This window comes from Artemia franciscana, chromosome 7, assembly GCF_032884065.1.
Source record: "Artemia franciscana chromosome 7, ASM3288406v1, whole genome shotgun sequence".
NCBI classification, from domain to species: Eukaryota; Metazoa; Arthropoda; class Branchiopoda; order Anostraca; family Artemiidae; genus Artemia; species Artemia franciscana.
In genome coordinates, this window is record NC_088869.1 from 18,491,775 (window position 1) to 18,547,639 (window position 55,865).

The following is a 55,865-nucleotide window of genomic DNA, read 5'->3' on the forward strand; positions in this document are numbered from 1 at the left end:
TTACATATTAAGTTTAGTTAATTACAAAAGGCACTAGGTATAGCAATTTCCTTTCAAACAAGCTATTAAACAGCATCCTAAAATGTTCCAATACCCTGCTTGCAGTGAAGATGGAGAAGAAAAGAATAAATAATATCAGTGTTACCAAAGCAAAAAGTGATTATCCTTATTGTTCACGGCAAGGGGCTGTAAGTTTGTTGTATGTATAGGGTTTTGGCGATAGCAATTCCAGTAGTGTGCTTTGTGTTTTGGTCCATCGCCATTTTCTTTTTAAACTTATTGAGATAATTCCTGAATCAGCTACAAATGGTAATTTTTCTCATTAGGTAGTTTGTTTAAAAATTGTTTTTAATTGTTGGTTACTATTGCCCGTGATTCGTTCTTTACTATTATTTATTATTGTTACTGGCCATTTCCCCTTGAGTTAAGGTGGAGCTCCCCTTAATTGACAAAACTGCGATTTTAGGGATTGCCACGGAGCCCCCCTCTCCATTTGGTTGCAGGTATTTATATTTCTTATAAATATTCAGCCATGACTTGTCAATAGATTGTATTGGAATAAAGAAACTCCCACTATTAGATGGAAAACCAAATTTGAGCCCATGGAAGCTTATGCTGCTTAATTATCCTCAAGCTATTGGTGGCTTCTCAACCAATGAAACTTCCAATGATGACACTAGAGACATTTTTGATAGTCACGGGATCATACCAATGTTTGAATTTCAGAAACTGTTATTTTCTATCTTAGAAATTTGTCTTTTTTAACAAGGTGTGGATGTGATTTTTGCAAGACTATGTACAATAATGGCTCATTGAATTAAATACGCTTTATTAAATAATGTATTGATAATAGATGTATTGAAAACTGTTTTTGTTTGAATGGTTGTCAGATAGTAGACTATATTTAGACAAAAATACAAACAAAAATAATAAAAATGTAGCGCTTGCAGATAATGTTTGGTATATCCATCGGTTAATTCGCTATAGTCCTGTTTAAATCTGACAGTTTTGGTAATATCTTTGTTGTGTGAGAATTCAGGTCAATTATAGTACTAATAACGTGTTTTCTTTTTCTAGATTGATGATGGAAAGCCAATTCATTTGAAAGGAGGAAAGTCTGATGAATTGATGGCAGTTGCCACTGGATTCCTGTGCGTTTATGGTGTAGCCAATGCGTTATACTACATTTACACACAATCTTTTCCTCAGAAATAGTATTTTGTGAAAAATTGAATTTTATGTTAAATTAAAATAGTTATATTAGTTCGTTTTGCTGCCAGCTATAACGGTTTTCATCATTGTTTGACGTCTCTTTTGTGACACAATTAATACCATTTTTTTCTTTTTTTTTTGTCAGCAAGAAACCACTATTTCAATCCATTTGAATTCCTGAAAATATGAAGCAGTCTTTGCTTCCATATTCGAATTTCTTTCGTAACCAAAACCCTTGTTGGTAGTCATTTACGTTATATTTACGCAGCGTCTTTTCTTCGAAAATGAGAAAACCAAATATTAAAACCAAGCTTGTGTTTGTTTATTGTTACTTTAAGGATTAGAAAAAAAGCGGGGACATATGCTGACATTCTTTTAGGGGGAGGAGAACAGTTTGAAATCGTAAATAAAGCGTGGTCTACATCGAGACTATTGGACATTATAAGAGAAATTAGAGATTCGGAGGGGGAAAGGTTCTTTAGCTACGTTTTTGGAAAACAGATAAACGCCTATGCTAAACTGTTTTAGTAAATTGTATCAGACAGTTAAAGGTACCGAACGGTCAAAAGGGACAAACTCATTATGATATTAATCGAACTTCTAAAATAAGTAGCTTCGATAAGAATATATCGCTAAAGTTTGACAATTTGTCTCAATTCTTTAAGAACAATTCCTGAAACATAAGGGTCGTGTAATTAGAATCAGAACGTTTTAAAAGTTCTTGAAAATTTTAGCGTGAAGAGAAAGGTATTGAGAAGGGGTCAGCCCCCGCCCCTCATATACGGAATAATTTCTTTTTGTTTAAGTTTTAATGTCACTCCTTACAGTAGAAAAGCTTGTTGTTGTTTTTTTTAATGCCTAGAAGGATATGTTCCTTTGGCTTCTTTTACTGTTTATTTTCCTCCCCGGGGGTAATTTTATCACACCAATGGCCCTAGGATGTCTTAACAGGGCTCATTCGAAACAAAATTGGAAGCCCTAGTGCCTATTTTAAGTAAAAAAAATTACGCCATAACAAACTGGTGTTTTTGTAAGTAGTATGTGTAAAATAGAAGTTTGGGCTTAAAAGCGGCCAGCGTGCTATCGAGAGAAAGTTTTGTGGTAGCCGCTCGATTTAGAAATATTGAAAACACAGTATGTACAAAATAAATGCTTATTATTTTGGAACCAATAGCCGTAGGATATTTGGAAGCTAATTTTAAAGCTAATTTTAAAGCTTCATTTAAATATGCGAATTCATTTAAGGCTTGACACAGTTAAATATAATAGTTCGTGATTATGCATAAGTTATTATTGGGGAGGTTCGGTAGACCTTATTGCGGTGGGGTGATCTCTGAAGCATCAAAAAGTTGATTTTTATTCCCTTTGTATTAAACCTGTTTCTCGAAGCATCTTTTAGCAAAAGATGTTAGAGCAAACATCTTTTAGCAAAGATGTTATAGAGTGGTTTTGAAAAGACAGTAACTTGTTTTAGGGTAACCCCTTGGCATGTCATAAAAAAAACGAGCAAAAAATAAGCTTAAAAGATTTTGAAATTAAATTAAAGAGTGACATTCAAACATACACCGAGCATAAGCTGTTTAAGCTATGCCAGAATGGCATAGAACCTCCTTATGTGTGGTAGGGGCAATTTGTCTCCAAAATCTTCCACTATTTACGCTAAAGTTTGACTTTTACCTTCTATAGTTTAAGAACGAATGATCAGACACAAGGTTGTCTGGAATGGAATAAAAATTATTTCCAATATTAATTCGAAAATGGAAGAGTTTATCGAGGTGCATTTGTTTTAAACAATTACATTTTTTATTCCAATGCAATTAATAAATAAAATGCTTACGGTTGAAGACTAACTAAAGTTTTTGCACCCATAAATGTTTTCAGTAAAATCGCTATTGTGTAAAAAGTGGGTGTTGAGAATATTGTTCAAGAAAAAAAGCTTATTTTTGCTTTTATTTAAGTTCGAAATGTGAACACCAAGATCTAGCTGCTATAAGATCAGTACCTTTACTTTCAATATTGAAAACTTGCAGAAACGGGCTGGAATTTTGTTAAGATGAAATGAAATGTGGGGATTAAAAGTCAAGAAATCAGGAAACAGAAATATTCTTAGGCAGAGGTGCCAAAAGCGCTTTTTTAATAGAGAACAATGCAAGCCTTCTTAAAGGACATGCATGCTCACGGGATGGAGGAGATCTTGGAAAATTAACTAAAAAAACTCACGCCCTCCATTTTTTTCATGCGCTGTAGCTAGCCTTCTTATTTTTCACAAAAATAATAAATATTGTCTAGAGTTTTGTCAACTTTTTACTAGTAGCTATTAAGGGGAATTAAGTGGCAACTACATTTGACAGTTAACAGACATGGATAATTATTGCTGATCAATTCGTCTCTATACACCATCTTTGAACTGCAGCAAAGGGGAAATCAAATTATTACTGTGACTTACTTTTTCTTAAGCATTTGCAAAGTTTCTTTGAGCCTAGAAAACATAGAAACAGGTTTTTCTTGGGAATTTTCCATGAGGGTTAGTGACGTCTACTTGTACCGAATGTCAATTGTACCAACAGGCCTTTGCAAAAAAAGCTTTTTTCTATCAATTAGGTCTAAATAACGCTTTTTGTCAATATATGCTAACACTTACAGTTCCCTACAATACGCGTAGGAAACAATAAACAAGCATTGTAGTGCTTTCGTGGAAGTCTTATAAAATTCTAGTGTGTCCGTTGCACCATAGTATCGTGCAAGATTCTATCACAGTAAAAAAAAAAGTTAGTTTGGTTATCTTTTCCTTTGTGCTGCTGTATTGCGGAGATAACACGTACTTGAATTTCTTTTTTGGGGGGAGAAGAGGTGTTAACTGAATAAGCGTGTGAAAAATTTGGAGAATTAGGTCTGTATAGCCAATAAAGTGATGCGAATCAACCTTTTCCTTGTGAATGGTTTGTTTAGAAACCCATTTTCCCAGATAAGTAAGAAACTTGTCATTTTTGCCCTCTTAAATGTCTTATAAGGCTTAAACATAAGTAAAGTCTTGTAAGGGTTAAGAATACGATACATATTTTAACCTTAAACGTCTGCTTATTGTTAATACTGGTGGTTTTATTCCAGATTTCAGCCTGCAAACTCTTTTTGAGCTAAGGCTCGTTTTTGTTGTTTTACATCGTAAGTATTTAGTTCGAAAACTTTTCTAGTTCTTTTTTTATCACAAATTCTTTGAAATGCCCATTGCAGAGGTACAAATTCATTTCATCACAACCAAAATATCGACATCTGTGGAGTGCATAAATGTTCATGGTATATACCAGAATTTTCTTCCTGAAGCAAGTGATGCAACCATTTATCTTCAACCAGTCAGATCGCGTGAACTTGAGGATGTTTCGAAAAGTGTGAAAAAATCGGCAGCTGGAATGGACTTTATAACGTTTCAAATAGTTCAAAAAATTTACCCAATTGTATCTATTTATCTGTGGCACCTTTTTAATCAGCGTTTTGAATTTGGAGTGTATTCTTAATTGCTCGAGAAGTGCGTTGGTAATGCCTCTTTATAAAGGAGGGGATAACAAATATATGAACAATAACGAAGATATGATAACCGTCCGATATCTCTACTTCCAGTGATTTGTCGAATTTTCGAGAAATTGATTTATAGACGACTGATATTATTATTTTGAAAAAATAGTTTTGTTTTCACTCTGGTCAATTTGATTTTAGAAAAATGTCTACAGAGCATGCTTTATTATTTATTATTACTTTTCGTTAACATTTGCCTAGATTCAGGTTGAAAGGTAGCTTCAATTTTTCTAGATATTACGAAGGCTTTTGACTGTGTTGACCATTAGATTTTATTGGCTAAGCTTGAAAAATGCTAGAATTCGCTTTAAAAGCCTCAGTCCTGTCAAAGGAGATGGTACTAAAGTGCGGTGTGCCACAGGGGTCTGTGTTGGGTCCCCTATTATTTCTTGTATATTAGTGATTTAAATGGATCCCTCAATCAGCTGTCAACGTCAAGGTACAATGATGGCCCAGTACCAGCGATACTTCCAAGTTTTGCTGATAATGCTCAGTTTACAGCGGCTGCGAAAACAGAAGCGGATTTGAACAATGGCCTGAAACAAGGATTGGTGATAATTGAAAGGTGGATGCGAGTGAACAAACTGCTTGTTAATCAGAAGAAAACAACATTCATGTTATGTTCAATTAAAAAATGGACAGATAAAACGGACATGTATTGTAAAGTATCTTGGTGTCATGGTAGATGAATGCCTAGGTTTTAAAGATCATATTGCATTTATAAGTACTAAATTAGCCAAAAATGTTGGAACTCTGCGGAAGCTGAGCAATTTTTTTCCCAAAAAAGGTGATTAGAACGTTGAATTCTTCTCTTATTCGTCCATATTTGTTATACTGTGTTAAATTTGGTCGTCGACGTTCACTAGCCATCTATATCCGCTTCGTCTTTTACAAAATAAAGCTGTAAGAGTTTTGACCAATGACTTGTCTCGGAATTTCGTAAGATGAAGGTATCATCAATTAAAAATTCTACCATTTTTGGGTTTGGATGAATTTTATGTAAATTTGTTTATGTGTGAATATTTTTCTAATTTGTTACCCGTATGTTTTTTGGAATTATATAAAGAAAGGGAACAAAGTTATGAAACTAGAAATGTTGATTTAGTTAAAACGCCGGTTCCAATTACAGTCAGATTTAAATTTTCTATTAGGTGTATTGGTCCTGAAGCCTGGAACATGCTTCCGACGAAAGTAAAAGACGTCCGACGGCCGTTGAGGAATTCCGTGCTTCTTTGCGATTTATTTGTTTTAATCAGTATTGTAGATATGGATTGAGTAATTGATTTGGTAGAGAGTATATGCTTGTGAGTGTTAAAAGAGAAATTGATCCATATGTTGCTTGAGGTGAGTGTCGGTATGTGAAAAGAAGCATGATGAATCATTGAGTATGAGTGTGGGATTCCCTTTAATTCCCTGTAAAAAATATATTATCTTTAGAATGCTGATTAATTGTTTAGTGGAGGAGGGAAGGAGGAGTCATAGAGTTTTTTTCCGAAGAAGTATATTAGTAGTTAAAGTGTTCTTTTTTTGGGCCGTCCCAAAACGCTAATATGTGTCGGGACCAATTTCGATATTGTTGGTACTATATGCAGTTTTGTTTGTTAGTATTATATGGAGATATCTATGTTGTGTTTTTTGTGACACATTTGTTAATAATAATAATAATATTAAAAAATGACTTGGGCTAGTAAATTTTCATCTTTCGAGACCCTGTCACTTTTAGAGACATGATATATTAAAATTTTCAGTGCAAGTGACGGTCAGTCTTTTCAAAAGAAACGAAAACTCGAAGAATCGTTGTTTTAATGAAGATGTTTCAAACAGTTTTGATTAATTTACGATAAAGAAGCGTGACTGATGTCAACAGAAATACATAGGTCGCAGTAAATGCTAATTTCCATTATTTCGTGCTGCTAAACAACATGTTGTCCTGAATGTGTCGGCCTTCTTAGGGCCAATCTGTTTGATAAAACAGATCGTATTAAGGGCTCATTTCAACTATTTTGTGCTGCAAAACAACATGCTATCCCGAATAACGTCAAAATAATAATGCAAAATATTCAAAAATACTCTTGATACGCTCGACGAAAGCACTACGTCTGCATGACCCTTGATTGAATGTGACGCATGGCACATATTTACACACGTGGAATAGTATGCGCCTTCTAGTTTCCCTTTCTATTCGTATCGGTTTCACACGACCTGTTTCGTTGGGTTTCCCTTTTAAGGCGGCGGAGATTTGTTACATTTTTTTTTTATTACATTGTTGAAACAGCACTTGAGGAGTGGCACCCCTCGAGGAGATTATAGCCAAGTAAACTACACAGCATTCGCATGGGCTTCTGATTAATGGATGATTCTTCTGGGCTTGGTCTGTTTTGACGGGCCTTTTCGGGCTGAAAAACTTCTTCCTAGCTAATCTATCTACTATGGGTTGCCTCCCCGTAGTAACATAATATTTTTAGGCATGAATATATAATGAGTCAAAGGTGATAGGTATGGGACTGTCTGTGCAGGAGTTCGACTCTTGTTGATCGCCAAGTGCTGAAAACCATGTTGTGACTAAGATGGGCACAGGACTGCACAAAGCCTCTATTCATACTGGAGGTCCCAGAGACTTCGTACTGTCCGGTTCTAAGCCGGCTTAAGCGCTTTCGTGAGACTTGAGAAGACATGTTGATCCCCATCCTGCACTGGCATCCAGGATCATTGCTTTTCTTGAGGCCAAATAATTTTAATGATTTAAAGAACATGAAAATTGGAATGTTAAGACGTTAAAAATGACTATCGTGTCGACATTTTGACTGACAAATTCAGACGATTCGAACTGGACTTATTAGACGTTTCAGAAACTCATTTCCCAGAGGTAGGAAGCATGAAATTAGGTGATATAGAATTTGTTTACTCAGGCAGGAAGGATGGGTTAAATAAACAAGGAGTAGGGCTTATGATGAACAAGGATGCTGCTAAGTCTTTTTTATGCTGGGAAGCATAAACAAGACTTATTTGATATAGGTAAATGAGGTGTAGGAAAAGAAAACAGTATTGGCTACAGACTTTTGCAATTTTGTAGGTATAACAATCTAATTATGACCAATACGGTGTTTGGTCACAAAATGGCCCATAAGTTGACTTGTTATTCACATGATGGTAAGACAGCAAACCTTATTGATTATTTTATAGTAAACCGAAGACTGACAGGATCAATACAAGATATTAGTGTATATAGGAGTGCTGTTAAAAGTAAAGATCACCATCTAGTAGTGTCTAGGGTTAATTTTAAGCTGAAATTTGGGAAGGATAACTACCTCTCGAGAAGTTATGATGTTGATAGACTCCATGATGAGAATTTGAGAGAAACATTCCAGGAACAGTTGAATACTAAACTTGAGAGTTTAAAATTTGACAATGAGGAAGATGATTGGAATAATTTTAAAAAACAGTTTGTGAAGTTGCTGATGGGTGTCCTAGAGAAGAAAGTTAAGACTGCAGCTAGGAATATTAGTGCAAAAGCTGCATCTTTAATAGAGAGTAGAAGGGGTTTGTACAAGAATTATCTGAGTGACAGGTCGTATGAAAACAAAATTAATGTAAAGAAGGTGGAGAAAGCAATAAAATATGAACTAAGGAGGTGTGAAATGGAGTCCATGGATAACATTGCCAAGGATTTGGGAGATTCAGATAGACGGCATAGTAGTAAAATATTGAACTGACATGTTAATAAATTGATTAACTAGTCAATACGGACTTGTCCCAGTTAAAGATAGGAACGGGGCCATAATTAGTGATAAGGAAAAAGTTAAAGAGAGATGGACGGAACATTTAGAGAATATGCTAAACTGAGATACAGTTTCAAGAAAAGATGTAGAGGAAAATGAAAAGTATGTGATAACTTGGATGTGACGGAAGATTTGATTTGTGAGGACGAATTAGCGATAGTACTAAAGGGATTAAAAAATAATTAGGCTCCAGGTGCTGATAGTGTGGTAAATGAGTTTCTTAAATATGGTGACTGAGGTTAAAAATAAGTAAATGAGGATTATGAATATGGTTTTCGAAAAAAAGGGAAGTACCTCGCGATTTTAGGGAAACATTATTTAAACCACTGTATAAGAAATGTGATAAGAATGAGTATCGTAATTATCAAGGCATTAGTTTCGGTCTCTGTAGATAGCAAATTACTTAGTAATATGATACTTTTAAAATGAGGGATGTTATAGTCAAGTTTTAAGAGAAGAACCGTGTGGTTTAGAACAGGTAGAGGATGTGTCGACCAAATTTTCACTCTTAAACTAATAACTGAAAAGTGCCTTGGTTGTCAAACATCTTTGGTCCTCAGTTTTATAAATTATAAACAAGCGTTCAATTCTGTTGATAGAAGAGCATTACTAAAGGTCTTATCCTTGTATGGTACACCAGAAAAATATATTAAAGCAATTAGTATGATGTGTGAGCATACCATGCTAAGGTTAAGGCAGGAAATGAGGTTAGCATCTGCTTTTGTATTATATGAGGAGTTAAGCAGGATTGTGTTCTATCCTCCTTTTATATGAATTATTTTGATGGACTTTGTCTTAAGGGTTCTGTTGATATAAGAGCTTTAGTAAAGGTTTTAGCCTTGCATGGTATCCCCCTTTATATGGATCACTTGGATGGAAAGAAGCACAGGAATGGCAATGGGAGACCACGGATTCAAATGAAAAACTCTCATGGACTTAGATTATGCTGATGATTTAAGCATCCTGGATGAAAGTGCGAGCAAAATGAATGAACTTTTTGGCTTTGCGAGTTTAGGGTGCTAGAATAGGGTCGAAAATTAATGTTAAGAAGACTAAGAAGACTAAGGCTAGGAATAAGTGAAGACGAAAATGGGACGTTGGGTAACGAAAAGATCGATCAGGTAGACAGCTTCACTTACCTTGGCGGTATTATTAGTAAAGATGATGGGAGCAGTGAAGGTCTGAAAACTAGAATAGCCAAGGCTCAGGGTGTTTTTTTCACAGTTAAAAAAAAGTCTGGAAGAATATCAAGATAAGTCTGTAAACCAAGATTAGAATATTGGAAAGTACAGTGATGACAGTGGTCAAATATGGCTCTGACGCATGGGCATTCCGAAAAGCGGATGAAGGATTGACTAGATATTTTCCAGAGAAATTGCCTACGGATTGTTTTGGCTGTACGAAAAATGTAGTTCAATCTTACTTCCTAGGGCTATAATGAAAGAAAGGTTGAGATGGCTAAGGCACGTTCTCCGGATGAAGGATGACAGATTTCGGAAGATTGACCTTATCGGACAACCATCTAGGGGTAACCAGAAAGAAGATCGTCCTCGTCTGGGGTGGGAAGACGTCATAAAGAAATATTTAAAGGAAATGGAAGCTTCCTGGGAGGATGTAAAGAGGGAGGCTTTGAATAGATTGGGATGGAGGAGGAGCGTGCGTAGCTGTGTTGGCCTCAGGCGGCTTGCTGCTGCGGTTAGTTGTCAGTAGTATTATTAGAATTAGTAGCTGATCTACAATAACTTACGGCAATGTTCATCCTTGTTTTTTTTTTTTTCTTTTTTTTTTTAATTGACCAAAGACACAAACTTGGTCTGTTTCAATTGTGATAGTTGTAGAAATAAAAATTTAGTCTTATTTTAAGCAAAAACCTTCCCATTCTTTTTTACTCAAGCAAAAGGGGGGATGTAGTGTCGTGTCTGCTGTCGGTATGTAACGCCCCTTTCATAGTATTTGTAACTTAAGCAGTATGCCTGACTTCCCCGAAGCACGTTTAGACTATATCTGTGCACCTTTTAATATTATGATTTGAAAAAAATAGCTATGAGCCAGTTTTTAATTGGCTGGCCTCGTCAAACTTCAAAAATATTCAGACAAATTGGATTTCGGTACTGTTAGGGAATTAAGCCAAACCTTATTAAGAATGGGTCTAAAACTAGCTAATTACCAATTCTAGCATGAACTCATTATGAATAGGCCCTTACTTGGAACTACTCATCTATATGATTTCATCCTAAAATAGTAAAAAAGTTAAATAAACTGGACTTTTCATGAATTTTCATAAAAATTTATTAAGGCACAAAAACAATCCATCGACTAGTTTCATCACAAAATACACATCCTATCTTTCGAACGTGTTGTCAAAAAACGTTAAAAAAGTCCAAGAAAAAAGAAATCAAGCAACATTTCTGGGAAAACTGTATCTACAAAAATCTCTAGACTTTGGATTCAGAAGTAGACTTAACATATATCAAACTCCAGCACTCCTTGGGCGCAACTCTTTTAGAATACTGTTTGAAATTCATAAATTTTCATCAGAATCATTACCTAACCACTCGCCAATGTCTTCCAAGCTATCATGAATTAAATAGTGAACTGGATTTCCTTCATGTTCAACTTCATAACTATCAAGTACATAATCATTCAGGAATTCATCATTCAAGTCACTAAAAACATCTGTATCAAAATTTTCTGTTTCATCACTTTCAATATATAAATCAGCTTTCCTTGTTACCTGATCTTTCAAACTTTCTTTCTTCAAATTTATTTTTGCAGAGTTGTCACCTTGGGAAGAACGCTTCCGTAATGAATCTTTGACTTTCCTTTCATTTTTATCCGGCATTTCATTCCTTTTTAGCTTGTTTTCTAGCGTCTTTCGTCGACGATTTTTCTTAAAAATGGGCACGTTTCTATGTAAATTTTTCAAAATAAAGATCGACGGCTTCAAGCGTACTTTTAATGGAGGAAAAGAGGAGTAAGAAAAATGTACTTGGTTAAAAGCCTCCTCAATGGCGAAAATTTCATGTGTTTCTATAAACGGCTTCAGCGTCGTTGAATATTTACTTCTACCTTCGACTAACAAATACTCAAATCTTTGCAAACTGGCGACATCTAGATTTTCACTTTTGTTATATTCCCAGTGTGGGTTGAGTTGGGAAAATCTAGAGATTCCAGTTTGAGCTGAAAATACGTCTATATGCACACTTCGATTTTTGGGAGAATGTTCCAAGCTGTGAAGCTTAGCTAAGGCAAAACCACCAGGATAGTTAGTACTAGAAACGCTTAGAAGAAATAAGCTGAGAATTGAGTTGGCAAGTAAATGCCCAACAGCACTTACGGCTAATATCATTTGAAAATTGCCCTTTAATCGGTTTTCCCACCTGAAAGGTAGAAAACGTTATTAGCAAATTTCTTCAATAAGAACTAAGCTCTGAGACGATGATAGATAAGATAACGAAAAACAAAGGAAAGACGAAAATAATGAAAAACAGAGAAAAGAGGAAGCTAATGAAAAACAGAGGATAAGATAATGAAAAAACAGAAATTACATAAATAAAAGTAGGTCTATCACGCCCCTAAGCCATATGACAGAACGTTTATGGGGCTTTGCTGAAAATAATTTCAATCTCGAGCACTGTGTTTCTATTGGTCATAAAAATAACACAACAAAAACATAATGCTAAATACCGAATAATGCTATAAAAATTATATAATGGAATATTTCCGATTTTGACTTTCAGTACAATTTGCTATTTTAAAAGAATTTTCTTTCCATTAAACTTTACCTTTAGATTCTCTTTCATTCCAAGAAAATTTGATAATAATAAAAAAAAACAATGCAAACCTTTAAAATTAATATTGGTAATTTGTGAAGCAATTTTTGTTAGTTCTTTTTAGACAATATTCGGAATTGACGAGTTAATAAAGTATAAATTTGAAAGGAAAGTGCATAAAAGAAAGAAATAACGCAAAAATTTACTGTATATCCGACCAATGCAACTAGACAGATTGTTTAAATTCAATGGCGTTGTTTCCTCAATTCCTGAATTTGATATGACAAAACGTTAAAATGATAGAAGTGATAAATGGTAAAATGATAAAAGGTAATACTACAATGATAACAAAGAAATTATTTAAAATATATTTTGTTTTCCAGTAAACCATAAATGAGGCTCTGGCAATCAGATACTCTAGCAAGTAGAAGATGGTAGACCTACTCTAATTTGTGGTTATTTAAATTGGTTTTCGATTATTTTTACTTCTATTCGCTTTAGGATTCATCTATTCATGCATAGAAGTATCTTGTATCTTTCTTTTGATGCTATTATTCATTTCAATTTCCGTTTGTTTTGTGTTTTGTTTATTCATTCATAGTATTTTCTGTTTATAGTTTTAAGTTTGAATCATTGCATGAATTTACATCTATTTGTTTTAGGTTTTAATATGGTTCTTTTCTTTTAAAATATATTTTAAAATTGATTTTGTTCGTTTTTATTAACAGTTTTGTTGTTGGTTAATTGTAGGAATATTTCTAAAGTTTCTTAAGCTTATCCATATGATGATTATATGTTGGAAAGTAACTTACTTTCATCACAATCTGAATATGTATTTAAAATTTTTGATCATTTATAAATTTGCGCAATATTTTTAAAGCAATATTTAATACCCATTGTGATATGTGATGATGTGTGACATGCAATGTGATGATGTTTGACTGGCGGTATAACAGAATACATAAAAAAACCATAAACAACTTACAATCTATGGCAGCCCATTGCAGCGGCCAAATCCAGGAGAGGAATGACGTAAATAATAAACCGAAGTTCTTTATGCCCAAGAAAAGAATAAATCAATACAAATCCAATAGGTGGTAATAGAAATTCAATTGCTCGTCGATCGAAATAAACACTGAATAGTACTAAAAGCAATGACGCCCCCAGGGCCCGAGGCAAGGCTGAATAGAAATACCAAAAGAACGGCGAGGTCTGAAAGAAGAACAAAACAATAGATCAAGAAACACAAGATAATTTATTAAAAGAGGGGTGGGGTTTTTAATCCAAACCCCTCTGGGGTAATCAGTGATATAACTATCGAAGATCACAACATTGGACCAAATGATTTTCAACATTTTGTGTTTGGTTAGCTCGTAAAACACTGAATCAGTAGAAACGTGGCGTCAGTTATGTCTTGTCTTTCGGAAAATTATTATTTTAAAATGCTAGACATGTTTAAAGTTACCTTTTCGTTTTTTTTATAATGTCAACTCAAAATAACTTAAATCCAAAAGTTTACTTTTTTGCTGGCATGGTGGTATAGAAAAAAACAAAACAAAAAAACTTCCCGCTGCTTTGGCGCATTTTCTATCTGGGAAGCATCTCAAGTATCTTTGCAAGAACGACGCATATGGGTATCAAAAGGCTTTAAATATTTATTTATTTTTTACCTTGGTTGTCAAATTTGTACAAATCATGCATAAACTGCAAAACGAGTCAGGTAATATTTCACAAGACTTTGCAACGATCAGACTGATCTATAATTGTTGCTTTTTCAGCATCACAAAATATAAGCTGTAAGCTCCCAAAGCATAAAATGTTTTAAAACAGAAACCCTCCCACCGACTCAAGAAAAAAAAATTCGGATTTGAACTTTCTGGATATCTTGACAATTAGTTACACTAGTTTCAAATTCATGTAACAACAATGGGATCAACTTTAAATAAGACTAGAATCTTGAGATTTTCAGCTTTAAGAATAATCGTTTCTAGATCTTTTTTGATTGGCTAAGTAATCTCCGTTTATGATAATAAAAAATAACAATCATGAATACGTCCAATTTCTAGCGGCAAATACCAAATTCCTACAAAATTTCAATAAAAGAGAACGCATCATTTCTTCAAATCACTGGATAATCAAAGACCGATTAAAAAAAAAGTAACATTAAAGTTAAAAACTTAAAAGTTAAATCAACTTTAATTTAAAAGTTAAACTTTTACGTGCCAAAGTAACACTTCCTTCTTTAATATCTGAAAAACTTTCTTTACAGGCTAAAAGACTATTCAGAAAGGGTTTACTAGCTAAAAAGTAGTTGTTTGTTATAGTAGAACAACAATCCACAAACAATTTCAATTCACAAAATTATTTTTTTAAAGCTATATATACCTTGGAAGTAATCAGGGAGAGAGAAAGAATGAATGTCTAATTTCAAGACACAAAGATACTCATACACTTTACTTCTAGAATAATAAATAATAATGTGTCGTAAGAACTATAAAAGCAACTCTCTTGCTTAAAACAACAAAGTTGGTTTTCAGAACAAATCTTTTCACCTTCTTCCAAGTTTAAGGAAGTCTTGGGGCTTGATGATACAGATAATCAGTATGAAATGTAGACGGCAACAGTAAGAAAGTATAAGGAAGTACTTCTAGTGAGAAACGCCACTTTCTACGTAGGAATTTTGTTCTGTGAATATACCAGAATAGTAAAACTTACAAAAAATAAAATAGAAAACACAGAAAAATTGTAAAAACTAGATGTTTCGTGAGAGAGGTGAACCATTTTTTTCTACTATATTTTTATAGTAGAATAATTATTTGGTAACTAATTTATATAATAATATAATAATTATATAACTAACAATAATCAATTGGTATTTAACTAATTTTTATAGTAGAATATTATATAGTATTCTTTTAGTATTAAATTTTCTGTATTTTATATTTTTATTTTCAACTATCTTTTATATTCTACTGCTATATTTTTTTCTATCTTTCACAAATTCGACAAGAATATTTGAAACCAAAGTTCACTAGACTTACAATATGATATTATTTTTGCTGACATTTTATTGCCAAAATCTGAGGTTTAATTAATTTTTGACTGTTGCAAGGTTCCCAAACTAATTTGATGCGTTGTTATAATCACATAATAAGATTAAAATAAAAACTAAAAAAGTTCTTTACGAAAAATTTTACATACCTCCTACTCTGAACTAAAAAACAATAAAATTTCTTTACGAAAAATTTTACATACCCCCCACTCTGAACTTTTATTCTCGACAATGTTAAACCAGAGAACCTCTCCTTCAGGCCATAACAATCGCTTCCAAAATATAGAATCAATGATAACGGTAGCAGCTAGAGAGACCACACCACACGGTACAGCCATCCTAATTGCCCTGAAATGAAAGGAGAAAAATTCCAAATTATAAGAAATATAAGGAATAGAATGAGGTATATTTCTTCAAATGAGTGATAACTAATATTTCTTGAAATCAATAAATACAAAAAACTTTATAAGAAAGCAAACACAGGGAGTAAATAGTCTAGTTGATAAACACAGTAGATCGCAGCCTTCCCTAGTTTAGTTGCACTAATTAATATAATTACATTTTTTTTTATAATAAACAGGAAAATCATACATGAGCAGGGATAACTAAACTTTTTTATCAACCCACACAAAAACATTGGTTTTCTTTCTTCAGTACCAACGGATTGAAGCAAATACAATTTTATTGCTTATCTGATCGCAGTAATGATTACGAAGATATTTCCCCCTCCCCTTTTTTTACAGAATTTTCTGTAGTTTGAGTTTTGAAATTGATTATAAACGAAATAATAAAAAAGACAAAGACCTTTATATACCAGTTCCTGGTGAAAAACTTAAATGTGCTTTATTGAAACACAATATTTCAACTTGCTTCAAATCGATCAGGCCATTGGGCAACTTTCTAAGTTTTGGGGAAGATAAAACTGATAGCATTTTGGCAAGTGGAGTATACAACATAAAACAAACAAAAATATCTTGCTATTGAGGTATAAATGAAACCCAAAACAAACATAAATTAAATAGACAATCATAGCAAACATACAAACAATAGTCACTAGTATAAATGAGTAAATCAATGTTTAAACGAGTGAAACTTAAATTGGATATGCAGATCCAGCTTGAAACAAGTTTTCAAAGTTTTCAAGATCAAAGAAGATACAGATACAGTAAAGAAATGATATAATTAATTGTTATAGGAAACTCATGATCTTAATGTTAGCCAACTTCATGATGAACATTTTTGAAAAGTAAAAATCAAATCAAATTAAATGTTTGATATATAATGCTAATAATTGTTGAAATATCATCAGTTTAAGATTTTATTCCAATGTAATTTTATTTTGATTTTCAATGCTGCAATAACTGGAAAAGAAAATATTTGTAATATATTTCGTTTTGAGTGAAGTGCCAATGGCGTAGTAGGCTTTAGACTTTTACATTTAGGGAAGGGGGCAGTATCCAAACTCTTGTTTGTAGTGAAGCTATATTTGTCTTGAACAGTCTTGGAAAGAACTAATAAAATTCAACTAAATATTATATATACAATGATATTAATTGCTGAAAGCTCATCAGTCCAAATTTGATTTTGCTGCAATTTTCATATTTATTTTCAATGTTGTAATATGAAAAAAAGAAAATATTTGTAATATAATTCGCTTTCAATAAAGCGCCAATGACGTAATAGATTTCAGACTTTTACAGTGAAAAAAGGAGGCAAAACCCAAACTCATCTTTGTAGAGATTTTTGTTTATTTCAAGCTGGATCTGCATATTCAATTTAGATTTCACTCGTTTCAAGATTTATTTACTCTTTTATATTAGTAGCTATTGTTTGTTTGTTTGCTATGATTGTTTATTTAATTTCTGTTTGTTTTGGGTTTCATTTATGCCTCAATAGCAATATATTCTTGTTCGTTTTAAGCTTCATTTACATATTCAACTTGAGCTTTACTCCTTTATGTCATTACATGTGTGTGCTTTTTTGCTATGATTGTTTATTTAATTTCTGTTTGTTTTGAGTTTCATTTATTCTTTAATAGTAATTTCAGGCAGTTTTGATTTTGTTTTATTGCATGTTTCTATTTCTTCTGATCTTAAGTTTAATATAAACTTTACTTTTCTTTAGAAAACTTCTTTTTCGAATTTTTTATTTAATTGGTTTCTGTTCGTTTTTGATTGCCAAAACTTCAATTTTTTCAAAATTGCTTATTTCAAAATATTCTTTTTTTATTCCAAAAGAAATTAACAGCTTTAGTAAGAACTAATAAATTAAACTGAACATTTTAAATGTAATGGTATTAATTGCTGAAAGTTCACCAGCTCAAGATTTTGTTTTACCCAGGCCGGATTTAAAGCTTTGACGCCTCTAGGCCAAAGCATTTTGGCTGCTCTGTTTTTGCATGAAATTCGGGAAGTCCCCAGAACCTCGGAAATAGTGAAAGCCGCAGGGCCTAGTGGGTCTATTGGTAAATCCTTGTCTTGTTCATCTGCAAATTTGATTTTGTTTTCAATGTTGTAATAAGAACAAAGGAAATATTTGTAATATAATTCCTGATAGTAAAGCCCCCAATACACAGTGGGCCTTATACTTTTACCGTTAGAGAAACGGGCAGTAACCATACTCTTGTTTGTGGTAAAGACACAATTCAGTAGAAGTACATAACCCCTACTCCCTGAAAACGACCTTGGTCTGACAACCAATCCTTAATCCGATTCTCATTTATGTTCAAATTCTGTTCTCCCAATTATTATAATTATAAAAGAGGTAAACTAATTTTACAGAACTTTATAGCCACTTGAGTAACAGAATGATAATTCGAAGCAACAGAATTGGTTATTTAATTAAGAGAATGATACTTTTACCGTTAGGGAAACGGACAGTAGCCATAATCTTGTTTGTAGTGAAGACACCACTCATTAGAAGTACATAGCCCCAATTCTTTCAGAAAGAATCGGGAAAAAATATTTTCGGAGTCTTTTTTTAATCTTTGTTCATTTTTTGATTGCAAAAAATTTCAAGTTATTAAAAAAGTCATTATTTCAAGATGAAGTATTCTTTTTCAACATCAACCTTTCATCAAAATATCAAAACTAGCATCAAAGTTAAGAAGGTATAAAAGTAAACTAAGTATCAAAGTAAGAATATTAACTCTAAAAAAAATGAGCTATTAGTTTCAATTTCCGATCGAATGACCCCCCTCAAAAGTTAATACGGCCACCCCTTCTATAGGACCTTACATTCTACGACTAGAGCTTCTTTTGTAATAAGAAATTTTGCTCCCTGCGTATGGGATATTATACAGGTTGCGATTCGAAATGCAAGTCATCTGGTAACCTTCAAGGCCACAGCCAAAAAAATTTTCCTTGCAAAAGAATAGTATTTATGAATGTGTTTTGTGTAAGTAGAATAGTTTTTGTATATATGTGGATTTGGTGATATTACCAGGTAGAATAATATAAAATAGTATTTTTTAGAATACATAGAATAGAAGATATGCACCTGCTCCCAACAAACCCTTATGGGTTTTCTTAGCAAGTGCAGGAAAAATGTTCTGTATTTTTTTTTGTCAAATAAAATTATCTCATCTTATCTATTCTAACAATGGTCAACTTACACAAGTTATAATTATTGTCACAGGGAATAGGGAATATTTCTCAGCCCATAAGTTACAGTAATTTGAATTTTGGACTATTATGAACAAAATGGCTATTTCAAAATTTTGATAAGAAGCATTTGGGGAATAAAGGCACAAGGGGAGGGGGAGGGACTTGTTACTTTTTGATCACTTTCGATTCTCAAGAACTTACATAAGTTACAATTTTTGTTCCGGGTGCTATTGAGGATTTCTCAAACCCCAATTTATAGTTATTTGAATTTTGGACTATATAAAATGAATATCTAATTTTTTTGTCGGATGTAATTGGAGAAAAGTGTGTTGGGGGGAGGGGAGAAGGAAGTGAAAAGTCATTTTTAATTACTTTAAAAAGATAACTAGAACTTTCGATTTCCAATCAAAAGAACAATTTCTGAATTTTATACGACCACCCCTCGCATAAAACCTAATATGCCCTTGGGGCATAGCTTACAACACTTGCCCCCAGATTTTCCAATGATGAACCCTCTCTGAAGTTTATACGAGCATCCCTTCTACATAAACCACATATGCCTCCAAGGCATAACTCACAACACCTGCCCTCGGGCCCTGAGGGGTTGGGTGTTTGTTTTCTGATGTTTGAATTTTTTTTAATGGTTATCTCAAAATTTTTATCGCATAGATTTGGGGAAAAGGGGGTGGCGGATGAGGGGAGGGTTCTAGTAACCATTGGATCTCTTCTGAATCTTAAAAAGTGAACTTGAACATTCAATTTCCAATTAAATGAGCTCTCTCTGAAGTTTATACGAGCATCCCTTCCATAAGAACCATATACGCCCCCAGGGTATAACTTACAACAACTATCCCCAGGCCCTGGGGGTTGTGTCGACACCAGAGTTTCTCTTTCCTGATCTTCAAACTATTTTTAACAAAATAGCTATCTCAAAATTTTTATCTGATACAATTAGGGAAAAAAGAATGTGGAGGGGGGGGCTACTTGCCCTCCAATCTCTTTTGAAAGTAAACTAGAACCTACAATGGCCAAACAAATGAGCTCTCTCTCAAGTTTATACGAACATCGCATCCAAAAAAACCTTTTATGCCCTTAGGCCATAAATTGTAACACCTTCCCCAGGGGCCCTGGGAAGTTGTGTCGACATCGGAGTTTTGTTATCTGACCTTTGTATTATTTTTAACAAAATGGCTATCTCAAAATTTTTACCTGATGTATTTGGGGAACTATGGGCGTAGTTCAAGTTCTATTTATTTTCATAAAATAACAATAACAAAAACAATATCCCAAAGGGCTCAATGGCCCGTTATTTGGGAAACACGGCATACAATAAATAAAGAATCATAAAACTTGTCATAAACATACTAACCAACATCTATATATATATATATATATATATATATATATATATATATATATATATATATATATATATATATATATATATATATATATATAAGGAAAAGAAATCAACCCACCGGTGGTCTCCACGAAACAGCGACCCTCATATCACCCGACAATAAAATACAAATTAAAATTCTCGCGTCATCGAGGATACAACACCAACAAAACAACAACCCAAAAAAGAAAAAAAAATAATAAATAAACCTTAAGAAACATTTAATAAGAAGCCTTTAATAAGAAATTTTTCATCAGTCTCTTAAAGGAGCCAAGTGTTTGTGACTGCCGTATCTCAGCGGGAACCAAGTTCCAAGCACGCCCCACAGTCACAGCCAGGCCGAAGTCTGAACGAACCGAGGGACTAGCTGGAATCATCACATCCTCCCGGTTACGAACCATATATAAATTTACTTCCCCTACTAGTTTAATCATTCCCGAAAAGCAACATGGGAGATCTCCTTGGAAGTATTGATATGCCAACGAAGATAAGAGATAAAACATAAATATCTTTAATCTTGAGGAGGGCAAGAGGAGTGTGTGTAGCCGACTGGAAAATTCTTGCCGCTTTCTCATAAAGATTATGAATAGGAGCAAGTACCGAGGGAAATGTGGACATCCACACTCCCCTAAATCAGAGAGAAGTATAAAAGACGGATAATAGGGAAAGAAAATAAACGCTTTAGTTTTCGGATGATCCCAAGTCCACGGGAAATTTTTACTCTTATTATTTGAACATGCCACTTAAAATGATAAATTTTCATTCAAAAGAACTCCCAGGAATCGCACATATCGATCCGGGGGACGACTTATGGAGCCTCTTGGTAAATGAAGCTCAGTAATTGTGGGACAGCTCACACCTTTACGAGAATAAATAAGAAGGTAGGACTTTTTTACATTTAAAGTTAGTTGATTTATGTCAAACTAAAAGAGTATTTTCTCAGTCATTGCTTGAAGCTTTAGAATAAGGGATGATTCATCCGGTGCTGCAGCACCTAAAGTAGTGTCATCTGCAAATGCTATTATTTCTTCTCGACTATCAGGTGTGAACACCAACGTACTCTGAGAGTAAGATATGTGACACAATCCACAACAAACATTGTTAATTGGGATGTTAAAGAGTCGGTAGAGATCGTTCACATAGATGAGGAAGAGGGTGGGCCCAAGAATAGAACCTTGGAGTACTCCACATTCTATTGGAACTTTTTCGTCTGTAACTTCCGAGGCGATAGATCTGTCAGTTAGGTATGACGAGAACCAAGACAATCCTTCCCCACGGACACCAACATTACAAAGTTTACCAATGAGAATCTTATATATTAGGCTGTCAAAAGCTTTCTTTACATCGAGAAAAATGGCTGCAGGAATAAGATCAGAATCTAAAGATCGTCGTATAAACTGAAGAAGTCTATTACAAGCATGTTCTGTAGAATACTTTGCGCAAAACCCAAACTGATGCTGATGGAAAAAAAATTAGCTTCAAGAAATCTCACTAGACGTTTGTGCATTGCCCTTTCAAATATCTCAGAGAACACTGACAAAAGAGAGATCGGCCAGTAGTTCCCAGGATCCTTTTGGTCACCTCCTTTAAAGAGAACTATAACACGTGCAAGTTTAAGACGTTGGGGAAATACTCCTAGTTGAAATGATCTATTAATCAAATGGTAAATTGGGGTGATAATCGATGGAAGAATATGTTTAATTACTTTAGCAGAAATTTGGTCAAAACCTGCTGAAGAATTCTTTAAAGACAGAACAATATTTCTAATTTCCTGCACCGTAACCTCCTCAAGAACCATTGATTTCAAGAACGAGGGACCTAAGAACTGCTTCAAAGACTGTGACACAGAGGAATAAAAAACGCTATTAGCAGTTTTTTCCCTATCTCCGCAAAGAATTTGTTCATATGATGTCGAATTTGGCCTTTTTCTATTTTAAGTTGATCGTCTACAATGAGAGACTTAGGGAGACCTTCTGGTTTCATGGATGGCCGACTAACTTCATTAATCACGTCCCACGTCTTTTTTTATATTTTTACCGCAATCAACAAATCTCTTTGTAAAATATACTGTTATAGCTCTGCGAATAATTGATTTCAGAAAATTACGGTACAACTTAAATGCTTCTAACTTGGCCTTATTTGGTCTTTTTTTGTACTCCTTCCAAAGGTTCTGCTTCCTTTTTATTGACTTTAGGACTCCAGATGTTAACCAGGGAGCTACAGATGTTGGTCTTTTTGATCGAGGATTTTTTAAAGGAGCTTTTAGACAATAAGACGTGAATTTTTCCTTAACAGTGTCATAAAACTGGCCAAATATGTCGTTATAATCGCCTAAACTAATATTTTCTGGTAAAGAAAAGTCCCATTTATATGTATCAAGATCTTCTTTCAATCTATCCAGCTCCACTGGTGAGCAACAAAATCTAGGTTTATCCTGGGGGACTAATCTTTGTGGATTTTGGAGGATTTGAAACAGGGCTGAAACTGGCAAATGGACGGAAATGTCAGAAAGCAATACTTCATTCTTAATGGAGAGTAGCGATTAAAAAATATTGTCAATTAATGTTGCTGACTGGTTTGAAATCCTTGTCGGTAGGGAGGGCTAGTTGCTCTTCGATCTCTCTTGCCTCTGAAAAAGTGAACTAAACCTTGTAATTTCCAATCAAATGAGCCCTCTCTGCATTTTATACGAGAAAAGCCTTATTAAAAACCATATTTGCCCCCAGGACACAACTTAGGAAGCCTGCCCCCGGGCCCTGGGTGGTTTTGTCGACCCTGGAGATTTGTATATGATCTTTGAATTATTTTTCACAGAATGGCTACCTCAAAATTTTTATCTGATATATTTGGGGAAAACAGGGCGTGGGGGAGGGCTAGCTGCCTCCAATCACATTGGACCCTTAAAAAGTGAGCTAAAACTTTAAATTTTTAATCAAGTGAGCCCTCTTCGGTTTATACGAGCATCTCTTCCATAAGAACCTTATACAACCCCAGTGCATAACTTACAAAGCCTGCCCCCGGGCCCTTGGGGGTTGTGTCGACCTCGGAGTTTTTGGTATATGACCTTTAAACTATTTTTAACAAAATGGCTATGTCAAAAATTTTTATCTGATGCATTTGGGGAAAAAGGGCATAGGGGGGGGGGGGGGGCTAGCTGCCATCCGAAAAAGTGAACTAAAACTTTTTAATTTCCAATCAAATAAGCCCTCTGTGAAATTTATTAAGGTATTCCTTCTATAACAACCTGGCATAACTTACAATGCCTGCCCCCGGGCCCCGGGGGGGGGGTGTATCGACCCTGGAGCTTTTTTTATATGATCTTTGAACTATTTTAAATAAAATGGCTACCTAAAATTTTTATCGGATATATTTGGGGAAAAAAGGACGTGGGGCGGGGGTAGTTACCCTCCGGTCACTTCTGAATCTTAAAACGGCACTAGAAGTCTCAATTTCCAATCGAATGAGTCCCCTTTGAAGTTTGTACCACGACCCCTTCAATATGAAGTGCCTCTGGGAAAAAAAATAAATAATAAATCAATATTAAAACATTGGAGTCGTATGACCTTTACTATAGGCAAACCTATAGCGTTGCCTCTGACGAACCTTTATTTATAAAGTCTTACAAATCTCTGAGAAAAAAAAAATAGCAGTAGATGCTAACCAGAGGTTTATTTCTCAACAGAATATTTAAGTCAATATTAAATGTCTAATTTATGATCTTGTTTTTGTCAGTTGCTTTTATGTGTTTATGAAAGTAGCTGGCTAATTGTATGTAAGTATTAACCGTGTATATATTAGTTGGGCTGTTTTTAGTTTTATATATATCTCTATTTGTATTATTTTAGTTTAATGTTTTACTTGTTTTTTTTTGTTCTCTCTTTTCTTTTTTTTCTTTCTCTTCTTTTCCTTCATTTTGGCCCTAGATCTGTTTGTCGTTTCCAGATTAGTTTTTGCGTTTAATTTAGTACAGTTCTTAAAAAGCAAGTCAGAATTATTTTTACATTTTAACAGTACTAAGATTAGCAGTATTGACATTAAATTTTTCTAACTCAGCTATAAAGCATATATTATACTTGCAATTTATATTATTACTCGTATGTAATGACCTTAGAAGTGCCCCCCCTTTTTTTAACGTTAAAAACCTTAGTACGACTGGTCTTGACTGTGTCTGAGATAAAAACTTACTGCGGCGATTTAAAATAAACACACTTTTTTCAACAAAGTTTTAAAGTTTAAATTGAACACATATAGAAATTAGAATTCCGCTGAAAAAAGTCTATGTTGCAAGGAAGAAGCAACAAGACAGAAGAAGTATACAAGAAGGACTTGCATACTTCAGCTTATTGTCTATTATATTATAGAAGTCTATTATAGAAGCACTGGCATACTTCAGCTAATTGTCTATTATATTATAGAAGTCTATTATAGAAGCACTTGCGTACTTCAGCTAATTGTCTATTATATTATAGAAGTCCATTATAGAAGCACTTGCGTACTTCAGCTAATTGTCTATTATATCATAGAAGTCTATTATAGAAGCACTTGCATACTTCAGCTTATTTTCTATTATATTATAGGAGTCTATTATAGAAGCACTGGCATACTTCAGCTAAGTGTCTATTATATTATAGAAGTCCATTATAGAAGCACTTGCGTACTTCAGCTAATTGTCTATTATATTATAGAAGTCTATTATAGAAGCACTTGCGTACTTCAGCTAATTGTCTATTATATCATAGAAGTCTATTATAGAAGCACTTGCATACTTCAGCTTATTGTCTATTATATTACAGGAGTCTATTATAGAAGCACTGGCATACTTCAGCTAAGTGTCTATTATATTATAGACGTCCATTATAGAAGCACTGGCATACTTCAGCTAATTGTCTATTATATTATAGAAGTCTATTATAGAAGCACTTGCGTACTTCAGCTAATTGTCTATTATATTATAGAAGTCCATTATAAAAGCACTTGCGTGCTTCAGCTAATTGTCTATTGTATCATAGAAGTCTATTATAGAAGCACTTGCATACTTCAGCTTATTGTCTATTATATTATAGGAGTCTATTATAGAAGCACTGGCATACTTCAGCTAAGTGTCTATTATATTATAGAAGTCCATTATAGAAGCACTTGCGTACTTCAGCTAATTGTCTATTATATTATAGAAGTCTATTATAGAAGCAATTGCATACTTCAGCTAATTGTCTATTATATTAAAGAAGTCTATTATAGAAGCACTTGCGTACTTCAGCTAATTGTCTATTATATTATAGAAGTCTATTATAGAAGCACTTGCGTACTTCAGCTAATTGTCTATTATATTATAGAAGTCCATTATAGAAGCACTTGCGTACTTCAGCTAACTGTCTATTATATCATAGAAGTCTATTATAGAAGCACTTGCATACTTCAGCTTATTTTCTATTATATTATAGGAGTCTATTATAGAAGCACTGGCATACTTCAGCTAAGTGTCTATTATATTATAGAAGTCCATTATAGAAGCACTTGCGTACTTCAGCTAATTGTCTATTATATTATAGAAGTCTATTATAGAAGCACTTGCGTACTTCAGCTAATTGTCTATTATATCATAGAAGTCTATTATAGAAGCACTTGCATACTTCAGCTTATTGTCTATTATATTACAGGAGTCTATTATAGAAGCACTGGCATACTTCAGCTAAGTGTCTATTATATTATAGACGTCCATTATAGAAGCACTGGCATACTTCAGCTAATTGTCTATTATATTATAGAAGTCTATTATAGAAGCACTTGCGTACTTCAGCTAATTGTCTATTATATTATAGAAGTCCATTATAAAAGCACTTACGTACTTCAGCTAATTGTCTATTGTATCATAGAAGTCTATTATAGAAGCACTTGCATACTTCAGCTTATTGTCTATTATATTATAGGAGTCTATTATAGAAGCACTGGCATACTTCAGCTAAGTGTCTATTATATTATAGAAGTCCATTATAGAAGCACTTGCGTACTTCAGCTAATTGTCTATTATATTATAGAAGTCTATTATAGAAGCAATTGCATACTTCAGCTAATTGTCTATTATATTAAAGAAGTCTATTATAGAAGCACTTGCGTACTTCAGCTAATTGTCTATTATATTATAGAAGTCTATTATAGAAGCACTTGCGTACTTCAGCTAATTGTCTATTGTATCATAGAAGTCTATTATAGAAGCACTTGCATACTTCAGCTTATTGTCTATTATATTATAGGAGTCTATTATAGAAGCACTGGCATACTTCAGCTAAGCGTCTATTATATTATAGAAGTCCATTATAGAAGCACTTGCGTACTTCAGCTAATTGTCTATTATATTATAGAAGTCTATTATAGAAGCAATTGCATACTTCAGCTAATTGTCTATTATATTAAAGAAGTCTATTATAGAAGCACTTGCGTAATTCATCTAATTGTCTATTATATTATAGAAGTCTATTATAGAAGCACTTGCGTACTTCAGCTAATTGTCTATTGTATCATAGAAGTCTATTATAGAAGCACTTGCATACTTCAGCTTATTGTCTATTATATTATAGGAGTCTATTATAGAAGCACTGGCATACTTCAGCTAAGTGTCTATTATATTATAGAACTCCATTATAGAAGCACTTGCGTACTTCAGCTAAGTGTCTATTATATTATAGACGTCCATTATAGAAGCACTGGCATACTTCAGCTAATTGTCTATTATATTAAAGAAGTCTATTATAGAAGCACTTGCGTACTTCAGCTAATTGTCTATTATATTATAGAAATAGTGGGGTATCTTTATCTTCGGGGCGAGGGGTTACATGTGCTAATTGATTTACCTTTTATTCACTTCCTATACATTTTGTGTTTCACAAGTTTATTACAATTTAATGAAAAGAAATCTAGTTCACAAATCCAGTGATTACATTTCGCAAAGCCGGTTAAACAAAATAGAAGATAAAAGTGGATTAAAAATAGAGCAAGTTTCAAATTTATTGAGTGAATTCATGGTAAACTTCTAGAAAAGTCTTTTGCTCTCTTGGAAAGTAGCTGAATATTTAGTTAGGCGAATTAAACTTTCAGGAATACATAAAGTGTCTAAATTATGCACAGAATGTTTCAAGCACCTTTCTCTACCCCTTAGTTTCTAAAGCTTAGTAGATTACTAGGACGCCCGTCATAGCTTTGACCAAAAAAGCCTCTGCGAATACGAATTTCACATCAGGTAAGAACCAAGCACGCAAAGCATTATTCAGCTCATTAAACTTATTCTTAGGAGTTAAAACAAATAAATTTAACACTAAGCAATCTCACCTCTCAATTGTTATTCTTTGCTTCACAAGGTCAGAAAGTAGAAATAAGCCTAGAAGAATCGCTAATTCTCCGCGGAATATTATAATAGCGCCCGCAGATGTAGCAATGAAGTTCTCGTGCTTCTGTTCAAACCAAAACTTGTAAGACCACAAAACTGCAAAAATGTCAGTGATAAGGATATTTTAAAATAAAATAAAATAAATAAGTAAATATAAATAAAAAAAATAATAACATAATAAATATAATAATATAATAAATAATATGTATAATAAAAATAATAAATATATAATAAAAATATATAAATAAAATAAAAATAAAAATATATATAAAATAATAAATATAAATATGAAGTAAAAATAAATAAAATAAGGTTATTTTTAACATTAGTATAGCTCCTTGCATACTATATTTATGCTTAATTTCTAGAGTCACGTACATTGCCAATCTAAGATAGAGAACAGTGTACAATAAAAAAAATCATAAAATAAAATCCCAGGTTTTTGTAACCTCACAAGAATTTGCTCAAGATTTTCAAGAAACACGACATTTTCGAATAGGTCTATAGCCGTAACTTGCACCGAAAGGACAATAAATCATTCAGGTCTACACATTCAAAAAGGCAGGTTTATGGTATCGCTTTGACCTTTTCTTACAGAATGATCTAAATTCGGATAAAAAAAAAATTCCAATATCAAATAGTTCTGCTGTTTTTCTAGCTTATTTTTGTACCAACAAATTGAAGACCAATTTCAAGAAGAGCTATAAGCTCATATGGCACTTGTGACGAGGTCGGAAGAGCCAAGAGCTCATATGGCATGAGCTCTAGCAAAATTCTAAGAATCAATAGATTAATTTAAAAGGAAAATCAGAGGCTTAATGCCGGTAGGGATTTAAAATAAAAGCTCTGAGACACAAGGTCCTTCTAAATATCAAAATTCATTGAGATCCGATGACCCACTCGTAAGTTAAAAATACCTCATCTTTTTTAAATTTTTCCTCTCCTTTCAGCCCCCCATATGATTGAACCGGGGGAAACTACTTTATCAAGCCAATTTGTGCAGGTCCCTGACACGCCTACCAATTTTCATCGTCCTAGCACATCCAAAGCACCAAACTCGCCAAACTAATGGACCCCTCTTTTAACTCCCCCAAAGAGAGCAGATCCTGTCCAGTTACGTCAATCACTTATCTACGATATTTGCTTATTCTAACCACCAAGTTTTATCCCAATCTCTCCCCTCTAAGCGTTTTCCAAGATTTCTGGTTTCCCCCTCCAACTCCCCCCAATGTCACCAGATCTGGTCGAGATTTAAAATAAGAGCTCTGAGACATAAGTTCCTTCTATCAAATTTCATTAAGATCTGAGCACTTTTCTTAAGTTAAAAATACCTCAATTTTTCTAACTTTTCTGAATTAACACCCCCAACTCCCCCAAAGAGAGCATATCCGTTCTAATTATGTCAATCACGCATCTAGAACTTGTGGTTATTCTTTCCAACAAGTTTCATTCCAATCTCTCCGCTCTAAGCATTTTCCAAGATTTCTTTTTCCACCCTCCAGCACCCTATGTCTCCAGATTCAATTCGAATTGAAAATGGAGCATCTGAGACATAAGATCTTTCTATATATCAAGTTCCATTAGGATCCGATTCCAATCCGATACATAATAGGCTGCGACAGTTACGTAATAGTATTTTTGATTGTGTAAAAACCCGCGAGAGCCAAGAAAAAAACCTTCAGGGTCCCACTAAATCAAGATTCCTTTGGGTGATATGTAATAGGGTTTGATATTACGTAAAAGTTTCTTTGATTGTATAAAAACCCACGAAAAGCCAGGAAAAGACCTTCAGAGGCCCGATAGTGGGGAACCTTCAAGACGCTGGACCTAATAGTTCATTTGATTCTTTCAAAAACCTACAAAGCACCGCCAAATCAAGATTTATTGCTTGTTATGTTTAAAAAACCTTCAGGTCCCCACCAAATCATGATTCCTTTGGGTGATAAATAATAGGATTAGGTTGTTAGGTAATAGTTTCTTTGATTGTTTAATAACCCGCAAGGACGTTCAAGACATCGCTATTTTTATCCAATAAATCTACCTTGAATGCAATGTGATAACTTTTACTTGCAGTATTAATTCAGGCTTTGAACTGAAGGGACACAAACAAGATTTAACTTCGAGCTTAATCTGATTGCACAACAAGTTCAGTAAGTGATTGTGAAATAATTCAAACTGGATTTTGGATCGAGGAAATTATCTGGTGAAAATATATGCATTTTGGAGATATTCGCATGAATTATTGTTCTCTTTAGTTTTGTTCCGCTTGACAAATAACTAAGGACAGTTTGGCTGACTTGTGAGTCTACGGTACAACCAAATGTTACGAACATTTTTGGATTTTCGAAGCTATTTTACTAACTATTGCTGGCTAGTTAAGCAGACGACTAAATTTACTGTTCATAAGCTGGCACTGGCTAGGTTTCGGGATTACCCTGAATGACCTGTACGTATTGTTGACGTGATAGATCCGAAAAGAAATGAAAAAACTAGAAATTACAAATATCTAGTTTTTTGCTACGGTACACATGATACCCAGTTCATTAATGAGTCCCAACTGTTAGATTGTGAATGAATGCAATAAAACTGAGGCTATGAAAAAGGTTTAAATGGAGTGTTTGAAGAACGTGCACCAAAATCAGCCGTTTACAAAGAAGTTTGCAAAGAAAAGCTTAAAGGACAAGCGTCAGAAAATACCAATTTACTTAACTTTTCGGGACCAACCCATCTTATTACCAAGATTACAGCAACGGAACAAGAAATTCAGTCTCGTCATGGAAAACCTTGCTCAGAAAATCGATCAGAGATTAGATGGAAAATTGGCAGCTGCTGGAGGTAAACAATCCTTTTCTAAGGACACAGTTAGTGCAATCAAAGCGCAAAGCTCATCGATTTCAAGTGAAATTTACAGAGCATTAGTTGTTGAATCTGAGCCAAAATTTGTTGTTTTATCAAATGATTTAAAGCATTTAAAAACCAATACTCATTTATTGAGGAACGGATGAAAGTTGCCGAGCAAAAGCTTGATGATTATCAAGCAGAAACGAGATTAAATTATCTCATGTTCATTGGAGTTAAACAATCTTCCGATAGGGACTTGAAGTCGGTAGTTCTTGAAATTGTGACAAAAATTGGAGCTTGAAATATCTAATCAAGTTGTGATCGAAGTGATAAGATTCAATCAAAGCAAAGGTAATAGTAAACAGGATGCAATTGATCCTGTGGTTTTAACATTACCTTGCTTCTGAATTTTTTAAAAGAAAGTCAAAACTAGCTGGCACTGGTATTTTTGTGTCGGAAAATCTGACGAAACGAAGACGTTATGTTCTGAGCTTAACACGAGATAAAGACGGGCATAAGCAAGTGTGATCTATGCACGTGTGCAAGCGTAGTCGGATCTATGTACGTCTCGTTAGTGATTCGTTTCCTCGTCGTTTATGGTCTATCGACGATATTGCTTAATAGTGTATGCTAATAGATAAATGGTGTTATAATTTAACTACTTGTTTGTATTTTTTTTCCTTTTTAGAAGATGTATCACACCTAGTTATCTTTAAAGAGTGGTGAGGCACTAACAACGTTTGTAGATAATCCGTTCCGAGCTGTAGATATTCTTAATGCTGACGTTGCGCAAGAAAGTTCTTCTGTTACATTTTGACCGAATACAGATAGCTGTTATGTAAATCTACTTTCCTTGGTATTTGGAACTAAATGGCTTCGCTGATCTTGTGTTCAATAATACTATGGGATGAAACTTGAAAATAATCAAGGGAATTCGAAAGGTATGTGCAAAACGCATCAATGAATTATTAAACGGTGACAAGAAGAATGAAAATCCAGCTAGCCTGAAAGTTGACGATATAATAGTTATTGCAAGGAATGCAATTTCTGATGTTTTGGGTGAGTATTTTTCAAAAATAGGTGAATCAGTAAGTGAAATTTCAGCAGTAAAATTGCCGAAACTTTTCAAGATGAAAGAGGTGTGGAGGTAAACACAAACACTGTTTAAACTAATCTAGAGGAGGAGATGAAGCAAATAAAAGTATTGATGCAGTCAAATTCGTCTGGGAATGATGGTCTCAATCTGCAAACATTTAAATTAGTAATGGTATATTTGCTGCCCTGCCTTGTATATTTAATTAACTTATCGCTGAACAAGGGTGAGTTTCCTTCACGATTAAAAGAGGCCACGGTCATCCCTTTGCTTAAAGGAGGTTTCAAGACAGATATTTCGAACTAGAGACCGATTTCGATGTCGTCTTTGTTTCCGAAGCTATACGAAAAGGTTATAGAAGATTGTATAACCATCTGAATCTATATGGATTTTTCGCGAAAACACAGTTTGGATTCAGGAAAGGCAATTCTACAATACATGCAGTCCACCATCTCACCAGGGAAGTTGTTAATAATTTTATTTTATTTATCTTTTTTGTGAATTTTGATTTATAGGTTAAATGTAGATATATATTAGTAGATTATAAGGATAAAGACAACAATCATATACAGCCCAATGTGTTTCCCCAATGATGGTTGAAAGACGATGGCAGCGTTATTTTTGTTAATAAATCAGTTCACTCTTTCTCTCTTACAAATTACTTATTATTTTTCTTGAGGTACCTCCTGAAAATATTTTAACATATTTACTCTTTCAAGAAAAAAGCGTTTTTTTCCAGCGTTAAGCTGGATCCACTTTCTATACTGATTCTAAATATGTAACATTTATAAATTTCAAACGTGTGCATCATAAGACATTATCATAAGACAACTCCCGTGACTCCAGATGATTAAAAATGGCAATCTATTAAGCACCTATACGAATAAATGAACACAAAGTTATTACTTATCCTAAAAGACTAAAATGCAAATTCAATTATATGCTAAGACAGCCGAATTTAAGAACTTCAACAAGAATGACTGTGGCGGGTAAATGTTTTCACCCTACTTTCCCCCCCGTCTAGCATATAGATCGGAATAACATTTTAACAAAAAGGCGACTGACAGAGCCATATCATAATATCATTTGGCCAAATTGGGTGATTAAATAGTCCTAAACAGACAAGCAATTTCTTACCAATTATCAATGCAAAAATATTCGGCAGAGGTCGGCTGAGATAAAACATGAAATGAAATTGTGTCCCAATTATGAAAGTAAACCATGTGGTAACACCTTCACCAAAGTGCTTTTGGGCACTGAATTTGAATGCTTCCAGTGAGACTAGAACACTATAGCCAATAGTCATCCGAACTGAAAAAGATAAAACGAATGTATAAAACGTACATTAGAATACAGGTGCCTTCAAAATGGAGGAGAGATGAAGCCTCAAATGTTACATAATAATGCTGGTGGTACTCTATACTCTATGCCTAAGGAATATTAACATTTTCATATTACTTCCTAATGAGATCTTTCCTTACTTTTCTCATGTCCTTTTACTTTCCTCATTCTCTAAAAATAACGCAAGGTTTCATCAGCTATGGGTCTAGAACCTTACTTTCTGATACATCAATATATTTTCCATTGTTGAATTGACACCTAATTCTGTCTTTTTTTATTATCTTATTTAAGGTTCATTTGGGCTGCCTGGACCAGCTTTTACGCTAGGACAAGCTAGAATTATATTTGTTAATATATATATATATATATATATATATATATATATATATATATATATATATATATATATATATATATATATATATATATATATATATATATACTAGCTCGGTCTCGCCGGCTTCGCCGCCGGGCCCCAGCACGGCACGTCGCAGGCTTCTATATATATGAATTCTCATTGTCCCTAGTGTTCTATTGCAGTTTGTTCAAAGATATTTGATTATTAAAGCAAGTCCAATTTCTAACAATGACATCTACTAAGCTTCAAAGTTTTGGTTTTCTTTTTTAAGGTTTTTGAATACTTGTAATCCCTTGTTTTTAATTATAATTTTTAGTTTTTTTTTTGTTTTTTTCTTTTTTTCTTTTTAGTTTTTTTTTAGTTGTTTACCTTTTTTTAGTGCGAAGAATAAGAACAGCCTCACCCTCGGAATGCCCTGTCAAGATTGTTGCCTCTATTGCGTTTTCCATTGTTTGTGTTTTTACGGCAAGTCACGTGCCATTGCAAAGCTTTGGTGGGTTAATATTTCGCAAAAGTATTATTGGTACGCCTATTTTTAGCTGTAATACGTGTGGTGGATACCCTGGGAGATACAGGGAATTTAAAAATTCTGATGAACAGTTAATCACTTCATTTGATTCCAGAACTATGTCGACTGACTTGTAAATGACTGCCTGGTCTCGAATCTTGATCAGAATAATATCGTTGATTTTGTGGACGTCTCTGTTCTTGGCAGCCAGAATCGCTCGTTCACTTAGCCTTTTATGATTTTTATAATTGGTTAGAATATTCGGAAATACCTTTTCAACCAAATCATTTTTTGACATCACTAGATTACAGAATTCAGGAGGCAGTTGTATACGTCCTGAAATTGAGTCAACTGGGAACATTCCGTTACCAATCGCCAGCAATTGATCTGAAAATGATTCACCAGAGTTATCGTTTTGCAATCGGACACGAATATTTATAGTTAATTTTAATGTATTTATGTGTGACCATAATTAAGAATTATTCAGGCAAGCATTTATTTCATCCGCAGGTAAAGATCTAGGAATAATAGGTAATGTTGGCCTGAAATCTCCCGCAAACAATATTAATATGCTGCCAAAGGGTTTATAATTTCCTCTCAAATCTTGCAAAGATCGCTCGAGAGCTTCGAGCGATTTTTTTGCGCCATTGTGCACTCGTCCCAAACAATAAGTTTGCATTGCTGCAATGCTTTACCCATCTCAGATAATTTGGAAATGTTGCACGCGGGATTTTCTGTAGATTGCATATTCAAAGACAATTTCAAAGCGGAATGAGCAGTTCTCGCACCAGGCAGCAACGTTGCGGCCATTCCGGACGACGCAAGGGCCAACGCTATGTCATTTTTGGATCTAACTGATGCCAGAATTAATCTTATTAGATAAGCTTTACCAGTACCCCCTGGCGCATCCAAGGCGACGATTTCTCCAACTTGGTTATCGACACAATGCATTATCTGATCATCAATGCCTTTTTGTTCAGACGTTAACATAGAAATATTTGTTTGTACATACGACAATAGATTGATCGTGTTGTAACTTTGTTCACGATCCAGTTCTACACATGTAGAAACAGCAGCAGTACGATTAGATGAGGGCATTCCCAAATGCTTGATAAGGGTGTTTGCCATAGATAAGCACAAATCTTCAATCATAAGTAAAGTGCAGTTATAAATTTCTGTAGGTAAAGTCCGAGGTCATATCTGACCTCTCTAGCTGTATTTGTGGAGTGCATCCTCGGCCATTTGCGATTTGCATTTCTCCCATAACTCTGTAGGAGATGAAACAGAGCAAGTTGTCAATATGATTCCAAACAATGCACGAATTTGACTTGGAGTTGACGTTTCGCATGCGTCATTGATGCAATTATCCCAGTGTTGGTCGTTCTCCAATAAATTCAGAGCTTGGCATGCACTACGATAAGTGTCATGTATAGTCCTGTTTACAGTTCTCAAATGCTCAAAGGACGTCAGGGCGGGTACATTAACAAAAAGCAGGCAGAGAAAGAAGCATTCATCTTGATTGGGGTGAATAGTGTTGATTCTTCCTATCGTGGTTTCTTTGAAGATGTTAGGTTGGCCGTCGACTCACCCTGTTTTCGACGTTCAAATGATTTTTTATTAGCATTCCACGTGTAATACGTAGGCACTTCAGAATACAGCAGTTTTTTTTGCAAAAGTATCATTTTGACATAACGCGAAGAAAGCAGTTAACGTTGTATCCAGTCGATTTAGGGCTCACTGTTGCATGTTGGATTCCGAAAAATAAACACATAACGTACATTCAATTCAGCATTGATATCGCTGATGAAGTACAGTTGCAAAAATTTGTGATGCTCACCTGAGAATGGTAGAAGAGAGCCAACTCTATGATAAATTTGCCCTTTTACTTTGAAAGTAGGCATAAAGAAAACGATCAAAAAGGGAGTTTTTAAAGGCCAAACGAAAATAAAAAAAAAAACACAGAAAGCGAATATTTTGAGAGAACAACCGCCTCTCTTCTTCAGCGCGAACAAAGTAATATAATCAAGGAAAAAAAAACAAAAAACAAAAGCGGAAAGTACAACAAAACCAATTAAAAACAAATGAAAAAATTAAAGATAAATAAATTTCAATAAAAGACCAAATGTTATAAGAATTTAAATCGAATATTTAACAACAATAAAAGAAGTTATTCGCCAATATCCACTATTTGCACAAAATTAAAACAAATATGAACTGCCATCAGCGGGTACTAATGAAAAAATGACAAATAAAAGAAAAATTTCATTCACTCAAACAAACAAAGTAGCAATTAAATAAATTGGAGAACTGGGTCACCTGATTTCTGATTTTAATCAGAAATCCTAATGGGGTGATGACGTATTTGATCATGTGATTGGGGAAGTGGTTCAAGTTTTTTTTTTCAGGGATAACTAAAGTATCAGCTTCTCTTTTGAGAAAACCGAAATAATTACACCCCTTTGTGACAGAACTTCTTTTTACCTCCATTATAGAGGCTTTTTATAGACAAAAATTTAGGTTTCCAATGGGCGCTCCCCTTTCACCAATTGAGGCTGATATCTTCATTGAAAACCTTGAAGAAAAGGCTATTCTGCAAAGTTTTTGTAAACCGGAATTTTGGGTTCATTTTAAGACGATATTTTTTATTTGTGGGAGAATTGTGACGAATCTCTGGAGTCTTTTCTTCATTTGCTTAACAGTCCAAAACTTAAATTTACTTGGGAATTAGAAGTAGCAAGGCGTCTTCCTTTCTTAAATGTCCTGGTTCACCGAAATGATACATGCTTCGAGTTTGGAGTCTATAGAAAACCCACAACTAGTGACTGTTACTTAAATTATTCCTCTAATCATTCTCCTGCAGTGACAAGAGGAGTGGTCACTTCTCTAATTGACAGAGCATTGCAAGTTTGTTCTCCATGTTTCCTGGATTCAGAGCTTGACCACCTTAGAGATATTCTTGTAGTTGTGCATTGCATCCTTTTACTCCTATCTTAGATTCCAGTGAACAAATTTGTATATGTTTCATGGCTGTTAGTTTCCATATTTTATGTAGCCTATGAAATACGAAGTTACAAAAAATTATATAAATATGTCTAAAATTAATACAAACAAGTAAAAACTAAACATTGAATAAAATAGGAACTTACCACAATATAATCCAATTAACTTGCTAATCCCAAGAATATGTCCAATAAAAACCAATGGAAAGGATAACGTTGCAACAAAAAGTGGCGCAATGAATGTTCTAGGAACAACACCAGGAAATTCTAAGTGATCATACTGAAATAAAAAAGTGAGTATAAAACTTCTCTCCAAATATTCATTCAAAACTATGTACAGACCTAAGCAAACCAGATCTTATCAAACCTAAGCTTATCAGAACTGAGTAAATTTAAAATGGACAGGACTCCTTATTCCAAATAAGCAAGCAATAGTTTAAGTAAACAAAGAATAAAACACCAAAGAAAAGAAAACTAAAAATGGGATTTTTGGGGTCAACAAAAATACTGGAAATATTTCAAGAGGGTATCTACTTCCCTTCTTTGGCGCTAGGCCTACATACTCCCTCCAGAAGACTCCCCTACAAAACATATCCGTAAGTTTCCCAATTACAAATACTATACATAAACAACGAACAAATTGCAAAACTTACAGCCCTAGGGGCTGTGAGGGGTCATGTCATCCCCAGAGGGATATTTATTGGACCTGACCTTTTAATTATGCTGAAACAAATAACTATTTCAAAACTTCGATTGGATTTCTGGGGAAAAAAGGGGCATAAGAAGGGGGTTAGTTGCAAATAATCTGTTTGGTCGCTTAAAAGGGCACTAAACGTTTAATTTTTGTTCAAATGAGTCCTTTCTCGATCTTCTAGGATTTTTGGCTCAATACAATCATCCCTGGAAAACAAAAACACATACATGATATTTCTTTAGCAAAAAGTATAAAATTCCAAATTTTTGAAGACAAGAGCATGAAAACTCTACAGTAGGATTCTCTGATCGCTTTGTAGTTAGAGGGGGGGGGGCATATGCATCAAAGGGTGCATTTTTTGGCCAAATTATCCTAACTCTCATTGAGCCTTCAGATAAATACAGAAATAGATCCAATGAAGGAGATGGAAGTAGAAACTGATTTATAGTCCCTCTTAATTTCTGGGAATATTTCTGGTTTACATCATTAGTACGAAAAGTAAAGAGCAACACAGGACCCAAAAAGAGCAAAATTTATTCTATATAGGAGAGGCGCTGCCCATCTCCTTCAATCTCCTTCTCCTTCAAAAAGTTTGTGGTAACGTACTGTAAGTAAGGAGCGACCAGGCTCAATAGTAACCAAAACTCTGAAAAACGGAATTTTAATACCTATAGATATATAAAAAAATCGCCTTAAAATGCTGACAATACTTATCCAGATAGGAACAAATTCACCAAACTATTTTCCGCATTATTAGGAGACAACTGCCCCCCTGGGCGGGGAAAGGGGGGTGCATAATTGAAAAAATGCATATCTATTTCAAATAGTTCATGGTAACGAACTGTAAGTAAAGAGGAACCCTGCTCAATAGTAAACTCTAAAAAACTCTAAAAAACGGAATGCTAATATCAGTAGATGTATCAAAAGAATCGGCTTGTTATGCTGATTCCAAATATACAAGTTTCGTTAAGTATAGTTTTACCAATCAAAGGCCAAGAGCCTTAGGAAATGTGCCCGATTTTTGAAAAAGGGGAAAAGCCCCCTGAAGGTCATAGAATTTAATAAAAATTACACGATCAGATCCAACGCATTAGGAAACCCTAGTGTAGAGGTTTTAAACTGATGAGTAAAAACGCGTAATTTTGTGATTTTGACTGAAGAAAGATAGAGGTATCTTTATCTTACAAATGGGTGATCAGATCTTAATGAAATTAAATAGAAAGATTTTACACCTCAGATGCTCCATTTTCAATTTGAATCGGATCTGGGACATAGGGATTGGGGGAAGGGGATAAATAGAAATATTGGAAAACGCTTAGAGTGCAGAGACCGGGATGAAACTTGATGGGAAGAATAATTACAGGTTCTAGATACGTGATTGATATATATATATATATATATATATATGTAAAATATAGTTTTTCAAAATTTTCTCACCTGATTTATGTTAAAACTGTGATAGATGATGTCATGTATTGCTTGAACATTGAAGCTCTCTTCAACTTTAGTATATGGACAAACAACCAAGTGAACCAAAGCTATACAAACTAGCTTCACATCAACCTAGAAACAATAAAGTAAGTCTGTAATTTGAAAGAAGAAACTCCTTTTGATAATGAGAAGATAGTAATCCTTTGAATAGCCATTGATTTACCGTTATAGCCATTATAGCCATTTATTCATTGTTACTTGCCATTCTTTTGGTCTATTGTGTTGGTCTTGAAATAGCACCTTGAACTTTTTTTCTGGCAGAATAAACTCTTAATAAACATCTCTCAATTCCCCCAAAGAGAGCAGATCCGTTCCAATTATGTCAATCACGTATCTAGAACTTGTACTTCCTGTTCCCATCAAGTTTTTATCCTGATATCTCCACTCCAAGCGTTTTCAAAGATTTCTGTTTACCCCCCCCCCCAATCCCCTATGTCCCCGGACCCGATTCCAATTGAAAATGGAGCATCTTAGACGTAAAATCTTTCTATATATCAAGTTTCATTAAGATCCGATAACCCCTTTGTAAGATAAAGATACCTCAACTTTCACGTTTTCTCAGATTTCCGGTTTCCCCCTCAAACTCCCCCCAATGTCACCGAATCTGGTCGGGATTGAAAATGAGAGCTCTGAAGCACAAGATCCTTCTAAATATCAAATTTCATTGAGATCTGATTACCTGTTTGTAAGCTACAAGTGCCTCATTTTTTCTATTTTTTTCTGAATTACTCCCGCCCCCCAATCCCCCAAAGAAAGCGGATCCGGTCCAATTTTGTCAGTTACCTATCTTGGACTTGTGCTTATTCTTCTCACCAAGTTTCATCCTGATATTTCCACTCTAAGCCTTTTCCAAGATTTCTGCCCCCCCCCCACTCCCCCCAATGACACTGGATCTCGTCAGGATTTAAAATAAAAGATGTGAGTTACGAGGTCCTTCTAAATATGAAATTTCATTAAGATCCGATCACTCTTTTGTAAGTTAAAAATACCTGCTTGCCCAAAGAGAGGAGATCCATTCCAGTTATGTCAATAACTCCCCCCAATGTTATCAGATCCGGTTGGGATTTAAAATAAGAGCTCTGAGACCTGATATCCTTCTAAATATCAAATTTCATTAAGATCTGATCACCCACTTGTAAGTTAAAATACCTCATTTTCCTAATTTTTTCAATTTAAATGTCCTCCCACTCCCCCATAGATGGTCGAATCAGGGAAACGACTATTTCTAATTTAATCTGGTCTTGGTACCTGATATGTCTGCCAAATTTCACTGTCCTAGCTTATCTGGAAGTGCCTAAGCTAGCAAAACCAGGACAGACAGACCAACAGAAAGACCAACTGACAGAATTTGTGATTGCTATATGTCACTTGGTTAATACCAAGTGCAATAAAATTATGCCACTTGGTTATAAAATTATGGCACTTATAAATATAAATTTCTTATATATGCTAACCTTATATCATAGACAGCAAGTTAGTGCTGTCTAAGTAAAGAATAATGGTGGCAAAATACATTTTCTTTTTGTCTTAGACCAGGACACTTTGTAATGAAGGTGTTGTTGTAGAAACTTCAAAAAGGACTCATTCAATTGGAAATTGAAAGAGCTAGTGCCCTTTTTAATAGTCGGAAGTGATTGGAGGGCAACTAAGGTGAAAGGTTCAGAAATTGTGTCTTTGGGGGGGGGGTATCCCCCCACCGACATCCTCAGGGCAAATGCTGTAAGTTATGCCTTTGGGCCATATGAGGTTTTTTATAGAAAGTGTTGTAAAAACTTCAAAAAGGGGTCATATCATTGGAAATTGAGAGGGCTAGTGCCCTTTTCAATTGTCAAAAGTGATAGGAGGGCAAATACACCCTCCTCCCACCCACCATTTCCCTCCTACTCATGCTAATTTCTGCTTGCTTTGAGTTTGACTTGGTTATTTATTGTAATTTCAGAGATAAATCAGAGGGGAAAAAGAAGAATACTACTGAATTTTAAAAACTACTTGTTTCAGATACAATTATTACTGCCATTGCAATTGCATTCTTGAACCACTTACCCCAAATAGGGCCAAATATGGCCCTAGACTGTATACAAAATTTTCAATTTTTTTCCATAATCTATGAAAATTGTCATGATGTTGTTGCAATTTTTACTACATGACATCATTTGCAAAGGCCAAAATTAAGACTTAACAAATTTTCTCAGACTTCTGACCTATCTAAATAATTTTCTTAGGCCAGAATATTCCAGGATGCCAATTTTCCCAAAAAAATATGGAGCCATCTTTGAGAAAAAATAACATACATACATAATTATTGCTTGCTTATAAAGATAGTATATATCTATATATATAAAAATAAGTTGTCTGTCTGTCTGTGGATGTGTGGATGGATGTGTCAGGTGACGTCACCTGAAAAAACTGGATCAGGTGACGTCAAAACTGAAAAAACTAAAAAAGGCAAAAACTACAAAAAAAAACTAAAAACTAATAAAAAAAATAAAAAAGCTAAAAAACTAAAAAAACTATAAAGGTAAAAACCAATAAAAAACTAAAAAAAAAAGTGAAAAAACTAAAAAAAGGCAAAAACTACAAAAAAAAACTAAAAACTAATAAAAAAAGTAAAAAAGCTAAAAAACTAAAAAAACTAAAAAAACTAAAAAAAGGTAAAAAACTAAAAAAAATAAAAAATAAAAAAAATAAAAAATAAAAAAAAACTAAAAAAAAGGAAAAAACTGAAAAATAAGCTAAAATAAAGGTAAAAACCAATAAAAAACTAAAAAAAAAGGAAAAAACTAATAAATGACGACACTCAAAGAGAAAGCGACCAGGACATGTACACCGGGATACAAATGACGACCGGGACACAGGGAATATAAATAACGACCGGGACACAGGGACACAACTACAACGGGGACACCGGGGGAAACAGGGGGATATAAATGACGACCGGGACAAAAAAACTAAAAAGAAATAAAAACTAAAAACTAATAAAAAAAACTAAAAAATCTAAAAATCTAAATAAGCTAAAAAAGAAAAAAAAAAGGAAAAAAATAAAGGAGAAAAACAAAACTAAAAAACGAATGTATATACAGACCGGGACACCGGGATACAAATGATGACCGGGACCCGGGACACAGGGAATATAAATGACGACCGGGACACAGGGACACAACTACAACGGGGACACCGGGGGAAACAGGGGGATGTAAATGACGACCGGGACACCGGGACAGGGAATGGTCGATTAGCAATCACCATCAACAAAGCTCAAGGGCAATCATTAGAATCATGAGGTATAGATCTGAATACAGATTGTTTTCCCATGGACCATTATATGTTGCATGTTCAAGAGTCGGTAAACCTGACAATCTATTTATATGCAAAGACAATGGGACAGCAAAGAATGTTGTATATTCGCAAGTTTTACGTAGTTAAAACCATATATATATATATATATATCTATATTCACAGGTGGGACATAGGGACACAACTACAATGGCGCGTAACTATTATGGCGCGTAACGACTTACGCGCGCGGGGGGGCTTGGGGGGGGCGCGAAGCGCCCCCACCAACTAGGTGTTGGGGTGGCGCGAAGCGCCACCCCAACAGCTAGTATATATATATGTATATATATGTATATATATATATATATATATATATATACAAAAATTTAGACTAATATGTATCTCTCACAGACAAGTACAGTAAGTTCCTATGATGTAGAAAGTTGGGATCTGGACATGTGGATTTCAGGAGTCAGGTGAGGCAGAAAATGTCTGGCCCTGCTGCCACAAGTAAGTAAGATAGTTGGGATTGCCTTATGGTTGGTACTAAATAGCAATGGTTGACAAAAATCTAGGAAAACTGTTTTTGGGTATTTTATCTTAAAACTTACTCTATACTATAAACTATTTGTATGATAACTATGCCTCACAAAACTTACATTATATTTAATGTAGCTATGATAGAATCTGTTGATATTTTATGTGATTTTCTAGCTTTAAGATCCTTGTTCAAGATTGGGAAGCATTTTCCAAGCTTAAACACAAGATTAAAGAGTATCAATGTTTACGCTCCACTATTTGAATCCAAACTATTAGTTTAATTATTTGTTTAACAAGCTATTAGTTTAATACATTTAGAATTGTCAGTTTTGGATCATGGTTGAAGTATCCCAGCTAATCATATACTTATTTAAGAAATTTCAACAAATCCAAAGATGAAACAATCCATATTCTGAGTGGTATACAGAGATTTTACAGTAATTTCACTGTCAAAGTAATGATTATATATCCAATTACTGGGCATCTTACCCTGGGTATTCAACCATCAGAAGAAAGAGAGTGAAGTGAAGCAATGCACAGCAACTATATAGTGGTTGACCACTTCTGAATGAAGAATTCTAATAAAATATAAGTTAGTTCTATTAGATTTCTTATTTTATCCCCTTTACAAATGTAATGGTTGCTTTGATGACACCCTACCTTCCTTCCTACATTCCAATGCACCCCACCTTCCCGAAGCCTCAATAATCCCAGATATAGCCTTATTGATTTATTTCTCTGTTAATCAAGTCTTATTAGACTACTAACTGTTGGGGTGACGCTTCGCGCCACCCCAACACCTAGTTGGTGGGGGCACTTCGCCCCCCAAGCCCACCCGCACGCGTAAGTCGTTACGCGCCATTGTAGTTGTATCCGTATGTCCCACCTGTGAATATAGATACATATATATATATATATATATATATATATATATATATATATATATATATATATATATATATATATATATATATATATATATATATATATATGTTTTTAACTACATAAAACTTGTGAATATACAACATTTTTTGCTGTCCCATTGTCTGTGCATATAAATAGATTGTCAGGTTTACCGACTCTTGAACATGCAACATATAATGGTCCATGGGAAAACAATCCGTATTCAGATCTATACCTCATGATTCTAATGATAGCCCTTGAGCTTTGTTGATGGTGATTGCTAATCGACCATTCCCTGTGTTGCCGTCGTCATTTATATATCCCCCTGTGCCCCCTGGCGTCCCCGTTGTAGTTGTGTCCCTGTGTCCCGGTCGTCACTTATATTCCCTGTGTCCCGGTCGTCATTTGTGTCCTGGTGTCCCAGTCTGTGATTTCTCTTTGAGTGTCCCGGGCGTCGTTTATATTCCTTGTGTCCCAGTGTCCCGGTCTGTATATACATTCGTTTTTGAATTGGTCTTTTTTTTAGTTTTTTACCTTTTTTTAGTTTTTTTAGTTATACCTCATGATTCTAATGATTGCCCTTGAGCTTTGTTGATGGTGATTGCTAATCGAACATTCCCTGTGTCCCCGTCGTCATTTATATATCCCCCTGTGCCCCCTGGCGTCCCCGTTGTAGTTGTGTCCCGGTCGTCATTTATATTCCCTGTGTCCCAGTCGTCATTTGTATCTTGGTCTGTATATACATTCGTTTTTGAAATAGTATATGATGAAATAAATTTTTGTATTTTTCCCCTTTTTTTCTTTTTAGTTTTTTTTGGTTAATTACTTTTTTTAGTTTTTTTTCTTATTTCTTTTTAGTTTTTTTTTTTAGTTTTGTTTTTCTCCTTTATTTTTCCTTTTTTTATTTTTTTTTCTTTTTTAGTTTTTTTTAATAGTTTTTAGTCTTTTTTCTTTTTAGTCTTTTTGCAGTTTTTACCTTTTTTTTAGTTTTTTTTTTTACTTATGCCCTGTTCGTCATTTATACTCCCTGTGTCCCGGTCGTCATTTGTGTCCTGGTGCTTTGTTGATGGTGATTGCTAATCAAACATTCCTTGTGTCCTGGTCACTTTCTCTTTGAGTGTCCTGGTCGTCATTTATATTCCCTATGTGCCGGTGTCCCAGTCGTCATTTGTGTCCCAATGTCCTGGTCTGTAATCTCGTCAGTCGAAAACATGACGTCAGGCAACACACAAACATGACGTCACTCGACAGACACACACACACACAGACAACTTATTTTTATATATATATTTTTTTTCCTTTTTTTTATTATTTTTTTCTTTTTTAGTTTTTTTAGTTTTTTAGCTTTTCTAGTTTTTTTTTTCTTTTTGGTTTTTTTGTAGTTTTTACCTTTTTTTTAGTTTTTTTTACTTATGTCCTGGTCGTCATTTATACTCCCTGTGTCCCAGTCGTCATTTGTGTCCTGGTGCTTTGTTGATGGTGATTGCTAATCGAACATTCCTTGTGTCCCGGTCGCTTTCTCTTTGAGTGTCCTGGTCGTCATTTATATTCCCTATGTGCCGGTCGTCATTTGTGTCCTGATGTTCCGGTCTGTAATTTCGTCAGTCAAAACATGACGTCAGTCAACACACAAACATGACGTCACTCGGCAGACACACACACACACACAGACAACTTATTTTTATATATATAGATAGATATGTCATAGGTTCTTTGTTAAAATGGGTTTATATAGTCTTAAGCTTGATGAAATTCAATCTTGTCAAGGATTGATTACAATACTGTAGGCTACAAAATACTATTTTAAATTATTATAAAAATGGAAGTAAACATCTGTGACATGATTATTTGCTGACAGCTCTGGCAGCATCAAATGAATATAAAAAATTAATAATACAAAATGTTGTAAACCTTTAGTTTTGTCACAAGCTGTCTAAAATGGAAACTTTTTATAAAATGGAAACTATGGAACATAGTTTCCATACTATAGCACTTAGAAATGCTAATTTTAGAAGTGCAACAATTATTCAGCTTTCTTAAATCCCCTTCAAAGAAACTAAAAATGCATAAAGTGGGCAGCATTTTGAAGCCAAGAGAAATGTTGGGGTTGGATAATATGAATGAATATTGACATAAAAACAATATGCAATCATCAGAATTTAGCTATATTAAGCAATTCAAAGAAATAAAAAAAACTCACAAAAAACTAAAATATCCTCCCTTCAAACTTTTAGACCCACAGAAGCTTGCCCTTGACTAACCTTTTATTTCTGGCAAAAATAGGGTTGCAATGATGAAACATGATGACCATAAAAGACAAGGCTTAACCAATCAGCAAACAGTAGTTCATAAATATCAACTAACAATTCAACCAACAAGAATACAGACCTTGCCCTGCTGCCCATAGGGCTCATGGACTAATATGCTTTGCTCTGTAGGTGATGTTACCTGTAAGCAAAATTGGACATTTGTTTTGTTCAAAAGTGAAAGTGAACTATCTTGGATATTAGCATTAATGGAATGCATGAGTAATTACTTTTGACTTCCTACTATGCAGAAATTACCAGTGATGACTGGAATTAGTATTTAAAATATAATTTCATTCATGTTGTACAACCCCAACTTTTCCCTCAGCTTAAAAACCCTGCCCACTTTACACAAATTTTGCCCCATGGAGGAGGAGGGTCAACCAGAAATGGATTCTAGAATTAGCATATGTAAGTACTATAGTATAGAAATTATGCTGCTTTGCAGTAGTTTCTATTTTAGACACTTTGTGATGAAACTAAACTTTTACCCAAAATATTAAACCCATATATTAAAAGAAGAAGATGATGAGGATATGTTGAATATTATAAGTAAGTGTTTCATTATTTTTTCACCAGGGGGAAGCAGGAATTATCAGAAAAGCAACCATGATGTTTGCAAAAAAAAAGAAAAAAATAGAATAAGTAATCTAATGGTACTACTTTTGGGTAGTTTTAATAGCATCTTTCATATAAACCTAGATTATTATATAAATAATATAAACTTAGGCATCATTGTGGACAAAGATTTAAAATTCCACAGCCACACTCAGGCTCAGGTTGCAAAAGCTAATCAAGCTCTTGGACTCATTAAGTGCTCTTTTGTAACCAGAAAGTCATGTGTGGTTATAAAACTTTATAAATCCCTTGTCTGTCCCCACCTTGAGTTTGGCCTTTCCCCAAAATAAAATGGACACAAGAGCCCTTGAAAGTGTCCAAAGGAGAGCAACAAAACTGGTCCATGGCTTAAATAATGTCCCTTACCAGGATCGCCTAGGATCTCTGAGACTTCCAACCCTCACCTATCAAAGATATAGAGGAGATGTGATCATGGCACGCAAAATTTTCAAATCCGGTCACCTGAACCAGATCTTCACCCCCTCCCTGGCTAACAATTCAAGAGGTCACAGTCTTAAGCTTCTCCTGCCTGGATGTTGGAGAAGGGAATGACGTGGTTTCTTTTCCATTCGGGTGGTCCCCCTCTGGAATAGCCTATCCAAGCTGAGACTCCCCACTCCTTCAAGGCTGGAGTCAACAGGGACTGGGAGAGGGCTGAGTGGAGGCTGGACTTGGAAGCTAAGCCAACATAATTACATCACTCACCACCAGCAAGAACTACAGGAGGATCTACCACCTTATCTTGCTGGCAAATGTGATTTAAGGTAAGGTAATTTAAGGTAATTACTTACCGTAACCAATTCTTGTACTTAATGACTTAAACAATTCTTGCTTCACAATAAGTGGAATAATTGTGGTTAGAACATTTTGCTTAAGCATTGGTCAAGCAGATTTACAAAATGCACCTTTAGAAGCAGGATAGACTAAGTTGATTATTTAGCCTATGATAATTTTAAAGTAGGCTAGGCATATTTTTAGAACTTCTTCAGATACTCTTTGGAGTGTAACAATCACTCTTTCTTTTTTTCAGATTGGTATTATAAACCAACTTCCAATTTTATAGGTTACATCTTATTTTTAGCCTAGCCTTGGGCTATCTTTAGGTGTAGTCTTCAGCAAATTTACTAGCCAACTCTACCTCAAATTGATTGTTCCTGTAAATAAGTGATCATAGTAACAGCACTTCTAGACTGCTAAGATCCCCACAGCATATTACTACAGCACAGTTAAATGTCTTCAGTCCCATATTACCTAGCTAAGGTCACACCAACTGCACTGCTGCAGGACTGATTGTTATTTTTGGTAAAATTCTAGTTAATAGACTTCTTGCTATCTCAGAAAGGGTAGGTTAGGAAAATGAAACTTTTTTTCTGTAGAGTCATCCCTGAAAGTTTCATTCTCCTAACCTAAACCCTTTCTGAGATAGCAAGAAGTCAATTAACTAGAATTTTACCTTTTTGGTAAAATTTTTCTCTGTAGACTTTTTTTCTGTAGAGTCATCCCTGAAAGTTTCATTCTCCTAACCTAAACCCTTTCTGAGATAGCAAGAAGTCAATTAACTAGAATTTTACCAAAAAGGTAAAATTCTAGTTAATTGACTTCTTGCTATCTCAGAAAGGGTTTAGGTTAGGAAAATGAAACTTTTAGGGATGGGTCTACAGGCTAAAGTAGCCTATGTCCTGAGAAGGTATTTACCCACCTCTGCTCCTTCTCCCTCTAGAGGGTCCTGAAATTTGCCTGCATGACAGGTCTATACCTATTGAAGTTTTGACAAAACAACATTTTACCTTAATTTTCAGTTACTAGTTGCTTTTTCTCTGCATTTAGTTCTTAAAATGCAATTCCTGTTATTTGAGCTGAATTTTGAGCCATATTAATGTTTTTTTTTTTTTTAATTTAGGAAATATATTTGTATATCTTTAAAACCTTATAAAATGGATTTGAGCAAAGTTATGAAGCTGAAAACAATTTTGTTGTACTTCAATTAAGCAGAAGATCTATTTTGCAAGGTTTCATTTTTATAACACACATATTTTTAAAGGTCATCAAAGGTCAGGGCCTTCTACATGGAGAAGGAGTGGAGGTAGTTGCTTCAAAATACCTTCCTGGGACATACTTTAGTCTGTAGATTCATCCCTGAAAGTTTCACTTTCTTAACCTAAACCCTTTCTAAGAGAGCAAGAAGTCAATTAACTAGAATTTTACCTTATTTCTTCCTTGTTATTTGGAATTTTAAATATAGTTTGAAATAGGCTAGGTACATTATCAAAGGTTGCATTAGGCTAACCAAGTAACCTAGCCTCGTTTTTTCAATTGCAAACACAGACCTAGCCTACCTTGAGAAAATGCAGGTATTTCTTTAATCTTCCGCTTGAATCCATGACATGTATATTCTGACACAGCTTATAGGATAAGTATAGAACCAATTAAGCTAGTTTTCATTGGAGCTTTATCACTGATCTTCATCATTCTTTTCTTTAATTTTAACTGCCTTTCGTTTCACTGCCATCTCTTTTAATGTTTCCGCTTCGGATGCTTCGAAAATCGGTAAATTCGGTAGAAAATCGGTAGATGGCGTCACACTATCGGTAGAAAAATCGGTAGGGAATTTCTAGACATGCCCAAACCCTCTAAGTGCATGTTAAGCTCGCAAAATTGCTCGAAGTTCCTGATCAATTCAGAATTATACCATTCGACAACAGACTATTGACTTACGATTGATCATATGACGATTTAAAACAATGTTTTCTTTAAAACTGCAAAAGAGTAATGGGGCATTTTTTGATCTCGTTGTAATAGCGATGCAAATGTCGTTGCAAATGCAGCGTTTGCAGTGGTTCTTGTAAATCGCTAGTATACTAATATGGTATACTCTTGAGCTAGCGGCGATTCTAAAATGTTGCAAACGCGGCATTTGCAGTAGTTGCTGCAAATATGCAGTGCCTGTGAATCCGAATGCTCACATAAGGATTTTTATGTATTAATTAAATTGGCATTTGGTATTGATGCCTACGTGGGAACAAGATATGTTTTGACAGGAATATATTGCCTGACGCGCGTAAACACAGATGCTTAGCTAGACACGCATGAGAACGGGGCTTAAAAAATGCTCTTTCAATATCCTCAGTTATTATTGATGGAATCCTATTCTACTTAATCAGGTACTGTTCATCATAGTAAAGCACTTAAAATTGGACTTAAAACAACAAATCAGATACAGGATTCAAATGATTAAAGCAACTGATACGCAACTGCAAGCGAAGGAATCAAGCCTAGGATCACGTCGGTAGAATAGGATGATTGAATTCTAATCTACTTAATTAGGTACTTTTCATCACAATAAATAAATAAAGCACACTTTGGTCTTCAAACAACAATTCAGGAACAGCGGCAGTTTCAAATATCTAATGCAAATCAAAACAGAAACTTTTGCTCTTCCACCGTAGACATACATCACTAACATTTTGAAGCCTTAGCCTATGATCATATCAATACATACGTTGATTGAATTCTAATCTACTGAATTAGGTACTTTTCATCACAATAAATCAATAAAGTACATTTGGTCTTCCAAAGACAATTCAGGAACATTGGCAGTTTCAAATATCTAATGCAACACAAAACAGAAACTTTTGCTATTATAGACTAACTTTGATCACTCATATACACTCTTCAACGGTCGCAGATGCTCTTACTTCCTTTAGCCGTTTCTCTAGTTCATGATCAACTATCAGCGATGAAGAATGCATATTCAACCTCTTCGTCCCACATTTGGTACGCAAGATGGCAGATAAAGTCAGTGTCGACAATCTATTTCGTTTATCAGTATTCACCTCTTTTAAAGTGCTGAAAAGACGTTCTGCAACAACATTCGAGAAAGGCAATGAAAGGAAAAAGTAAATAACGTGCCTGAGATTTGCAAACCTTGGTCGACCACTTGGGGTAACAATGGACAAAACGAATCTCCAATATTCTACTGGTGACTGATACAGATCCTTAGGAACATCAACAGAGCTTTGTTCACGCCATTCCCAGTCAATGACAGCTCTAGGACATGTAGGAGGGAAATACTTAACTAGAAGTGGTGCGAGACTAGAAAGATTGAGCTTAGCAGCATTTGAAGGCTCTATAAGATAGGACATCTCATACAAATCATCATCAAATACGAACCTGGTTTTGATCTGTGCAACTGCTTCCTATTAAAATTCTCTTGCTGTGAGTTTTGCCTTCATCAGTTCATTGTGGTCCACCTTAGGGTCACGCTCTACAAGCTCTGAAATAGCGAGCTGGGCATTCAGCCCAAAATAAATATTTTGGATAGCTGCATAATAATTGTCATCATTTACATCAACATCTAGTGGATTCTTCAAACCATTTACATATTTTACCTCAAGAAAGTTCTTGGAGAGAGTTGCAACAAGTCTTTTTGTTTCTAATTTCAAAGTATGGAAAGGGGGGGGGGCTGTGATTGGAAAAGAGCAGGGGACAATATCATTTGATTGTCAATTTCTAAGAAGTCTTGTTAAGTTTTCAGTGAATTCACTCGTTTTGCACTATGACTGAAGTGGCTGTGAATATTTCGAATTAAGTCCTCAGAAGTTTTGGGAAGTTTCTTACATGTATATGATACAACGAGGTGGATCAAATGACATGCACACTTGACTATGAAGACCCATGGATGAGCTTTTTTTATAAGCCTTGCAATAGAGTTGTGGGGCCCCATAATCAAATTAGTTGCGTCGCTGCAGAAGCCTTTAAAATTGCGAACAGGAGCTCCATGTCTTACAAGACCATCCAAGCATTCCTTGAATTTAGAAAAAAATGTGCCTGCTGTGCCATGTACTCAATTAAGTCCAGCAAGTCAAATTCCATCTCAAGCTTTTTGTTGAAAAAAAAAACCAGCACAATTGCTTCGTTGTCCCGATATCGGTAGTCTCGTCGATTATGATCGAAAATGGTTTTTCTTTCAAAGTATCAGCTAGTTTGTCCTTGAAATAGGGTGCTAGACCTTGTCGCACCAAATTCGTAGGTTTCTGCTTGTCAAGTCTCAGTTTTTCAATCACATTTTTGTGGGGCAGGCTTTTCACAAGCAAAACCAAATCATCAACTACTGACAATGCAATGTCATTTTCAACAAGAAAAGTTACAAGCTTTGCTTCAGTCTGGCGCTATTCCTTGGCTACAGCCAACCTGCTTATATGTTTAGCTGTCTGTTCATGTTTTTTTTTAGCGCAACCTTAACCTTCTTTATAAGAAAGCTTTACCTCACAAACAGAACAAAATGCAAATTCATCATTTTCTCTCTTAATAAGCCAGTCTTTGAAAGATTCTTCTGTTTCCCACTCTTTCAAGTATTTCTGAGAATATTTGATTAGTCTCTTGCTTACTTTCATTTTAGTTGATTTGCCACATTTTCTTTTCTTTATTGATTTTCCTTGATCAGAAAAATGATCAGAAAAATCACCACCATCTTCTGATGATCACATCATTCTACCTGAAAAATAGCTTGTCAGACATGCAATAGGTCTATTTTATTTGCAGCTTTTTTGAAAACAGGAGAACCGAACCGAGACTGCACTAATGGTGTTTTATTTGATTTTGTTTTATCACTTGGTGCAGTTTCTAAAATGAGGTGATCCTTATCCAGAAAGGCAAGCATGTGGCAAGTCAGGGACCTTGTTCTAAGCCATGTAACTTACTATAAACATTTTAATAATTAATATAATTAGTTACTCAATTAACTACTCTCTTTTCATTTGATCTGAGATGGTTGAAAAAGAAAAAAAATCTATAAACTCCACCTTTTTTAAGTGAAATGAGGAAATTCAGTGTTGGTTCTTCTAATTCCCATTCATGATGTTTTATTTGAAGAGCAAAAGGGAATGAAGGAACCAGGTCAAATAAAATGGCAATAAGCAAAACAGAGAAACGGATGAGAAGAAAAGAGAAACAGTGCCAAACTAATCAGGTCTCAGATAAAACAGGCCTTTATTTTAAAATGAGTGAACTTGCATGTACAGGGTTTCAATGTGATGTTTACCTTCAGTGATACTTGGTGGATGATCATGAACAGTATTTTCCCTGAGTGGATATCCAGAGAAAAGTTTTGGGTCTTTAAGTGCTATAAACTACTAAATGTTTATAGCACTAGTTGTTAATTGATATAATCAGGATATTTGCTCCACTTGCCTTTAATTTTAGATGATTGAAAGATATGTCAATAATGGTGCACGTTTGAGATAACCACGATTTCATACCTATTAAAGGAATTGCTTTAACATTACTTTAACAATATTCAAATTCTGGAATCCCTAAGCGCTAAGTTGTGGCTCCGGGATTTCGCTAAATAGCGCTGTTCGTAGTCACACCTATTATGTCCAATTAAAAAGAAAAAAAAATCGCCAAAAATCGGTAGATAATCGGTATTTCGGTAGGCTTGAAATTTATTCGGTAGAAAATTCCGAAAATCGGAAGATCTACCGATAAATTGGTAGAAGTGGAAACACTGATCTCTTTGTTCTGTGTTGCAAAATAAAATCAGCACTGTTCAAGGGTGGTAATAAGAGTGATCCATCTAACTATCGGCCGATTTCCCTACTGCCTGTTTTCTCCAAGTGATTTGAGAAACCTATGCAGAAACAACTTCTTAGCTTCCTGGAAGCTAAGAAATTTCTGCATAAGTACCAATTTGGTTTCCACTCTAAGAACACAACGGAACACGCTTATGCAATTTTATTAAATTTCCTTCATAGTGCCCTTGAATCTGGTAAAATAACCGCTGCTATTTTTCTTGATGTAAAAAAGGTGTTCGACAGTTTAACTCATTGTATTCTTCTGGGTAAGCTATCCCATATAGGTATAAGAGTATCAACTTTAACATAGTTTGAATATCACCTTCATGAAAGAAAAATTTCGTTTAATCCGGATTATCGACTGATTTCACTACTGTCTGTTTTCTCAATGGTATTTGAGAAACTTATGCAGAAATAACTTCTTAGCTTTCTGGGAGCTAAGAAATTTCTGCATAAGCACAAATTGGATTTCCGCTCTAAGAACACAAAGGAACACGCTTGTGCAATTTTATTAAGTTTCATTCATAGTGCCCTTGAATCTGGTAGAATGTCCGTTGCTATTTTTCTTGATGTAAAAAAGGCGTTCGACAGTTAAACTCATTGTTTTCTTCTGGGTAAGCTATCCTATACAGATATCCCATATATCCCATGATAAGAGGATCAGCTTTAACATGGTTTGAATCTCACCTTCATGAAAGAAAAATTTCGTTTAATCCAGATTATCGACTGATTTCACTACTGTCTGTTTTCTCAAAGGTATTTGAGAAACTTATGTAGAAATATTTTCTTAGCTTTCTGGGAGCGAAGAAATTTCTGCATAAGCACAAATTGGATTTCCGCTCTAAGAACACAACTGAACACGCTTATGCAATTTTATTAAACTTCATTCATAGTGCCCTTGAATCTGGTAAAGTACCCGCTGCTATTTTTCTTGATGTAAAAAGGCGTTCGACAGTATAACTCATCGTATTCTTTTGGGTAAGCTTTTCCACACTAGTATAAGAGGATCAGCTTTAACATGGTTTGAATCTCACCCTCATGAAAGATAAATTTCGTTTAATCGGGATATTCTACTGTCTTTTAATATTGATTTTGGTGTGCCACAAGGTTCCGTCCTTGGGCCAACACTGTTCTTAATCTATATAAATGATATTTATAATGCTGTTTCTAATAATTTTCCTAGCGTTTGCTGCAATCTGTGTTACAGCAACAAATTTCATCCTCCGAATGCTGATGAGACTAATAATAATGAAATTTTAGTGGCTTTTGCTGATGATAGTAACGTCACCTGCGCAGAGCGGAAAGAGTTGGCATTGAGAGCCAAACTTGAAATTCTTATGGAAAAAATATACTTGTTGTTTGACACCAACTTGTTTGCTCTAAATGTATTGAAATCATACTTTCTAATATTTTCGTGGACGAAACAGATATGTCTATCGTTTACTGTACTTCAGACATCTAATGGGCCATTATGTCAACCCGAGGAAAGATATGTGAGATTTCTTAATGTTTTATTGGATGGAAATCTGTCTTTCAAGATGCATATTGAGGTGATCAGAGCAAAACTTTCGCGTAATCTGGGCGTCATTCATAAGTTACTGTAATTTACTGACTTACTGTAACACTATTTGGATGTCAACATTTCCTTCTCTGCTGCACCACATGAAAGCAATCCAACAGAAAGCTGCTGTAATTATTAAAAAAAATTGCATTTTCAACACGACCTCCTAACTACAGGCACTTTATATACTATGTCTTGTGCAACTCTTATTTTTAAGTTCCTCCATGGTGAGTTGCTTAGGTGCTTTGAAACTTTTTTCCAAGGTTTTGTGCAAGATAAAAATTTGTATACGCTTCGAAATAGAAACTACATGCAAATTCCGAAAACGGTCAGGTCTGATTTTAATCCTTCTGTCGCTTGTCCTAAGGCATGGAACACACTCCCGGATGAAATCCGTGGCAATCACTCGTTCGTTACTTTTAAAACTCAGCTTAAGAATTTTCTTACATTAAAATATAGAATGGATATTTAAAGTTTTATTATGAAATTGATTAGTTTAATTTCAATTTATTTGTAATTGTTTGATTTATTACTGTTATTACAGGGGCTTGGATGGTAGCTGTTTTTGCCCTATGCACTGGATGGGGTCAAATGATCGATAGGTTTTAAATGTGGGGATAGATAAAGGATAGGTGTCTTCTCTTGTTGCTTGAGTTTTTTGTATTATTGCATTAATTGAATTCTTTTGTTCATTTGTTCTAAGTTTAGTGTTATTTACCTTCCATACTATGGGCCATGGAGCCTTATGGAGACCATTGGAATAGTGCTCTTGTAAATATTTTTGTTGTAATAATAAAATGAACTAAACTGAAAGGATTTAAGTACTGGCTAGATAAGGGTAACATTGTTAGCCAGACGCAAGGAGGATGCCCGAAAGGCTGTTTAACAACAGACGGTGTATTTATGCTCAAAACTCTGATAGGAAAATACTGAAGGAGAAAGGTAAGTTTTATGTTGCCTTTGTTGACAGTGAAAATGCACTTGATATTACTGCTA

The 55,865-nt window shown here is 34.6% G+C and overlaps 2 protein-coding genes across 3 annotated transcripts in view; one reads left to right on the plus strand and one right to left on the minus strand.

Moving 5' to 3' along the window:
* The window catches only part of LOC136028934 (cytochrome c oxidase subunit 7A2, mitochondrial-like), a 16,038-nt gene extending 14,774 nt beyond the window's left edge, over positions 1-1,264 (plus strand). Inside the window, exon 3 of the mRNA XM_065706915.1 lies at positions 1,078-1,264. Within this exon, the coding sequence (XP_065562987.1) occupies positions 1,078-1,215 (138 nt within the window). The 3' untranslated portion in view covers positions 1,216-1,264. The remainder of the gene's footprint in view (positions 1-1,077) is intronic.
* A 9,562-nt stretch (positions 1,265-10,826) lies between these two features.
* On the minus strand, positions 10,827-49,251 carry LOC136028935 (dol-P-Man:Man(7)GlcNAc(2)-PP-Dol alpha-1,6-mannosyltransferase-like). Of its 2 annotated transcripts, XM_065706916.1 has the most exons (8): positions 49,073-49,251; positions 39,043-39,168; positions 37,059-37,191; positions 32,843-33,016; positions 27,714-27,867; positions 15,590-15,734; positions 13,320-13,546; positions 10,827-11,941 (listed from the first exon to the last, which is right to left on the minus strand). In XM_065706916.1, the coding sequence occupies exons 1-8, from the start codon at positions 49,115-49,117 to the stop codon at positions 11,083-11,085; spliced, it is 1,863 nt and encodes a 620-aa protein (XP_065562988.1). In that variant the 5' UTR covers positions 49,118-49,251; the 3' UTR covers positions 10,827-11,082. The 2 variants fall into 2 exon arrangements, with proteins under 2 accessions (XP_065562988.1, XP_065562989.1); XM_065706917.1 differs by lacking the exon at positions 39,043-39,168 and having other exon boundaries at positions 49,073-49,245.
* Between the last annotated feature and the right edge of the window lie 6,614 nt (positions 49,252-55,865).

What these genes read in the sequence shown, in the direction of transcription:
- LOC136028935 (XM_065706916.1), bottom strand. Translation starts at nt 49,117, where the DNA reads ATGGATTCAAGCGGAAGATTAAAGAAATACCTGCATTTTCTCAAG. An exon ending in TATTTTTGCATTGATAATTG is followed by an intron (nt 27,868 to 32,842) that starts GTAAGAAATTGC and finishes ACATTTTTGCAG; the next exon opens with TTTTGTGGTCTTACAAGTTT. An exon ending in ATAAAAGTTCAGAGTGGGGG is followed by an intron (nt 13,547 to 15,589) that starts GTATGTAAAATT and finishes TTCTTCTTTCAG; the next exon opens with ACCTCGCCGTTCTTTTGGTA.